The sequence below is a fragment of the Phoenix dactylifera genome, chromosome 16, assembly GCF_009389715.1.
Source record: "Phoenix dactylifera cultivar Barhee BC4 chromosome 16, palm_55x_up_171113_PBpolish2nd_filt_p, whole genome shotgun sequence".
Taxonomy (NCBI): Eukaryota; Viridiplantae; Streptophyta; class Magnoliopsida; order Arecales; family Arecaceae; genus Phoenix; species Phoenix dactylifera.
In genome coordinates, this window is record NC_052407.1 from 5,263,654 (window position 1) to 5,329,841 (window position 66,188).

Consider the following 66,188-nt stretch of genomic DNA (forward strand, 5'->3'; position numbering starts at 1 on the left):
GGGTTGCTTCTTACGGGGCTAAACATAGTAGAGACATAAGATGGGACTATTATGGTACCTTCCATTCTAATTTTAAAATATTTTATTTTTTGATTTTATTAGATGTATTCATATTAGAATCGTATGATCCACCAGATCCAACTAGAAAAAAAGAAGAAGCAAAGATAATGAACAAACCATTTCGACATAATATTTGCTTAACTAGGATGAAAGCATTTTTTTTACAGTGTAAAGCAACATTTAAAGTAGAAAACAAATCCAAAAGGTATAGAATAAAAGTTTTTTTTTTTGAAATGGAAAGCGGAGGAAATAAAAGTTTACATATCCAAAAGGTCCCTTCTCGTAGTTGCTGGATTAAGCATTACACCACCTCCAAGTGCTCATGGACCGAGGCCCCATCAAGAACTCAACGAGTCTTGATCTAAATAAAACGACGTTAGAACCGAAGGCATAGTTCCAGATTGGATTCTGGACCAAAGCCTTGGAGATCCGATCCATGCAGCATTTGGAAGAATCAGGGAGGCAAGCAGAGATGGGACTTCTGCAAGTATCGGGCTGGTCTTTGACGTTGGACATTTTGGCCCAACTTACGTTGTAGAATCGTAACACAACTGAATTATAGCGTAGATATATCAATAATCTGATGCTAAATCTTATCTATCAAATGTTATGCAACCAAAGTAATGTTATAGCACCGTAGCATTAACTGTATAATAGTGAAGTTGTTTCAATGACTTTGTATAACATGTGATAGGCAAGATTTATATCTTATTAGTCTATTTTACTATTGTAACCAGTGCCCCTAGATACAAAAATACCAACATTATTAATACGGTTGAACAAGAAAAATAAGATAATTGTTTTTCTGCTCGTCCCTTCAATGTACAAGAGCAGTTTTTATATAGACTACAAGGCTGACGAAGTTTGGTAAGGCCGGCTAAGTTTGGCACAATCAATCACAAATCAATCAAGATAAAATTTGGTAAAACCAACTAAATTTGGCACAATGTCCTACAATGATTCTAACAAATACATCATTGAAACAATTTTGCTCACACAAAAATTCCTCTATGTTGCAAGGGAGGTTATCATGACTCTCATGCACATAGAAGCAGATGGTGGTTACATTTTGAGAAACTTTTTGCATGTTTGCAAGGAGGGAACTAAAGAACTGTCATATCGATATTAGTCACCTTTCATGGTGAGACACATTTGTAAGAAGGCAAATAGTGCTGCTGATTGGGTTGTAAACTATGTGGCTAATCACAGTGGTTAATTAGGATTCAACGTCAGATTGACCACGACAATTCATGGATACTATGATGAAGGATGCGGGAAGATGTGTATATACAAGAGCTTTGTAAAGCAGCCGATCCATCGAAAAGAAATGCATGTACAAGAGCTTGTTGGTTAATGATATAGGAACATAAGAGAAGCCCTTGTATCATTTTGGTTTGTTACGTGGACAACAAGTCCCAACAATATCTAGGGCTAACCTGAGGTACATATGGGCTAGAATAAGGTAGGACTAGCGTTTGACAATGCTTGGTGATTCCAAGACCACCTTTAGCCTAGCCCAATCCCTAGCCTTGGAATTGGTTTTGGGTTGGAAGCAACCCTTGGGAATACCTACTTGAACTTTAATCCCATGATCCTCGTGTAGGAGCCAGAACGAACTCAATGCAGTCAAATGGTCAAGACTTTTTTTCAGCCTTTTCTCTCCAGTCCTTGTCCTGTGTTTGTTTACTAGGCCTGATGAGGTGTGCTTAATAAAAAGCTCACTTGAATGCGTCAAATTAGGAGACACATAAATTTATTTAAGCTTCACAAATGAAATGGGCATGAACAATTTGGACCCCTAAAATAGATCAAAGTCCCAGCTTAGCTCAATAATAAGCGCGTTGGGTTCACAAACTAGCCAAAATTGAACTTGTCAGGCTCAGCTTAAACTTGTGTATTATTTTCATACAATGAGTACTTAATCTGAGCAGCTTAATATTTTCACTTTGTTAATTATAACTCGCACAATAGCATGATTAAATATTTGCATATTAAAGAATTCCATCTACAAAATTAAGGCAAAATACAAAAATACTAAGTCGAAATTGGCTATCTTGCAATGAAGATTTTTTGCCTAATTAAGCTAGCTTGGAGAAGATCCGATGAAAGCTGAGCTTTGCAATTGCCTTCATAAATAATTAAATATTTCTGCGAGTTGACTTTTGCATTCAACATACAGAAAAATCATGTTTCTTTTCTCAAATTTTCTCCCAAATAAAATGATAGTAAACCATGATGGCTTTGTTTTTTTCATTAAATACAATGTTAAAGGTATTTTAAATCTCAACTTGATTATTATAGATGTCACGCCCCGAATGCATCACCTGGATTGACTATATGAGATGGCCGCATAAAGTCTAGAGCAATGCTCTAAAGATCATTAAAGGCCTAAGATGAACACATTTTCAATAACTTCTAAAATTAAATAACTAACTTATTTAATTACAAAGTTTTAAATGTTCATCACTATCAAAAAATAAACTAACTTATAACTCTAATGTTTGAACTCCACGTCCAACCCATTCGAGACTATGCATCCTAGGACTCTAAAAAGAAAAAGCATAGAAGTGGTGTGAGATTGACGACCCAATAAGAATCTTACACACTCACACCAATATAGATAAAATAAATTTAAAATAAAGATTAACTATAAACCATATAAAAAATGTAGGCAAAATATATAAAAACCCACACGATTATTCAACATAGCTCGAATAAATCTATATAATTATGTAACTATAAATGTATATCATTAAATATACAACTCATTCCTGAAAACAAGTTAGATATTATCATACAATGGTTTTATATATTTCATCTTTCATCTTTATCCAGATTTTGAATTAGCAATTATTTTACTGATTTGGTATATCAGTGGTCACACTTTAGCTTGTGACTAGCAAACCATCATTTCACGCTTCGACCCATTGTGGCAAATCATAATAACCAAAATATCTACACTTTGGCCCACAATAACAAACCAAAATATTCGTGCTTCAGTCCGCGCTGTATACAGAACTTGTTACCTCTACTAGTCTCAAAATATTGATCCACTCCTTGATCTATAAACTCGGGGGCAAAGTGTTCTTCTCAATACCTTCTTGCTCAGACGATTGTCACCTACAGAGTCAGATCTCATCATCAGAATAATTATAACCCCCCATATATTATGGCAAATGGTTATAATAAGTTCAACACGAAATTCTAGGACCCCTCCTATGGTCGCATAACATTGATCTAGGATCCCTTCTACAATCACATAATACTGATTCAGGATTCTTAGTTATGCAATACTGACTCGGAGCCCTTGGTCATGCAACGCTAGCCTGAGCCCGATATCAGCTTAGAGCCTTGTTTTGCGCAATGCTGGCCTAGGACCCCTCCAAGGATCAGCCGGTCCAAAAGATGTTGGGTCCTTTCCTCGAGCCCGTTAAGGCTTCTAGAGAGAGAAAGAGAGAGAAAGTAGAGAGAGTGATGAAGAGAGAGAAAGAGAGGAGAGAGACCAATAGAGAGAAGACACAAAAGGAAAAGAGAGAGACTTGGAGTTTCCTCTCAAAAGAGGAAGAAGATGGATTTAGGGTTGATCACACCTCCCCAACAACGGTGACCCCCAGGGGCATAGCAGCGGCAACTGTGATGTCTCCTAATGGCAGCGGCTATCACGATGCCCCGCAGCGGTAGAGATTGGGCGGATGTGAAGATGAAAAAAAAGAAGAAAAATAGAGGAGCCCTATTTCTTGGAGATCCGACCATCAACTAGCTCAAAATCGGCGAGCAATGGCGACCTTAGAATCGTGGAGCAAAGGGAAGAAGGTCTAGGGGCTATGCCTCGTCTTTGGTCCATTTTCCCAACAAGAGCAGATGGTGGCATGCCGGGATGCTCGATGGAAATTAAGGAGAATGCCATGGATTTCTCCAATGATCGATGGTGGTTTGAGATAAGGTGGCTAGAGTGAAGAGAAGAGTCCTTTCATAGGATGAATCTAGGGCTCCTATGAGTTATAGACTTGATGCTTGAGGCGTCCGAAAAGAAGACAGACTTCTAAAAGTTGTTTGCTTCGTCCATCTCTCGTGCGAGGCATGTGAGGCATTTTTTTTCAGTCTTCTTTAAAATTCATGCTAGGTCGGTCAATGGACCGGCCCCTCATATTTTTCCCTCCTTTAAAATAATTTCATCTTTGAAACTAATGTACCTAAGATTTTTGAAGATACTCAATGCTTATTTCATCCTTGAGCTCTTAAGTAGTCTCCTTATTTGGAAAACCAAATCAAGTCCTTTAAAACACTCTCCAACTTAGAGTTAATATTTTTCACTAGATTCGGAATAGCTTAACCAACCACACTTTCACTGTGCTGCTCTGATAAAAATCTATGAAAATTATCTTTGTTCGCTAAATAATTTCTGAATCAATAATATCTCAAAATTTGCCAAAGTCCTAAAATTATAACCTAGACACCATCTGTCATCGAATGCCAAACCCTATGGATCACTTCTAGCACAACCCTTTGCGATCATAAATCTAAATTTGATGCCCTTATATCGCAGTCTCTAGTGGTCTTAAGCCTAAGCTCTGATACCACTTCTGTCATGTCCAAATCCGTCACCTAGGTCGACTATGTGACACAGTCGCATGAACCCTAGAGTAGTGCCATAAAGTATATGCAAGGCCTAAGATGAACAAATTTCTAATAACTCCAAAAATTTAAATCAACAGATAATAGCCAAATAAATCCACTATGATCAAATAACCAACTTGTTCAAATGCAAATTTTTCAAATGTTCATTGGTATCAGAAAATAAACTAACTCATTACTCTGATGCTCTAAAACTATGCATCTTAGGACTCTGAAAGAAAAGGAAAAGAGGTGGTGTATATAAACCATATCAAAATGCCGGCAAGTATCATAATACCCTATACCAATTATTCAACATAGCTCGAATAAATCCAAATAAATATGCAACCATAAATATACATCATCAAATATCCAACTCATTCCAAAAAGCATGTCAAGATTTATCATCTGATGGTTTTATATTTTTTATCCAAATTTTTGATCAGTAATTATCTTTCTAATTTGGACTATCTATAGTCACGCTTCGGCTATGACTGGCAAACCATAATTCCATGCTTCGGCCCATGGTGGCAAATCATAATATCCGCACTTCGGCTCACAATGGAAAACCAAAATATCTACTCTTCATTCGGGAGTGGCAAGCCAAAATATCCACTATTTGGTTCGTGGTGGTTAACCAAAATATTCGCATTTTAGCCCGTGATGGCAAATTAGAATATCCGCGCTTCGGCTTGTGGTGGCAAACTAATGTGCCATGATTCGGCCTATGATAGGCAATCCATAACACGCCTAGCTCAAATCCTTTTATTCATCAATTAAAATATTCAATTTCATCCATACGAGAGAAAATATAGGTTTATATTATATTTCATGTTCAAATTCTAAAATAGTCAACATCATATTCCAAACAATCAAAATCATAATTCAAGCAACCGCAATCATCGATATTTGATATGTCTATATAATAAAGAAATATATATTTGTATAACCATGTTTGAAATCAATCAGCAATCATACGACAAATGATGTAAATTCCAAAATTGTCGACACATCATAAAAAATATATATTATCCATATATGCGATTGTGTATAGAATTTCTTACCTCTACTAGTTTCAGACTTAAGTACGACGAACACCTATCCACTCCTCGATCTATGAACTTAAAGAACAAAGGGTTATATTCAATACTTTTTTGCCCAGACGATTGCTCACCTGCAGATTCAGATCTCATCATCAAAATAATCATATCCATCCATAGATTATAGCACAAAGTCATAACAAGGTCAACCCAAAATTAAGACCTCTCCTATGGTTTCATAACATCGATCCGAAATCCCTCCTACAGTCGCATGATGCCGACCTAGGATCCCTAGTTACGCAATATCGACTCGAAGCCCCTGGTCGCACAATGCTGGCTAGGGACCAATATCGGCTTCCTGGTTGCGCAATGCTGGCTTGGACCTCTCCAAGGTTCAACCGATCCATGGGACGTTGGATCCTTTCCTCGAGCCAGTTAAGGCTTCTAAAGAGAGAATGTAGAGAGAAAAAGAGTGATAAAGTGAGAGAAAGAGAGGAGAGAGAGCGCAAGAGAGAAGACACAAGAGGAAAAGAGAGAGACTTGGAGTTTCTTCTCAAAAGAGGACAAAGATGGGTTTAGTGTCAATTACCCCCCCTCCCCTATAACAGCAACCCTCGGCAGCCTAGTAGCGGCAATGGTGACATGCCTCGATGGCGGCGTCGCCCCATAGCGGCGACGATCGGCCGAACGGGAAGAAGAAAAAAGAAGAAAAATAGGGGAATCTTGTTTCTTGGAGATTCGGCCATCAACCGGCTCAAAACTGGCCGGCAATAGCGACCTTAGAACCATGGAGGAGAGGGAGGAGGCTTTAGGGGCCGTACCTCGTCTCCGAGGAAGTCTTTGGTCCTTTTTCCCAATGAGAATGGATGGTGGTTTGCTGGGATGCTCAACCTACATCACAGAGAACCCCCTAGGTTTCATTGGCGATGTTGATCTAAAAGGTTTGATTTTGATGATGCAAAATATTTGAGTAAAAGTTTCAGTAATCAATTGCTTGGAGTATACTTGAAAGTTTGCAGAAAATAAAAAAGAATCCTTAGTAACTCTTAATATGAAGAAATGAAGCCTAATTACATAAAGCTCTGCATAAAGAGATTTGACTCTAAAAATACCTTGAAGTGATCCTTGAATGCACACATACAATAACAACAAATTTCAACTTGGGCTATCTTAAGAGTCGACCCCTGGATTACAATGAGTCAATCTCGGTACATTGATGCAAATTGATATGCCATCACGAGTCGACTTCCGCAGATCATGAGTCGACTTTAGAACAGTCTCAAAAAACAGACAAAAAGCAGTAAAATTTAGCTTATTGGCGAGTCGATCTATAAAGGTCATCAGCCGACTCGAGTCATACAAGAGTCAATCTTAGAAACAAATGAGTCGACCCCTGAATGACCATAGATAAAAGACAGAGAGCATCAAAATTTAGCCTATTGGCAAGTCAGCCCATGAAGAAAATGAGTCGACCCTGTTAATGGACGAGTCGGCCCCTAAATCAAAAAGAGTCGACCCCAAATGGCCTCTGGTGAAAAATAGTGTGCAACCAAAAATAATAGCTATTTTGAGTTAACCCCTAAAGGTCATGAGCCAACTCCTGAAGATCATGAATTGACCCCTAAAAAAGATGAGTCGACATGTCTACACCTAACAATTGTAACTGCTAGTTTTTCTATAAATCAGAATGGCTGTTTTTATTTCACAACAACTTTTTCAGCCTGTCTAACTGTTAGAAATAACTTCTAACTATTCTTTATTGATATAAATGCATAGTAGCACCAAAAAGAAAGTAGAGATGAATGAATGCGAAGTCATTGAAGAGCCAAGAGAAAAAAAATGGGGTTTAGCATTTGAGTGCATTCATTAAGAGCTGAAAGAACATATCGTCCATGAAAGAGTTGGTGAAGAGAATTCAAGTTCAATCAAGACCAACCAATTGATTCAAGGCTCCATTTATTTTTATGTACTTAAATTTAAGGAGTTGTAATTCTTTTACTTTGAATTTCTCTTATACTCTCCTGCGACAAATTTCAGGGTTTGAAACTTAGAAAAAAAAGGTCCATCCAAATCTTGAATTGGATTGTATTGAGCCTACAAAAAAGGCTCGAGTGTAGTTTTGGTTGATTGCTGGTGAAGATTAACTTGGTTGATTGTGAGCTTGGCTAAAACAATTGAACTATAATCTTAAAAAAATTATAGTAGAAATTCTTAAGAAGTGTGTCTTGAAGAATGGACATAGGTGCATGGTTATCTCCGAACCACTATAAATTTATTGTGTTTGTGGTATATGATCTGTGTGCTTTAAACTCCTGCATATTTACTTGTATTCTTTATTAATAGCAAATCACACACACGCACACACTCATTAAGTTCTATTCCATTGCTTTTTATTTAAAGTTTTTGAAAAGCCTAATTCACACGTCCTCTTGGGCTATATAACTGGGCAACAGACAATCGATGGAGGTTTGAGGTGAGATGGCTAGAGGGAAGAGGGGAGTCCCTTTATAGGATGAATCTAGGGCTTCGGCAAGCCCTAGATTTTTGGACGCTTAATGGAGGCCAAGAAGAAGGCAGACTCTCGGAAGGAGTCCCCTTCTTCCATCTCCCGTGTGAGGCATGCAAGGTACTTTTATTATTTATTTATTTATTTCGGTCTCGCTTTAAAATTCATGCTGGGCCGGTCAACGGACCGAGCCCTCATAATACATGAGTCCAAACATTTATGTTTTGGAAAAAAAGAATTACTTCAATCATGCATGCTTTGACTTTCTTTGCGCGAAACTCTCTTCATTCTAAATCACGACCTACCGAACACAAAGCATGGACTTCCTCGATTGATAAATTTATTTTTCACAAATTTAGCCGAGGAAGCATCAAAGCCAAGAAGTTTATAGAAGCAATAGCATTGAAAGAAACCAAGGACAGGTCTAACCAAACATGACATGAGTTAATCAAAACCAACTTAATTTCTGAATGATCCAATTCAATCCAATCTAATCATACCTAAACAACGCATACCCAACCTAATGGAGTCTTGCCGAATTTAACCCATTTGCGTGACTTCGAATTTTTACATGCACCAATCCCAAATGGGAAACTGTTGATGGCAGAACTATTACTGACATTGAACTGATGGTATCAAAGTCAAGTGCCGCAGCTACTGCAATCCTCCGCTAAAAACAAACGTAAAACGCCAAAATTGCCACTTGGAAATTGGCATTCCTTTCATGTTGACGTGGCAATCCTGATAGCCGTTCAGAAAAAAAATTAAACCGATTGACAAGTAATCCATAAAATACTACCAACCGTTGATTAAATTATCCAAAATCCCCCTATACCACCTCAAGCTTTATCGACAAAAAGACAGTCCACTGATCCAATCATGTCATTGGATGTCAAACGTATTACATCATCACGAAAGCAGCCACCACCTTAGCATGCCACAATCTCCTCCGTCCATCCAACCCAACACGAATCTCAACGCAATCGGAACGGCCATCTAAATGTTCTCGGTCCACTTAGATGTTTTATTATTTCAAAAAAGTTTGTCCGTCTTCTCAAAACTTTATCCAGGTTTTAGAGGGCTTCGGTCGTCACGTTATATAACGTCTCGCCGGTTTCAGTTTCTCGTGGGGTAACGAACCGGGTTACGATATTTCGACCTTTATCGATATAGTATTTACTAATTGCTATTAATTTAAAACGCATAAAGAGAAAGGAGGGGAAAAATGTAAAAATTTCGTAATTTGCGAACAGCCGCTTTCCAAAAGAAAAAAAGGACCAATTCCGGCCATTAAAAAACCATCATTTTCCTAAAACCGGTTTAAATTTATACATAAGAGAGAGAAAGAAGAGAGAGATAGAAGTAGTTGCTTTCTTTCTCTCTCTTAATTCCGTTTCTTTCTACATTGTCCAGTTTAAAAATTTCCCGATTTTCGAAGTTTTTCAAGCGATTAACCACGCGGCGGGCACCGCGGGCGGCGGCGGCGGCGACGACGACGGCGGCGGCGGCGGGGGAGAGGAGAGTAGGTGGTGCTGGCGGAGCAGGAGGAGGTCGGAGAGACGGCGGCGGAGGGCGGCCGACTCGGCGAGTAGCCGGTTGTTTTCGTGGCGGAAGATGAGGCATCGGTCGACGGTGGCGACGAGGCGGTCGGCGAGGGATCGGTTTTCAGAGCGGAGCTGGGCGCCCAGGCTCCGGAGCTCCTCAAGGTGGCGCTGCTTCCGCATGCGCGAGCGGCGGGCGGATTCGCGGTTCGAGATCTTGCGCCGCCGCCGGCGCTCCTCGGCCAGCGAGAGGGCGGCCCGGTCCGGTTCTTCTGGACCGGTTTCGGTGGTCTGGGCCGGCTCCGCCCAGGACGTGGAGCCGGAGCCTTCGTCGAAGGCCGGGAAGGGGAAGGAGAAAATCTCGTCCAAGGACAGCATGAGGGACCTATTCGCAAATATTTAGGGAGGGGAGGGGGAGGAGGGAAGGGGGAGTAAAGGGAAGAAAAGAGGAGGCGGGGAGGGGTATTTATGGACGGGGAGGGGGAAGGACGGGGTTGGGACCCAGTGCTCGGACGGTGACGTGTCGCAGGAGAAGGCATGGTCGCATGCATGCGGCGGAAGAACGTATAAGCAAAATGGTGGGCTTGAATGGAGTCTTGGAGCACCAGGCAGTCGAGCAAACTTTTGGAAAAATCCCTTGGGTTCTATGAGATTGAATCCAAGCTACCACCCACTCATATAAACTTTTTTATTTCTGTTGAGAGGGATTATAAACTTCGTGCTGGAATTGGAACCACCTCATTCCATTAGTAGAAAAATTGAGTTGCAGTTAGGCTTACATGTAAAAGAATCATTTAATAAACTATAACAAGTTATGTATCTTATTTTTAATTTTCGTATATATTATATACATGTATTTATATAAAATATTTTAATTATAAGACCAAGATATAATTATTATTGAATTTTCTTATCAACTAAGATATAGTGATAATTGATATGGTAGTTGTGTTGCTTTTTAAGATTTGAGTCCTAGATGAGGTGTGGTATTAACCTTATACCGATTGTTTAGAAATAAATTTTTCCTTGTTATATAGCTTAAATTTTTAATGTAATAATTAATTAACTATTGTATCAGAAATTATATTTGTTAAAAATTGTAAGAAAATATAAAATATACGAATAAATCTACGACATTTTATTAACTTACGTTTTGGTGTTTTAACATGGTATCAGACCAGAGGTTCTGAGTTGGATGATAGCCGATTTTATAATACCGCATGAAGGTTTATGTGGAGATGTTTGTATTTGAGATATTTGGTTATGACGCAAGCTTCGCGCGGGAGGGGTTAGCTTAATCGCGAAGGAACTAGAAGAGGGGATGCAAGGATACGTGTCGAGTGGTGATTGGTCCCACGTGTGAGAGGCCGGATGCGGGTGGGCTTGCCCACGCGGGAGAGGTCGTGGTCGCGTGGTGCGCACCGAGGCAGGAGATGCGGGTCGCCGTCGGAGAAAAGGGAATGCGGCAAGGTGGCGAACGTCAGTGGGAGTGGTGGCCTTTAAAGTATTAATATTAGGACGTCAATCCTATTACTTGATTCGTTGCCGGTTCTGATTAAGGTGTCTAGAAACTATGTTTCTTGCAATGGTTGGACTTAGATAATGAAATCTTCTCAGTGCATGCAAAAAAGCTTCCTCAAGAGCACTGATTTGCCACCACTTTGGTGCCTTTTAATAATTCTTTGTCTGCCAATTAAATTAATTAAGTGGAAGAGATATCTAATGAGCGCAAGGCTCATCCCAAATAAGGCATTAAAGATTTATGCTTATATACAAGAGAGCTAGGTTTAACTAATGAATGGGTTTCATCAAAAATTAACCATAGAGATGACAAATCTATGGTCTGTGTGAATTGAGTATTGGCTCGATGTTCACACCTCTGTATCTAAGAAGTTGTGTCTTGGTTGCATACACTCAGGTATCTCTGCTTCTTCTGTCTCTTTTGCCTCTGTTCCATCTTTGCTTTTCTGCACATATATTATGTAAATAATGCTTACTTCCCTCATAATCCAAAAAAGAAAAAATGTACTCAATTATTTAAGCCAAGTAATAAACCATGAGTCAAGCTAAGATCAATCAAGACCAAATCTAAAATAGAAATTTAGATGTACATTCTAAATTGAGCAATATTGGGCTCCCAAGAATTTTTGCTAGATGCCACTTCTCCACACGTTTCTGTTTGCATCTGGGCATTTTGACTTTTGATGACTACTTACTTGTATTGGAAATATAGAAGTTGCAGAGTGTAAAATAAACCGCTCCATGACTTTGGGTTTTATAAATGTGGTTTGGCTTCACATCAATTTTATTTTTTTAAAAAGAAAAAGGATATAGATGTCATACAAATGCTCATCAATTCAAAGAGTAACCCTTTCTAATAAGCTATTGCTTTGTAATCTAATTGCAAAACCCTCACATAAGTTAGGCATAAATTTAGTGATTTTTTATCCATAGACTAAATTATAGTAATTGTTTCAAAAGCCAAGGGTTAGTATGGGTAAATTCAAAAGTAGCTTTAACAAAACTAAAGAAATATGCAAATTCATGCTCAAAAACTATATCTGCAACCAAATTTTAATAATACATAGCAACCAATCCAAATGACTCATTTGGAATCACATTTCCACAAATATGCAAGTCAAAAACCTTTAAACAGGGGGAAAATTTTTACAGGACAACCACCATATCAACTTGATCTTTCAAAGAATATTGGGGAAGGATAAGAGCGTAAGATCTTAGGATGAATATAGCAAATATTTGAAAATGAAGTAGCTTTGTTAAGGTTGCAAAAATAGATTTTTTTTTTTTTGATAAAACATTCGACAAAGATTTGAAATTCCTTCAATGCAAGTTTTTTTTTTCTTTTAATGCTTGAATTATAAGACATGTTGTTCACCTTGATGTTTAACCCCAATGTTAATTCCAATAGAATACATAGGACATACATAAGCTCTAACCATCGTCTTTGCTGTTAGTTTCATGGTCATCATCATGATCATCAGCTTTTACAAAAGCAGCAAGTGGTTTAGGAGTCCTCCATGGATACATTAGGAAGAAAACCGAGCTAAATGTAAACTTAGTATTTACTCCAAGGATGCCAAACATCAGAACAACTTTCTTCTTATCTAGCAACAAGTGAGATCAATTCTATCCTTGAACAATCCTATCACAAACACCAATGACTGAGTCATCAATCCGATCGCGATTTGTATTTAACTAGCTCTTCATCAGTCAGGTCTTCCGCATAAATGCCAGCAGACTATTTTCACTCAAATAACTCATAATCCAAGCCACAAACCTATAAACATCGAAGCACATCATAATGCAAATAAAAGATACAATAAGTACACTTAATCAATAAAATGTGGCAAACCAGAAAAAAACACACTATCATGAGTCATGACTTGAAACACCACAGATACTGGCACATTTTTCAGTCTATGAACTACAAAGCCATATAATATTGTCTCCCAAAGAGAAAACAACAGGACAAATTATCCAAATGTTAGGCCTTAGTTTCCACAAGGTCAATTTTTGTGGAAAGAAGATTAGTACTATCCTCATCTAAACAGTTGGGCAGGGGAATTCAGAAAGTAAAGCTCCCTCTCTAATTAAAGAAAAATACTCACGAAATAAGAAGAGATTCCATGGACAGTGGGTGGCACGATATCAGCATTAAAGATTCTCTAAAATCACCAGCTTTGTTAGGAGTCTCTCCCTTCTTTTTCTCTTTGGGCCCCAAACTTCTAAAAGTTAGGAAACTGCTGCTTTTAGTCCCAAAGCAGTTGCTTTTGTTTTTGTCCTCTCTTTTCTTCTTCCAAACTATATTTTGGCCAACTGTAGGTCAGCCACATGGAGGATGAGTTATGCTGCAGGGATAGAAGAATGATGAATACATGAAAGAAGGGGGACAAGGGGGATTATTCTAATAGGACTTGGGAAAGAGTGGGTATCAGTTACCAGCCATGTTTAAAGTTCAAACAGATGGGATTATTCCATTGTCTTAATATGATTACATGATTAGCTGTTGTATCATTATTTTGTGGGTTACTTGGCACTAAATACCCAACACTGTGGATAGGAGATGTCTGTGCTTTTTTCTTGCTCTTTTTTGTGTGAGAGAGGGACCATGCATCAATGGTACCAAAGGAGTTCTTATAAAAGCAGCACACACGTGGACTTGCTGAATACTTGAGGATAAAGCTATTCATATTGGAGTTTGGAAAGGTCAAGGGGGTTGCATTTAAGGATAAGTAGGTCTTCAATCTCATGCACAAGGTCTTTTCTTTGCTTGATACCTTGTCAAAGAAAGCAGTGCAGCAGGCTAAAGTATAAGGCAGCGAGGGTTTTCTTTTCCTTTGTTTTAACTTTTTCTTCTTTTCGTGAATGGGGTAGCATGTCATAGACCTGGGACTAGTAGCTTCAAAAGCTAAAGCTACAGAGTTTCAAAATGGGCAACTATGGTCTAGGAACAGGTCAGGGATGCACAAAGGATAAAATGATGGGGGTAAGGTTCAAGTTTTGGGTTTGTCCCTTGTCAAATTTTGCATGGAATCTGCCCTCTTACGAGGAGAGGGTTGCATGTCATTGGTCATTAATGTAGAGTGCATGGAGGAGATTGGAATCACGAAACACAAGTGGGCAACTAGTGGGAGCAACTAAGTAGGTAGCAGATGCTCCACAACTCATGATGCAGGAATTTCTCACAGCTTGAGTACATGACAACCTTGGTAGTGCAATGTAAGGTGGTGACTTTCATTACTGAATCAGATGAAACCCTTCAAAAGAGAGGTCTCCATGTATCTAGGCTGTAAGAAACTCGCACTATCAAATTTCCTGCAACTCAGTACATGGCAAATTTTTTGAGTCTATATAGAGCGATGTCATTAGTGATATGCATTATAGAGTCTGATCCAAGCTCCATGTACCAGTGTTATAAGAATTTCCTGCAATTAGGGCTGCAGATTCGATGTCAACCTACTTATGCAATGATGGATCAACTGCCTAACACATGACACAGACTTTGTGTGCTGGAAAATTAGGGTTTCCAGAACCGAAGAAACAAGGTTCGGCGCCTGCAAAACATGACCATGGGAGGCCTGTCATATTAGCATTTGACCGTACCATCTAAAGTCAATTACTTATGCGCTAAGCCTCGATTCTTCAGCATTTTTTGAAAAAATTTTCATTGTTTTAGCACTTTCTGGCCAGTAATTTGCCCCCCCGGAAAGAATTATATGACACGTATTGAAGATATAAAGTACAAAATAAGTATGCTTTTATCCATGTGAAGAACTCACTTGAGGTTGTGGTGGTAGTTGATAAGTTGCTATTAATCGGTGCAATTCTGATAACAAAAAGATAGAATGCACGTTTCCAGTTGAAAGATAGATGGAGTTGCGACATGGAAATGTCATGTATTTAGAAAATATCCGACCACAGCCAGACATGGTGGTTGTCAAGGGTCTTTCAGGATCCATGGTCTCTTCCCCAAGTAATCCAAACTTCTTTTATAGATAATGGAATAAATAAGCTAGAAGCATCATATAAATTTTTAGGCAAAGTTATCAAGAGATTTTTAATATCATCCAGGGTGCTAAGTTGCCATCAAGTGATCCAGAAAGAAAAAGGTAATTTTCTCAATCCACTCAGCTTGAATCCCTCAAAGAAATTTAGGAAAAAGTAGAAAGATGGTGAAAGTAGTCATCTTTTCTTTCATTAATATTCCATAAAGATATATAACCTTTATTTATTCTTGCACAATTCAAGTCGACTTCCTCTTTTAGCTCAAATAGGATATAGTTTTCTCAAAATAGATATGACTACTAAAAATAAATACGAAAAAGTTAATCTAAAATAGATAGATCTCAATTTTTACATCGACTTACATTCAATCGCTCTATCTAATTTTTTCTGAATTGAAAAATATATCTGGTCAAAAATTTTCTCAATAAAAAAATGGTTTGGCCAGCTTGTTTTGGAACCCAAATGATGAAATTTAGACATGATGGCTAAGTATGACATATCTTTTAGAGAGTGGAGGGAGGTGTCATGTCGAAGAGCTCTAAAAATTATCTATTAAAAAAAAATCCTCTCAATCAGACATTGTAGGATAAGTTATGGCTTTTAGAAATTTCGTACGCGATTTAACTTCCTAATATAATATATTTTGCTATTGAGTTTTATTCAATCCTCCACGTAGTGGTTAAAGTGATCGATATCAAATCTGCTGTTCCTTCTGGATCATCAAAACATTTAAAAGGAGATGATTTGGACCTATGATCAAATGTTGGTTAAATGACAAGCTATCAAACCACTAATTGAGTTGGTGAAAATTTAGGCTATAATTGTAAAAATAGTATAAGAAAGGGATTTGACTATGATAATAATGTAAGAATGGATAAATTAAAATAAAGAGGGATAAAACAGAAGACACAATATGCGGACAAGACAAAGAAAGGAACCTTTGGCCTTCTGGATCCATGCACACTAAATAAGAACTATGAAAGGAAGCAAGGACTAGAATTAATTACCAACAGCATATGAAACATTATTACAGCAACTTTAAAGGATCAAGGATATAGGAGAAACCCATGCTCAACTATATTTGCCAGTTCTCTTAACTTTGGGTAGCAAATAGGACCTTGGTGTCTTCATGACATATTGACTACGAAAACTCTTGCCATACCATGATGTCTTCTTCATGAGAAGGTCTTAATGCAGTCTCTATCATGGTTAAACATTAGTTTTACTAATCCATCAATACCCACACAAAAGAATAAAAGAATAGAATATTTACTAGCTAGATTGTACTAAAATAGAATGATATGGTCATTCTGTATGACTAATCAACAAATTGGTCAGGCTAAATTCCTTCCTTTTAAGAGTCAGAATATATATATATATATATATATATATATATATATCACAATTCTTCCAGAAGAAACTTTGCAATTTTGGATATCCGAATGCCTTCAATGCCGAGTAACAAGCCCACCGAGTTTCAAGAACTATTAAACAAGCTCAGATCATGAGTCAACAACTAACCTGCATGACATAGAGCAGACTAAAGATTTGTTTCCATAAATTCTTTACATCCAAATAGAATGCTTGCATTGTGCACTTGAGCAAAAACAGTTAAATGCAGAGCTTAAAACTGGTAAATGCGGTATTAATTCAGATCAATATAATAAGATAAATTAAATAATTCAATGCCAGTATACATATAAATATATTGGCCAAGTGAATTCTGATTCAAGTTCGACTGCAGTGCCAAAAGTATGTAGCATATAAAGACCAAGTATATTTGCACTTCATTAGAAACTGAGAATTACCAGTCTAGGGGTATGACTAAATTCATCTAAATTTTACAATTAATAGGTGCATAAAGTCATTCTATCCATTTCTCAAAAAGAAAAATTAAGAAAAAAATCCACTCTATCAAAAGAGCCTACCATAGGAAAGAGTAAAGATATTAACATTGACAAGGCTGAACGATAGTGACACAATGCTTCATTGCTCAGCTTGAGCTACCATAGAATAATAATCTAAGAGTTTGTATTATTTTGAAGTACAAATGAGTATTGCCTGTCCAAACATTCATCTAAGTGCATGCACCTAACTTAGGGTCCACAATTTCTGTGTATTCACTTCCACAATTCCACCTCTTCATTTGAAATGCAATAATCCTAGCCATGTATCTGCCAAAATTTTCTATCCTCAAAAAGATCTAAAGCAAGGTTAAACAAAAGGATTAGTAAAGGTGCCTTTTTCTTTGTCCTTTTCCTTGACTGCAAATCTTCCTTAGATCTGCAAAATCTGCTTTCTAGTCCCTGCACTGAGAATACTTTGATGGTGATGAGAGCTGCCCAAAATCTTCTGATTTTCAGATTTCTTTTATAAAGAAGGAGCAAGTCTGCCTAGGTTCTCATGAAATGTATCTAGTTCAGATAGTGATATAAAGAAAGCTTCATCAGAGATGACATACATAAAATTTGCACATGTATCCCCACTATGACCATGATGAGGGCAGCTCAAGATCTCATACTTGCTAAACAAATGCTGTAGCTCCAACAGTAGGATCACAGAATTATGGAAACTTTATGAGAACACCACCAAGTACAAAAGATATTAACTAGTCAACTACAGGTGATCAAAATATGCAACAAAATTTGGTGGATTGTCACATTCAAGAACGCAATAAAAATGAAGTACGTTTCATGGATGTCAAAATACCAGATAAATAATAAGATGCCAGGTACAGCATGGCATTTGACAGCTACTTGATAGTGAACATGAGAACCAAGCCCTAATTGTTTGTCACAATGTCAAAAAAAAAAGAGGAGAAGGCCATTGTTAAGACCATTTAATTCTACGAAGATAGATAGATATATAGCTTGTCAGTTGCTTGCCAGAAATGCCAAAGGCCTCAAATGACAATTTGAGCAGCGCAAGGTTTTCTCTGCAAAACAGTAAAAGGGGTTGATGGGAAACCAGGCTCAACATGGCAGAAATTTTGGCATCAGTTTAGGATACTACTGAGGAAAGGATTGTTATAAAACAAACTACACAGACAGTTTTAGTTTACCCCAGTGAGAGCCAACATACGATGTAAGGCATCGAGAAATTAACCATAGAACTCTAGCTTGGCAGAATTTGTGATGTAGACCAGGTATCCAGGAACCATAAAAGTTGAGTGAGAGCAGGGTATCTAGTGCAAATGTTCTTTTCCAAAACATATAGCACACATAGCTTGGGTTTTGAAGCTGAAGACTGCAAAATTGGACAAGTGTGGAGTCCTTATCTTGTGGAAATTGGAAGAATCACCTCCTCCCCCCTCGCCCAGCCCGAGCAAGTTTTTTATTTTCTTGCACAATATTGTTATTTCTTATCCAAGGTACATGGGCAAAATTCCCCCTCAAGCAGTAGTAATTGGAAAATTAGCTAAGTATGGAGTCCTTATATGAGGCAAAATTCCCCCTCAAGCAGTCAGTGGAAAATTCCCTACTGCTCCACATGAATGTGAGGATGTCCTAGCATATATTCTATGTATAGTAGTTGCATGAGGATAGCACCCTTCCTATGGCTTCACATGACTGCATGTCATGGTCCATGTCATTATTGCCTACATGACATGATAAAATAGTTATGTGCCACCAAGGATCTATTGTGTGACAATACATGTGCTTCAAGTGCATGCATTTTGTCATTATACATGTTCTGAATTTTGAACCATTCAAGAATGAGGATATGCAATGAGATCCCAATGAAAGAAAATACAAGCACAGGCATTTCATGGTAAAGCATACTAACAAGCACTAGACAGTATATATTTTGATGTGTCAACTACATAGGCTGGCATGTTCAATACAAATGAAGCTAATCATGCCATCCTTCTAAGTATGCAAATAACCTCCCAAAGCTTTGTAACGAAACCAAATTTCTACCAAAGCTTTGTAGGAAAACTAATCCCAAATAATGCCATGGAGTTTTTCATATTAGAACTCCAATAATTCATAAAGCATGCACATAGGGGTGCACAAATTTGGAACTATCAGCCAGAAAGTCGGGCGCTCATGCAAATGTATTAGAACACGTAAATCTAACAACTATACCTACCACATTTTTCAGAGTAATCAACAGATATCAAATTAGGCATTATCATATAAATTAAAAACCAATTTAATTACAACGAGAGAAACAGGCATGATCTAGATATATATTCCCATTTATGTAGCAAAATCGAATAAATCTAGCCAGCAACCAATAGATATTCCAACCATTACACATTTTCATCAAAAATATAATGTAAATCTATCTCTGCAAGCATAAATCCTTCAATAGATGCGACATCCATGACGAGATCCATATCAAATAGCTACAATATTTCTGAGATCAAGTTATTCGGATGAAAGCCCCCGCGTAGAATCAATATTTCTCCACATGTGAGATCAAACCACAGCATAATAAGGTCTAGGGTACGCATACTAGAGAGGAGCAGCGAGATGGATTAGCGGGAATAGATGATGTGGTGCTTCTTACGAAGAAAACCGTGAATAGAATTCTATCCAAATCCATTTTATAAATCTATCCGATCTAGCAGGTGGAATAGATTTATGCCGTGTGTTGAGGGGATATCCTCCCATGGTATAACTCTATTCCGGAGATTAAAAAAGAGTGGTTGGCAGAATAAGTGGGGCCAGTGGGAGATGTACCCCCATATTCTGCATCAAACACTGCCCAAGAGTTCACCTTGAATCATAAAAAAAATGCAGCAGAAAAACAAGCTGCCAAAAAATCTTGAGGGGAAAAAAATTCAGCAGAAAATTCTAATCTTTAAAGCTGCAACAGAAACATGCTTCCCCGGTTGGTTAATCACAGGAGGTCAAATTATCCCCAGAAGTATTAATGACCATAGTAATTATGCTGCCAGAATCAAATATAACTCTTTGCAACTAAGTATAAATACTGTTTAAAATTTTCAGCTAGACGAGTAATATATTCCAAATCGTGCAAAGGACGGAGTTACGCGTTATTCACTAAAGATATTTAGAGGTGCAGAGATCTTATGGAGTATAGCTAACCGAGGCTCCCAAACAACAAAAATCTGATCCCTTCTATGTTAGTTTATGCAACAAGCTTGAAGCTGGGCCAGATTGGCTAAAAGATAAATAGGGGCATAGAAAAACTAGGGTATAACTAACCCAAACTTCATAGCAAGTCATACAAAGATACTTGAATACTAAAAGCATGCCTCTTCCTTCTCAAGCAAACCATGGAATTATCTGACTTGAAATAGTCGAACCCCATTTGGAAGTCTCCCTTGATTAGCTCAAGGACCAACTAGTGAAACAAGTTGGGACGAATTCATGTTACAAGATGCATGGTTCGATGAACAATGCTCTCTACCATGGGATCCGAACAATGTTCGCCTACCCTAATTGCAACCTGTAGGAGTTAATGATGAACAAGAAACTAAAATATAAGCCAAGCTGCCCTGAGAAAGTATTAGACATGCGAGAGAATTGTAACCACCTGAATCTCATTTAAAAAAAGCTAGCTAGAAAGCCCAGACCTTATTCAAAAAAGCTAGCTAAAAGGTTACCTAGAAAGTTTTATTTGGGCTAATGGCTACATACATACATATCGAAGACCTACTCAATACATAATCAATTAAAATGCTATGATTTGATCAAATTCAATCATAAATACTATGATCAGGCTATGATCAATACTACATGAGCCCATGATGCAACAACCCTTAGTCTACATGCGTTATAGACTAAATTTTCTTTACTACCATTTGTAATAACTTAGAACTTCATCCGAGACTAGTCGAAAGTTTTATTTGACTTCTTTAGCCTTATATATGCGCCCAAGATCTACTCAATACATAATCAATGTAGAACTCGATACATGCCAGCATAGGTCCTCGCAAGAAATCAAGGAGATATCGCTCAATATATGCTGTCCAGTGCATTGAGTATAGGCTCTGCACTGCTACTTAGCATAAGGATTTGGAAAAAAGAAAATTTGACTGCATTAAAGCTTTGAGATGAAAGAATTAATGAATAATATATTAATACAAGTTTGAGTAATTTCTTATGATGGAAAAGTTTGAGTAATTTTGATAACATCTTTCTTACATCTTCCCCACAAATTTGCAACAAGCCATTATGCAAATGCATGTAATATCCTGTTACCTTTTCAACCCTTTGTCCTAAATTTGGAATATATGCTGTTAGTTCCTTACAATCCACCTTTTCTTTTCTCATCAAAGCAAAGTTTCTCTCCTTTCTTGTCAATCTCCCACATGTGTTAGACTTAGGGCTGTAAATGGGTCGGATCCTGACGGACCTCGATCCGATCTGATTTTTTGATCAGGTCCTAATTTTGGATCCAGACTCGATCCGGTTGAAAACGGGTCGGGTCGGGTCGGGTCCATGCTTACAAATTTTGATCCGATGTGTTATTCGGGTTGACTCAAGTCCGGATCTATGTATTTTTATATTCAAAATTCCACTATATAATAGTAAATAACATCAAGCAATTATTGCCTTAATTCTTTTTAGAAAAGAAAATAGACATTTTATTAGATAAGCTATATTTACATGTTCAAATCCAACATTCTCTAAATTCAACAAGTCGGTCCCAAGCATTAATGCAACATTCTCTAAAAAAAAATTCTAACTCAAAAAAAATGAGTCAGGTCGGATCCGGATCTGGGTCGAGATTGGGTGACCCGACCTGATCCGAAAAATAGAACGGGTCTAAATTTAAGACCTGACCCGACTCTGCGGATCCTAAAATTCGGATCGGGTCGGATCATACACGGGTTGGGTCATACGCGGGTCGACCCAACCCATTTGCAGCCTAGTTAGACTAAATTGAGATACTCTCAAAGACCTAGTCAAGAATTTAATGCTCCCGTGATCTCCTACGGAATGATTTAATACTTAGCTTCTTGACTCAATGCTACCTTTCCCACTGCTTGCCCTGTGATACGCCTAAAACGCCAGGGTTTTGTTTCTCTTATAAATTACAACAGATCTAAAGCTACATGCGAGCTAGCCAGTGAAAGTGCACTTTTTGATGGTATTACAGAGCAATTGCATTGCGGTGAAAGTTTTGCCAATCGAATCTTCTTTTCTTTTCTTTTCTTTTCTTTTCCTTTTTACTGTCAAAAAATTTCCCAGATTTTTGCCTTTTGTTTCGTACGTGTTCTTATTACATTAGATTCGATTTAAAAGCCATGCCTGGATATATCATGATACCACGGTACTCAACTTTCCCAAAGTCTCTCAAAAAGTAAAGCGTGCGCCCCCTAGAAGCTGTTTAAAAAGGTTTTCAGAATCAATCAAATCTCTCTCTTTTTTCAAAAAAATAAACCAAATTCTTGTGAGGCTTCTCATGCTCCTGACTTCCAATGTGATATGCCTCGAGTCGCCCAAAAAAAAATAATAGAAGTTAGGCAAAGCAAGTCTCCTAATCGACTAACAGTAAAAAGAAAAAGAAAAAAAAACAGAGAGAGACTTCGAACATAGCCAACCAAAAGCGTAATATGTCACACAACCTCCACCAAAAAGTTATCCCCATTAGCACCTGCCACCCAAGGTATGATAAGCTCCAAGCTGACAGATTATACTTGATGTTACTGTTAAATATTCCTGCTAATTCATGCAACATAGCCTTTTGAAGCTATCTGTTACATGCTTACATCCTCATGATAATAGTCTATCCAAGAGTGAAGCACTAGTGTGCTACTACATAGAAAGGGGAGGAAATCCAATATCACCATCCTATGTCGCCCACTGTAATCTACCTCAAGTGCTTCAAGATCATTGTTCTCTATGTCACTGTTCCTCTTTCTCCTAATTAGTTAAAAAGAAGGGCTATATAGATGCTTCTTTTTTGGTGTAATTTTGCACAAAAGATAACGAAAAATCAAAACAATATGGAGAGAAACAAACTAACTATGTTCATTTTACATACATACAACCACAACAATAACAATGACAAAAACAAAAAGCACACTACTAGGAAAGAGAGAGAGAGAGGTGGAACATCGGGATGATGAGTTATCTATCGTCCTCCATCTTCAATGCAGCTAAATCCATTGCTACTATGTTTGATTTTGGTTTTTAACTATATGGTAAAATAAATCTATCTAGTATGATTATATTCTAGTTACATGGTGGATCTGATTCGTCTAATAATGTTTTATTTCTACGATTTTTTGAAAATGGGATTAAAAATTTAAAAAATATCTAAAGATGTGATAAGATGTACATTACTTGTGCATTGTGGATGTCAAAATTCCTCTTTAACTCTCCTCGTTTTCATCTTAGGTTGCGTGAACGGCAGGCAATTCCTGGATTCCAGTTGTCTATCACGTGAGTTGCATGTGGAGAAACATAACATCATTGACTACAGTACGAATGATGGGTCCAAGACTCCTAGGCATGATTATAGTTGTTGAAGTGATAATGGGCATGGGTTTAAAGCCCCATAATTTTAAATTAATTGAAAAAGGGAAGGGGAAAACAATCACAATTGGGTCTGACATGACCCATCAGTGTGATCTTGCGAGTATGAGTGCAAGAGGTGGATCAATTTATGGCTTACTTTAGCTAGAGACGTACTGTTTTCAATTTTATATACAACTTACGTATACTGAGGTCCCAAAAGTGGTTGATAGATTAACATCATGTTGGCCCTTGACAATGGAACTGATTGATGACTTGGTAGTGACATAGCATTGCTAGCTATATCTACATTCTGTGCCCATAATGAGTCATGTAAATAATATGCATTTCATGCTAGGAGAACGCAATTGCTATTTCACCCTCAGTTTAGAATGATACCAACCATGCATTGGCAATCACTTGCACAAGTGCTGCTCTCTCTTTTTGCAAAGCATCCTCGCGTTTGAATCTTTTCTAAATTGCAAAGAGTGGTTAGTCCTGCCCTATATCTTCTGGAACAATTCAATTTTCTCAAATTGTTTTTCATTATTAAGAAAAGGTAACAAAATAAAACACGAGCTTGTTTTATAACAATAGTAATTAATTGTTGTTATTTTAAAGATAATTTGTTTATCTGACTAAATAATATTTTTTTTCTTTCTTGCTCGTCTGCCGTTCGATGACACATAGATGACCGGTGACAAAGAACCAGATCTAATGGAAGAGCTTACAAGCTTGCAAAATATTGCCACCAAGAATGCATTTAACTTTGGTTAAAAAGGAAAAATCATCATTCCGTATTCTCTTTGAGCTTTGGTTTCAATTTAATCTAATATTTTTGAATCTCGACTAATTAATGGACAATTTGAGGACTTGTATTGTGGGGAATCCAATTTTGGCATTCACATTAAACCAAGTAACCTGAGCACTGGTTTACATGTTTATTCATGTGTGTTAAAGAGATCGATAAACCACCTTGGTGTAAAAATAGCAAAGTAAAATGATGGGAGTCATAAGTTTCATCATCTCCTTAGTTGAAACATATGGCAAGATTTGGGTTTGAATCAACCAATTTGTTGTCAATCTAACCCATAATCGTGTAATTTACCCATCAACTTAGTGAATACTTACACCACTAAGCTAGCAATACCTATAAGGAAAGAAGTATGAAACAGTTCCAATACGCAACACTATTCTTTCATAATATTATCTTCATGTACCTCCAAATTAATATATGTTTTAAGTTTTCCGTAAATCTTCAACCTGCAACTTTTAACCTAAATATTTTCTCAAAAAAATAGCATGAATAAAATTTAAAAATGACTCAGAAATTAGTGATCAGAACATGGCAAATCTAACTTCTCTCTCGGTCCATCTGTTCACCCACATGAAAAGAAAATTAATTGATGGAAACACAAACAACATCCACAAAATCCATGGAAAGACAATTAATAAACAGAAGATAACATAAAACACCAGTAATATATGCGCCATCCCTTTGAACTAAGCTTCTACTTATCATACATGAAGTCATTAGAAAACCCACCACCACCACCCTTCTGTTCCTTCGCCACCCTCCTCTGGCCTCTTCCAAGCTCGCCGCCCTCGCGCCGCGAATTCCCATCATCGAACATCAAGGGTACATCCTTGGCCTCCTCGCCATCGTCAGCAGTAGTTATGTTGATGCAGGAGCAGCGCTCCAACGATGCGAAGAAGGCGGCGGCGACGCCGTTCCCGACCCATGTAGCCACCCGGTCGATCCTCCCGCAGCCTGCAGGCTGCCCATGGCTCGGCAGGGATCGCCGCACCCGGGGCTCGGCCGAGTAGCACCATAGGCTGAAGAAGGCGCCGCCCCTTGGGCTTTGGGAGGAGGTGGTGGTAGGCATGAGCGCAGGATCCAAAGGAAAGCTTAATTCGGAGACGGGACTGCCAAGAGAACTCGCTGCCTTCAGTCTTAAAGAAGTCCTCTTCTAAGGGTTGCTATTGCAGTTAAAAAAGGTAACATGTTTCCAGGTTTGCTCTTGGATCTTCAAAGATTTACGGGTATGTCTTTTTAACTTAACGCTAAAATATCCTTTTCTGGATTAGAAAGGGTACTGATGGAGGAAATATTGATCACCTCGGCCCCGGATATAAATCGAGGAGAATGACTATGCCTCGGATGAAGAGAGCTACTAACTAAGAAGCTAACCAGACGAGGAGAACAACTACTACGTGTTGACAAGCATCGGCAGTCCTAACAACTGTTAGCTCTAACAGTCTGCAGTCATGGCAGCACTACAGCCTGCGCCCGACCAGCACTGCACGCCATCCATAAGGACTGGCTCTCATGCCGTGGCCATACTATGTACTGTTACTTGGTCATTATTGCACGCCGCATTAGCTGAGGTAACAACACAACGAGCTCTCTATATAAAGGAATAGCCTACGGCACCTTGGAGAAGTAGGTAATATACTATTCACAAAGAACGATACTTTGTTGTCCCTTTATATAGAAAGGTTTTAGGATCGAAAACTCTCCACCATGCGGACCTTTTACAGGCCACCTTCAGAGGAGATCCACTTTCTTGCACCTTGGCCAACCTACTTAGCTCGCCTCCAGCCGACCTTAGGGTTGTTTGAGCTACACTCTGACTCGATCCTAGATTTAGTGTCAATAGATTGGCGCTAGAGGAAGAGCCCGCCCCCAGCTGCATGAACATCAATCGAAGGGAGAGATCACCGGCATGAAATCACAAGGAGCCTGCAGTGCATCACATGCTTCGCAAGGCCGCTCTTTGACCTTCCGAGGGTTGTTGTAGAACTCGAAACCTGCTTCATCGGAACAACCCGCCACGCTTGTGGGCAATGAAAAGTTTAACCTGCTCATTTAATAGGAGTAGGCGCTGACCGTAGTGATCTAAGGCCGGCAGCAGGCGATGACATGACTGGAGCCGGTCCAGCTAGCCCAGCCAACACTCTCAGTCACCGGTGCACCACATGTGCTTGGTCATCCATCACTCCCGAGGTCGAGATTCGGAGCAGTCCCCCCAGAGTCGGTGCACCAGTGGCGCTGTCCTAGTTGAAATGGAAAATGACATGCTTTGAGCCCCGATTCTGGTGGGCACTCCGCACCAAGCCTCGCGCCTCCGTACCACTTGGAGCCTATGCCCCACCGAGACTCTGACTTCGATAGGAGAATCGAGGAGATGGGTTGACAGATTCAGTCCCTTAGAGGATAATGCTCCGAGGGCGAACAACGACTTTAACTTCTTCTCGGAGTCTCCATCTACTAGGCAGATCATGAAGGAATCGATCCCACCTAGGTTCAAGATGCCCCAGGTAGAACCGTATGACGACATCTTTGATCCTCTAATTACCTTGAGAGCTTCAAGGCTCTCATGATGCTGCATGGAGCCACCAAAGCTGTGCTTTGCAAGGCCTTTCCTGCAACCTTGTGCAAGCCAGCTCGGTTATGGTTCTTCGAGCTTCGGCCCGAGTCCATCAACTTCTTCAAGAAGCTCATCTTCCTCTTCGCGACGCACTTCATCTCTAGCCGAAGATGGTGTCGTGGCTCGGACGCGCTGCTCGACATCAAACTGCAGGAGAGAGTTCTTTAGGAACTATATTAGCCGCTTAAATACGGTGACACTGGAGGTCTGCGACCTGTATTAATCGATCGCAATGTTAGCGATGAAGAGCAGCCTACGGCTGTCGTGCTTTCTCTTCTTCTTGGAGAACCATTTTCTCGTCGACTTCACCGAGATGTTAGCACAGGCAGAGAAGTATGCCAATGCAGAAAATGCCATAGCCTCCTACTGCGAGTTTGCTAGCGAAAGACCTTCTCGAAGAGGCAAGAGAGGTAGTGAGGAGTGAAGAGAGGAAAGAAGTGTTTCACCTTAGCGTGAAAGAGGCTCACGATAACCCAGGAGTCCTTCTCGGAACTTCAGGAGTACCCTCCACTCTCCACCCTGAGGACTCAAATCCTCATGAAAATTAAGGGTTGAGGCTTTTTCCGCCCTTACCATCTAATGAGGACCCCGACGTCCAAGAGGGACTAGAAGAAGTACTACTGCTTCTACTGAGACAATGACCACGACATCGAGGAGTGCATCCAACTCAAGATGAAATAGAGGCACTCATCTAATGAGGGCGGCTGAACCAGTATGTGCACACTCGACAAGATTGAGGAGCGCCTGCTTTGACCTCTGGTCCGCCAACCCTGGATTCATCCAATCAATAACCATCCGATTGCTAGGGTCATCAACACCATCTCTGGCGATCCTGCCGAGGTCCCGAGCATCTCAGGTAGCCAAGCTCCACAAGAGGTCGAGGCAGCCCCAAAGAGATAGTGCATGGGAGACGTCATCACCTTCTCCAACACCGAACTAGAGGGAGTCTAGACCCCTCATGACGATGTTGTAGTTATCTCTCTTACTATCGTAAAATATGATATAAAGAGAATACTTGTTAATAATAGAAGCTCAACCGATGTATTATTTTATGATGCTTTTTAAAGAATGAGGCTACCTGTTGAACAGCTCCGAAAGGTCAACACTCCTCTAGTTGGTTTCTTAGAAGACTCAGTTTCCATAGAAGGGATGATCAATCTATCGGTCACCACAGGACAAGAACCCCAAAGTAATACTTTGAGGCTGGACTTCCTGGCAGTCGGCTTACAACGCAATTTTGGGCCGACTTGGTATGACGCTTTTTGAGCTACAACATCAACCTACCACTTGCTCATGTGATTCCTCATGAGGTACGGAGTGGGAGAAATAAGAGGTGACTAGATGATAGCTTGCCAGTGCTACTTGGCCATCCTCAAAGGAAGGAAGCTAATAGAAATCCTACCGATCGAGAGGCTAGACACAAGGAACGAGCTGAAGGTGCAGCAAGGAGAACCGACCGAAGAGTTGGTGTGGGTCCCTTGCAGGAAGATGAGCCCGTTTGGACTATCCAGATTGTCTCCAACCTAAGTGAAGGACACTGAGCCAAAGTGACCAACTTTCTCCGCGCCAATATGGATGTCTTTGCTTGGTCGGCTACTGACATGCCAGACATAAGCCCTGAGGTTCACGAGCTCAATGTAAACTTGCCTCACCGACCTATGTGGCAGAAAAAAAGAAAATTTGCTGTGGAAAGGAAGCAGGTCATAAACCAGGAAGTTGACAAACTCCTGAAAATCGGCTTTGTTTGCGAGGTAAGCTACCCTGACTGGCTGATCAATATTGTGCTTATCAGAAAAGTTAGTAGAAAGTAGTGAGTCTACATCGACTGTACCTACCTGAATAAAGCCTGCCCAAAAGACAACTTTTATTACTGACAAAGGCCTCTACTACTACAAGGTAATTCTCTTTGGCTTAAAGAATGCAGGGCCAACTTACCAGCACCTCGTCAACAAGATCTTTAAGGAGCAAATTAGCCACAACATGGAGGTGTATGTGGACAACATGCTTGTGAAAAGCCAAATAGCAGAGCAGCATATTGCCGACATAGAGGAGACATTTGTGGCCCTCAAAAGGTACCAGATGAAGCTCAACCCGACGAAGTGCGCTTTCAGAGTCATCTCGAAGAAATTTCTAGGTTTCATGTGACACATCTGGCATTGAGGCAAATCCGAAGAAGATCCGAGTAGTGCAGGACATGCAGCCCCCAAGACCGTCAAAGAGGTTAAATGCTTGACTAGTTGGGTCACTGCGCTGGCGAGGTTTGTCTCCAGATTGGTGGAGCACTGCCTTCCATTCTTTAAGGCCCTGAAGCACCTGAAAGACCTCCAATGGACCGAGGAGTATCAACATGCCTTCAACCAACGGAAGAAGTACCTCTACTCGTCACCTCTCCTCACAAAACTGTAGATCAGAGAAATGCTCTACCTGTATCTAGCCATTTCTCCCACTGCAGTGAGTTTGGTTCTGATTCGAGAAGAGAAAGGATGCCAGAAATCGATCTACTATATAAGTCAGATTCTATGTGATGATGAGACCAGATACTTCAAATTGGAGAAGACAGACTACCTCTTCATCATCTCAGCTCGGAAGCTTCGGCCATACTTCCAAGCCCACTCAATCACAGTCCTGATCGACCAGTCGATGAGACAGGTTCTCTAGAAGCTTGAAAATGCAAGTTAGCTCGCAAATTGGGTGGTGGAATTTGGAGAGTTCGATCTAGAGTATCATCCTCGGCCCTCTATCTAGGCGAAGGTGTTGGCAGACTTTATGGTGGAATGTACATCCCTGTTGAAGATCCTACCGAGCTCCCCAAGAAAATGAAGGAGACAGAGAGGCTGTGGATCTTGCACGTAGATGGGTCATCAAGCTCGGGGGACAACAGGGTCGGACTCATACTCACTAGCCCGGATGGAGTGGTCATAGAGTACGCTTTGCAGTTTAAATTTTCGGCCTCAAATAATGAGGTCGAATATGAAGCACTCATCACTGGGCTCAAGCTCTCTAAGGATGGGAACAATATCGAGAGACCTTGGAGAAGCAGGTAATATACTATTTATAGAGAACGACATTCTGCTAAAATTTCTTTCTTCTACACTGTTGCCTCTCTACTCTAACTTATGTATCAGAGGATCTCTCGTGTAAAACTCTCCAGCGAGCAGATATTTTATAAGCCACATTTGGAGGAGATCCACTTTTCTGCACCTCGGCCATCCTGTTCAGTTCGCCTCTAGCTGACCTCAAGGTCGTTCAAGCTATACTCCGACCTCAATCCCAGATTCAGCAGTAATAGGTACATTGGGGGTTGGCCACATGGCCTATTGATTGTTGTATTTATACTCTTGCAAGCCATGAGGCATGCTTTGGATGTCCCAGGTTATGATTGAGCCCTGCCTCATGGCCAAGCTTAGCTTATTACAAACAACAACAACAACAACAATAATAACAATAATAATGATAACCATAATAACAATAATAGCAGTAGAGACAACTACTTGTTTCATCTTTTGTTTACAAAATTATAAAAAAATCTTGAGCATAGGCTTGTACATAATTCTAATATTATTTAGAGATGCATCATGCAAGATACTGCAAAGCATATTTTGCCTGCTTGTTGAGGCAGCTGATCCTCTATAATCCAATTTGAGGAAAACCCTTGTGCTTCAAAGGGTGCAAGATTTTCTTTCATTTCAGGCAAACCTTCAAGTAGATTAGAGGCTAGGTAAATTGCATATCAAATAAAAATATATGTCGATGTACCTTGAAAATTCCTACAAGTATGGTGCTACAAGATTCGCCTTTTTTTTTTTCATGTGTAGGATTAATTTCTCTTGAAGATTCGCAATTTTTGCATGTAGAGGACTAATCTTTTTTTCCCCGAAAGCTTAGCAGTTTGCCTTGTGTAGCTATCTTAATATAGATCTTATGAACAAGAAAACTCACATTTCCACTTCCTCCCACATTAAAGATGGTATTCAGTGAAGGCAGATGGGTGAAGTCTATCTTGAATAATCTTGGGCGCAAAAGCAACGCACCAAAGTTTTTGCTGAAAATTAATCCTAAAACAATCACCATAACATTCAAGATCATTGAGAACATGACACAATTGCTTTTGTTTTTCATTAAGCTCAGCATGATGATCTTACAGTGATGAAAAAGGTAACATGTTCATCTTTATTTATTTATTTTTGAAAAATTATCTTTATACCTTTTCGTGAAAGTTCTCTCAATGCTTTCACTATTTTACTCAATCTGTAAATTATGGGATGCAGAAATTCGAGAGAATTATTGTTATTCTTCTTGTGAGCTGCAAGAGTCCAATGGGCCCTGCAGATAAAGCTCACCATATCCCATTCAACTTGGCGCCAGAGGACCTGCACAAAGTTTCAATTAAATAAGACAACTAATGGAAAATGATGATGTGGTGATTCGTAATTTTTTTAGAAAGGATAATCTTTACACTATAATGCAACTATCCTGCCAGGAATTTTTTTATATCTTTAAAGATCTATGTGCACACGCTCCTTGGTGCTAAGACACGCTCTTGCTTCCTTCTCTAGACAAACTTCAACTGCAAAAGGAATATATTATATAATGAAGTGGGGAATCAGTGTATCAAGTTCTCCACTCGTTATAATTCTTTGGAGAATATAGTGGAGACATCTACCCCACAATAACTCTGGATAGGAATAAAGAATAAACCGCAGTGACATGACGAGATCCAAAGGTCATGAAGGTGCTTCTCACCATGGTTCTCACGTTGCTAACGTGAAGGTGCTTCTCACCATGGCTTGGACCAGCTTCTCACGTTGCTAAGGTGAAGGTGCTTCTCACCATGGCTTGGAGCAGCTTCTCACGTTTCTAAGAGTGCTCTGGTCTCAAAAAAAGAATCCAGCCTTCTGGATATCACTGGCTCTTTTTGGAGGTTTATAACTTAATTTATTCGGAACTCATTTAATTTGCAGAAAGAATTGTTTTCACTAGAATATATTTTTTTGAAAAGCTGATGTTTGGATATATGATACATGAAAAGATAGTTTTTACATATTTAATTGACAATGAAAAAGTGACATATTCCAAAGCAACTTATATTTAGTTGAGTATCTATTTTTCTAGAAACTTATATAAAATACATGTTATGGCGCAAAAATACTATCCATTTTATTTGAGAATTTAAAGGCATTTTTAGCTTGTGGGAATTAGACTTTTCTATATTCCACGTGAATTTTTCTTTGCCAAAAGATATGAGAATATTATTCTCAAGAAAAAACTACTTTTCTTTCTTTTTTTTTTTTTTCAAAATTCTAACTAAACATGTGACATTTTTTTCATTTTTCTGTTAATCCTATTTTTCTCTCTCTACTTCATGCGAACCAAACAAGTTCTCGGTGCACAATGTTTTTGAAACTGAGTGAACCGGGCCGAACCAAGAGTGGCCTAGTCTAGACCCGCTCGATTCTTCCCAGTACCTGGCCGAACCATAAAATTTAGGCCAAGTAATTTAAAATAATCGGTTGGGTTGCATTAGGTTTTGCAGACCTTTGCTAAAGTAAAATGACCCTGGGGCATAATGCAAGGCAGATCTTCAAATATGTTGGAAGAGGGTTTATATAGTGGCAGATAACCTATTTGAATCCATCGGTATAGTATAACTTGGTCTATACTAGAGTGTTTTTAGTTAGTTTTTTAAATAATACCTCTAGTCCCTGTTTGAAGAACCCTTATTATCTCTAGATTTCAATTTTGAGATGCTTCTTATTGAAGAGTTTTGTGAGTTCTCTATAGTGCCCAATTTTCAGTGTTAAATGATTCAGCACTAATGTAGGAAGACTAATCAACTAAGGTTTATCAGACCCTTTTATGAGGAGTATATAATTTATATGCAATCCTCAGGGTGCGGTCAGGACATTCAGAAAGCAAAAACTTGAGATCCCAGTTAAATATTTATAGTTTTAAGCCTTATTTTGAAGGTCTAAGTAGAGGTGTACATGGATATATGCGAAGACCGTTGCTGTTAGAAAATCTGTCAGAATCTCATTATTCCTATGGTTAGCCAATGAATTATGATCACAAAGGAGAGCATATTGTAGTATATATTATGCAATAAAAACATTTTCAAAATTAGATTTATGGAATACTAGTATAAATAAAGTAAGTATATATCAAAAAGCATGAATAATATGATTTTGAGTATATGTTGGTGGTTGCTTAAAATTTATGTAGTATATATTTTGGTGGTCATCTAAAATTGTAGTTCTTGTGAATATATATATATATATATATTGCTTCCTTTTCAATTATTGTAGTATATTTTTGCATTTGGATGAGAATAATGAGTCACGGAGGGATGTTGGTTGGTTAGATCGATGGAAAGATATTAGGCGAGAGGCATATGATTGGAAGCATATGATTTTGTTTGTATTCTATTATAGGTATATATCTTTACTTATTATTTTCAAAAAGTGATTAGTTTTGCTTCTAGTCTTCTTTTGTGCCTTCTATATGGATTTGTAATTCCTAGTATTTTAATTTTCAATAATGCAAATATAAATACCTATATATAATATATTACATATGTTATTTGGACTGTATATTATTTATTTATATGATAAATATGCACTTTTCCATCTTCAGCATGTGCATGAAACTATAGGTAGGTAGTTAACCCAATGCCTACACCTCCTTCCTTACAAAAATAGAGTATTTAGACAATTAAACATCATAAGAAATCCACATTCAGAATTTGGAGGCCAAAAAAAGACTGTATTACAGGTGTTTGGTGTGCGTACTGATGGATACCTAATAGTTTCTTTCATTGGTTCGCCGTATACCGTATCCATCCTTCATCAGTATAGGCTCGATTTTTGGCCTTTCTGAACCATGATTCACAGCCATGCATGGCCGAAAACACAGCTTCATCTTCGAAAGTGCAACTTGGCAACATCGCACTCGTTGGGATTACCTCCTTTGAAATTCCTGAAATGAGCTGCTCATAGATTGAATTTGTTCTACACATTAGTGTAGAACAATTTGACAAAGAAGTTAGTTTAGGCCCATCACCAGTGAAAAAACTTATCATTAGTTTATTCATCAATGACTAGGAATGCATTTGACAGTCTTCATATTTCAAACGTGAATTTGATTTTATTGTATATTGTAAAATTTTGATAGTCAGACTCTTCGTTTGGCCCGAATTATGTTTCATGTGGAACATATATATTGTGCAATTATAATATTATCCAAAAATATAGTCCAACACGCTCCCTCAATATGAGCAAGAGAGATATTCAGATTGCTTTGAAGCAAGGTGCACTGTACCATACCAAATTGGATGGTATGCCCGTACCACACCGTATGCCTAGTATCGTTCAGTTCTATACTGATATTGTAGTATAGGGGGCTTACCGACATTCGGTATATCGAACCAGCTTCCATATTGGGCATACTGATACAATAATAGAATGGCATTGATACGGAGCTTAATACCGAGATGGCGTACCTTACTTTGAAGAGTAAAGAAATGTGCAGTAGTCAATACCTTCGGCAAAATATTTGCTAGCTGATAATAGGTTGTAACGTGTCGAAATTCTAGTCAATAGACATGATTTTGAAACTCCAGATGAATGTAACCTCGAGGCTACTTCATAAAAACATTCTAAGGTAATTGTCATGAAGGAAAGTATTGGAACATCAAGCTGACATACATGTCATCTTCCATGCAAGCACACCAAGAGGATGGTTGAAATAGCTGCTGCTTTAACTACAGGAATATTTGGAAGGTGGTCGATAGCAAGAGAAGATATATTTCTTGGTTTCGACTAACTAGTCATGGATCTTATTAGCAGTATCTTCATTCCAGCCCCATATCAAGCCACATATTAAGGATCCATGATTTTAGAAATTTTGAATTTTGAATTTTATATTCTGAATTTTGAATTTTGAATAACATAAATTTAGAATTGATCCTAGAGATCCATTTGTTATTTCTTTCTATCTTTGTATCATCCTAGTTATAATCTCTTGTGCATTCTCAATTATCAATATACATGATAACTATCTCATGATGTAGATAGAAAAAGTTTTTCACAATATTTTTTTTCCACATATTCTTCTTTTCTACATGGTATCAAAGCCTTCAACCTTTGGTATCTCCATGGCATCCTCCTCTAACTCCATGTCTACACCTACCACTCTGCCTTCAGTTGTTGTTTAACTTAATAGGGATAATTATATTACCTGGAAAGCACGTATCCAAACTCTCTTAATAGCCAACCGACTTTGGAATCTTGTATATGTAGGACTTCACTTCCATCTTCAATGATTGTCATAACTTTAGATGATGGAAGAAAAAAGAAGCCAATCTCTAATCCGGCCTATGAGTCATGGCTTCTCCATGATCCAATCATTCTAGCATGGCTCCTCAACAACATATCCAATGTGATGATGGTTCATGTCGTTGGATTACCACATTCACAAGATGTTTGGCTTAGTAGCTGGCTTCATAAATTCCAAAGGACACTAAGTTGGTAACAGAGTCAATATGGGGAGACAAAGTAATGCTACTTTTCTTATCACAAGAAAACTAGCCTTTATCTAAGGTGCAACGATCACTGTCTAATCTTATAAATAAACGAGTCCACCAAGCAATTCTCACTCTCTTTGGACCACCAAAACAATCCTCTTAAAGATAACCCAGCTGTTACGTGAGAGGACAAGAATCCATTTAAGATTCAGCTGTGAAGTGTGGAGGGAATTGTTTGGATTTTTACTTGGATCCTATGCAACGTATTGTTCACAGACCCAAACGCCTTCCGTGTCTCTCACCATGCGGTGACTCTAAACAAAGGGAGGAGAAGTAATCTACCATCGAAGCAATACCTACCGATGATTCTAGCTTCTGCTCTTGTGTTGGCAGATGAGTCAAACTTTGTTCGGGTAAACTGGTGAGCAAGTTGCAGTACTCTTATGTTGGATTTCTATGCTTTTACAAGGGCTCGCTCTCTATGAAGAATTATCTGCAAGAGACAAAGAGGATACCTGACAACTTGACTGCCATTAATAGACCAGTATCGCCTACCGATTTACGTCATCAAATCTTGCTCGGCCTTGGTCTAAAGTACGAACACCTTGTCTCTATATTTTTTTATCATAGGGATTGCTGCTACTTTTAAAGAACTACATGGCATTCTTCTCCAACATGATACCCGACTAAGACTTCAAACTTTCATAACTCATTCGGCTATAGGTGGGATTTCACCTATTGCAAATTATATGCAAAAAGGCAGCCAATGAGGTCCGCCATAATGACCCTAGCAACTAACACGTCATTTCTCTAATGATAGAGTATCTAATTTTTCTCCACATAGATTTTACCACCAAAAGAGCCACGACTTAAAACCTCCAAATACTACTAATGACCGAACTCAAAATAAAGTATGTTGTCAAGTTTGCTGCAAATATGGGCACATTGCCTTGAAGTGTTATCATTTCTTCGATCAATCCTATCAACCAAAAGCTGCTTCTTCACATTTGAATGATTCAACATGGTACACAGATACATGTGCCTCACATCATATGACTTCAGATTTGTCTAATGTTCATCTTAGCTCCGACTATAATGGGCCTGACTAGGTTACCATAGGAGATGGTTCAGATTTGGCTATAAAAACTATTGGTCACTCTCTTTTACATGCTTTTGCTCGTCTTTTCCAACTTGAGAATATTTTACATGTCCCTCAAATCACCAAATTTTTTTTATCTATATCTCAATTTACACGTGATAATTTTTATTATTTTAAGTTTCACCATGACCATTTTTATGTGAAGAACCTCACCTCTGCTCAAACCGTCCTCAAAGGCATGCTTAAGGATGGAGTTTACTATTTCTTACCTAGGAGTGTCACCAAGAAGGCTTCTGTTGCATATACTACATTAACTAGTGTTTCTCAATTTCTTTGGCATCAACGTCTTAACCATGCTTTTATGCCCCTTGTTTCTAGAATTCTTAATAAATCGTGTTTGAATTATCATAACAATAATAAAGTTTCAATTTGCTCTGTATATCAACTAAGTAAGAGTCACTCTTTACCCTTTTCACACTCTCATTCTATACCTTCTTCTCTGCTTGAACTTGTGCACACTGATATTTGGGAGCCTTCTCTTGTTACATCGCATTTTGGGTATCGATACTATATACAATTTTTAGATGATTATAGGCACCTCACCTAGTATTATCCATTAAAAAATCATTCTGATATTTATCATGTCTTCAATATTTTTTGGTTGTATATTGAAAATATTTTACAATGTAAAATTAAATTTCTCCAAACTGATTGTGCTCGTGAGTTTCAGTCACAACTATTTCAACAAGAATTAAATAATCATAGAATTGGTCATCACTTCTCATGCTAGCACACCTACCAATAAAATAGTGCAATAGAGTGCAAACATCGCCATATTGAAGAAGTAGGCCTTGCTCTTCTTGCCCAATCTAATCTTTCTTCTAAATTTTAAGATATGGCCTTTAAAATGGCTAATTATCTCATTAATCGTTTATCCACATGTGCACTCCATTTTACTTCACCTTGGAAAAAATTGTTTAATAAAAAGCCATATTATAATTTTTTCGTGTTTTTGGCTCTTATGTTTTCCCTGTCTTCGTTTCTACCTTTCTTGGTTATCCTAGATATTTTTATGGGTAACCAATGCTATCATCCTTCTTTTAGGTGCATTTTCATATCTCGTGATATTATCTTTAAGAATACCATATTTCCTTATGCACAGAATTCTTCCAGTGACACTCCTAAGTCAACCAATAGCCCTCCTAATGCCTCTTCTTTACCATAGCTTACACCCGAGCCTAATGATCCATTAACATCAACCCATATTGATCCACCCGTATCTTCAGCTCCAAATCCTCAAACTCAGCCCAGTTCTTTACAAACACATGACAGTAACCACTACATGTGACAAATGTTCTATAGCCACTATGGAGCCTATTACTGCTGAAATGGTGACTTCTTCTCACATTGGTAGTTATTATATGGTCACAAGCTCCAAGAATGACATGCTCAAGCCACGATACTTTAGTACAAAATATTCCTTGGCATTTCTAGCTTCTACTATCTCTGCCAAGCCCACCTATTTCACTCAAGCTCAACGTTGATTCTCAATGGCATGAAGCGGTAGCAGATGAGTATGATGCCTTGCTCTCTAATCGTACCTAGCTTTTAGTTCTATCCTTTCCTTCACGATATGTTATTGGCTGCAAATGCGTGTTCAAAATTAAGAGCCGATCTAATGGCTCCATCAAGCACTATAAAGCCTACCTAGTTGCTAAAGGCTTCAACCAACAAGAGGATGTTGATTATGATGATACACTCAGCCCAATTATCAACCCTATCACAATTCGCATTGTTCTTTCTCTTACAGTTTTCGAAGGTTGGCCTATTCGGGCAATTTGACGTCAAAAATGCATTCCTCCATAGATATCTTACTAAAGATGTTTATACGAAACAACCTTCTGGTTTCACTGACTTGGACCATCCCACTAATGTTTGCAAGCTACAATGTTCTCTTTATAGTCTTAAATAGGTACTGTGTGCTTGGTTTCAGCGGTTGAGCTATCACTTACATACTCTTAGCTTTCATAGGTCTAAGGCTAATATCTCACTTTTTATTAAGTGCAACGTATAATATGTGGCACTTCTTCTTATGTTGATGATATTATTCTTACTACTTCATTAGATTACCTTATTGCTTCTTTACAAACTAAATTTGCCATAAAGGATCTAGGCCCTCTTCACTATTTTTTGGGCATTGAAGCTAAGACTACTACTTCTAGACTTCGTCTAACCCAATCAAAGTATATTTTTGATCTTCTTCTCAAAACCAACATGGATGTTCTAAGCCTGTCTTGGCACCTTTATCTACTAGGTCCCAACTTTTTCACTCTGATGGTTTGCCACTTTCTGATCCGATTCAATACCAGAGTTGGTGGATACGCTTCAGTACCTTTGCAGTCAACCAATTATGTCAGTTTATGAATAGACCTATTTCCACACACTGGCTTGCAGTCAAGCGTATTCTTCGCTACTTGAAGCATATTATCGACTATGGTTTTTATTTAACCAAAGGCTCATCTTCTTCTCTTCATGCCTATTATGATGCCAATTGGACTAGTGATCCTAATGACTGGTGTTCTGTAAGCAGCTTTAATATTTTTTTTGGTCATAATCTCATATCCTGGAGTGCTAAAAAGCAACGCACTGTGATACATTCAAGTATCAAATCTATATAAAAAGGGCTTGCCAATGCTACTACCAAATTAATTTGGATTTGATCTTTACTACATGAATTGGGTATCTCACTTTCTCAAGCCTCTATATTTTAGTGTGATAATTTATTTGCTATATTTCTTCCTGCCAATCCCGTGTTTCATGCTCGGGCCAAGCATATTGAAATTGATTTTTATTTTATTAGAGTGCGAGTGGCTTACGTCAGCTTCATGTCTAATTCATCTCCTCCAATGACTAACTCACTGATATATTCACTAAAGGACTTGCCTTCCAACACTTTCAACAGTTGCATTCCAAGCCTCAGTGGTACTCACCTTAGTTTGCATGGGGGTATTGGCAGTTTCTTCATCTCGGCCCCATATCAAGCCACATGTCAAGAATGCATAATTTTAGAAATTTCAAATTTTAATTTCGAGTTTTGAATTTTGAATTTTGAATTTTGAATAGCATAAATTTAGGATTGATCATAGGGATCCATTTGTTATTTATTCTATCTTTGTATTATCCTAGTTGTAATCTCTTATACATTCTCATTTATAAATATACATGATGACTATCTCATGATGTAGGTTGAAAAAGTTATTCACAATATTTTCTTTTCCACATATTTTTCTTTCCTACAGACCTGATTGTCATTGCATGGATGTGAATATTGGCCAATTTTGGTGGAGCCATGCCCTCAGGTCCAGATGTTGTAAGTAGAGCATGGATCATGGGATGAGAAGAATGTGGAAAGATTTGCATTTGAATGAATATGTGGGAATTAAGGTGGAGGATTTGAGAAAGGAGTAGGCTCATGTTGCATAGCTGGCAAAGAAAGGAATTTGTTGGAGATTCTTGCATGGAGAGAGATCCTTTTTTTGAACTTTAGGAACTTATTTTTAAAACAAACCATGGTAAATGATGCATGATCGATCCAAGAAGAGTTGCCCAAGGGTTAACTATTCTTCCCTAGAGGAATCACATCCATAGTTTAGAAGGGTTTCAAAACCAGTTGGTGAGAGGGGGCATTGATCAAGCTAAATACCATAGTATCACACTGGTTCGAAAGATCATATTGAGGTATGGGCTTTGACCTTCAATGAGGGCAATTACTTATGGGCTTTCGAGAAAGGTCTGAAACATCTTCCATGTCAAATAGTTTGTGAAGGTGAGCTCGACTGAGACAAAAGTTTTTGATATTAGAGATGGAAGGAACCCAAAAAAGAAGATTGGGAGAGGAATGTAGAGATGGAGTAGAGAAAGTGCTGCCATATTTGGCTACACTGGCTACTACAATGGAAGAGAGAGAAAATGCCCAAGGTCAAAAGAGCTCGATACCATGTGGAGAATATGTTTATGATACCCATGAGGGACTGTCACAGTTATATATTTATACTATTATGTAGTATTATGCAATTAAAATATTTCCCAAAAATCTATAAGCTACAATATAGTCCAACAATTTATTTTAATGGTCATAATTTTTTTTTTTTTTTTGGCTTAGTAATCAGAAGTTTAATTTGGATCTGCATAATTATAATGTACATGAGTCTCCTCCCTTTGTTCGAATAGAAAATATTACCCCACAACAAAAGCATATAATGGAGGCTTTTTTTTTGGCTGAATTCGTGAAAAAAGAGCTTAACAACCATGCATTTGGGGTCCTTGGCTGGTGTAGGCAGAGTGTTGCAAGCTTAGGCTCAAGTTTTATAAGCTCGTATGGGTTGTCGTGTCGTTAAGCCTGATGAAGCCGCTGCGGTTCTCCACACAGAGGTTACGTTAGTTGGGGTCATCCTCCGTGATTCCATTAGCGAAGTTCAGGACGAAATGAAAAGGAAAAATAAAGGAAGAAAATGGATTAGTAATCGTTCCATATAAAAGCTCAGGGCTTCCGATTGCTGCCGTGGATGACGAGCAGAAAAAATATGGTCACAAAAAAATGAAGAAATATCTAAAGTTAGAAATATAATTTTTTTCATAAAAATAAAAATTTTATATTTCATCAGAATGAAAAATCTATATATCAGATATGAAAAAAAATCTAATTTCTACCAATAGTTTTTTTCCAAAAAATACGTGAACTTTTAGATAGAATTAGGAATGATGTTTTTCTTTACTAATATTTTACACAATTTTGTTCAAAATATAAATATTCAATCAAATATAAATCATCGTAAAAATATGTCATTTTTCAATGGTCAGCTAAATATGTAAAATTATTTTTCAGATATTAATTTTTTTAAAAAAATATTTTAGTAAAAAAAAATGCGCAAACCAATCGAGACCTTAAATATTTTTATTAAAATCACGGTCTGGTTAAACATGACTTCATTCTCTATATGCATGTTTGGGTGCGTTTGCATCCATCAAAAGTGATTTGAGTCCAAAATCAGAATTTTAAAACTTTAGCTACAATCTAAAAATAATTTTTAACTGTACAGAAGATCCTCCAAAATATGGTTAGATACGACGGCAAGCGAAATATCACGTTTATAGAAAATTATTAGTTTTCCAAAAAATAGTGCATTGCCCTTCAATGCCCCTCGCAAGTCCGATCGTTCTCGACTCCCTAGCGTCTCATCTCTTTTTTTATTTCTTTCCTTTCCACAAAAGAGACGAAGCCCCCTCGCCGTGGATTAAAGGTTGGAGCAATGGGTTTTTTCTTGCTTAAAGGTTACAATGTCCACTGCTTTAAAGGAGAGCAAACCCATCTATATTAGCATCAGCTGCAATCTGCCGGCCAGAAAACAGAACGACTTCCTTTGTGGAATCCTCTTATAGCTGTTCCACATTTCTTTCCTATACGAGCATAACTAAACGGAAGAATTTGTCTCCACCAGAAAAGACAGAAGAATTTGTCATTATAAAGATACTAAAATGATCAAAATTTCAGATAGGCAGGCTTGTGCTAGAAATCAGATCAAGATTCCCATAATCTATCAGCAAATATTTGTTGATGCTGTCCTTAAAGAGACATGTTGGGAAGTTGTTACAGAGATTGCTTAGGTTACCTGGATTTCTTTTTATGAAAAAGCTAGAGTGTGTTATTGTATAACAGTTTCATGAGTGGCCTCGATCCAGTGCAATTTTTTGTTTGGGTCCTAATATTAAACCCAGACCCAATTCAATAAAAAATCAGGTCGGGTCGGATCCATTGCTAAATTTCTAACCCAACGGATCATTAGGGTGAGGTCGGGTCCCTGTGTAATCCGGTCCTTGCCCAAAAAATTCAGGTCCGAGGCGGGTCCAGTTCGGATCTTCCTTTCTTCATCCCCTATTTCACCTCTCTTTCTTCTCAAGTTACTTTTCCTCTTAAAAGGTGCCTTCAGTCTCCTCCTCGATCCAAAAGGTACAATGGTTAGAATATCATATTCCAAAACTTCAATGTTGAGCTTTATGTTAACATACCAAGCTCATGTTTGCCTCCTTTATAATGCTGCAAAATATTGAAAAAGTGACAGCAGGAATATAACGAAATATTTCGACTCATTAATTTCTGTAAGAGGCAGCAACAACAAGAACAACAATTACTATATAGAAATCTAAGTAAATGTAGAATTTCATGCTTGCTAGCATTAGAGAGCTCTTTTTCTATTTTGTAGATACTAAGAGAGCTTTCAAAGAAGTTTTATCCTTTGGTTGCTAATTTGCTGATGATGTTCAAAGCTAGCAGGTTAATTAATAAAACTCATGCTAGTTAGCATCTTTTATAGGTACACAAAGATAGGTGGGTTGTGATGTATTTTTAAATTTTGAATCAACAAATTATGATTTCACAAATTTATATGTTTGGTTCTGCAGTCAAATCCAAAAGTTTTCTAATATAATGGCATTAGAGATTCCTATTCTTGTAGACCTTTCTCGTGTCTTATCCTCTTGTTAATTTTTATTCTAGATCTTTATCTATCTAATGGCGAGATGTCTCATATCAAGGGTTTTGAGTGATAGTACGACATCAGCGATACCAGTACTTGTAGTGCATTGGTACCACCAAGGCATTTTGAGTACCAATTCCTTGCTGCTAAAATAGACATGCACAAAAGAATATATAGCATCCAACAGTCTTAACCAACCAATTTAACTAGTTCACACTTTAACTTGGGTAGTTCAAATTTGAACGCATACAGTCAATCAACTTAGTGCTAACCCCCAAGGTTAAAAATCCAAAATTGCCCAAAATTCAAATAGATCGGGTCGGGTCTAAATTCATTAAACCCATACCCAACTCAAAAAATAGAACGGGTTTAATTTTAGAGCCTGACCTACCCACATGTCCTCCAAATAGGTCGGGTCGAGTCTAAGCAGGTCGGGTTGGGTCACGAGTCAACCCGACTCATTTGCAGCCTTAACCCCGAGCCAGTTAGAGACTTCTATCAAAATGTCTAATTGTGGCTATCAAAACCTTACAATACATCATCAACTAAAAACCTTCTTTCTTGGTTTCAACACATTCATAGCACAAGAACTATGCCTCCTAAGTAGTGAGGGAAGTACCATCGATCATTTTATGTAGTGATGGAATAATTGCCATGTAACAATTTAGAAAATGTTATCCACAAGTTTAAACAAGAACTCCACTCCCAGCTGAGGAGACGTGCAACCACTAGAATGATAATAAGGAATACTTATTTCCCTTGCTCTGAAGCTGTCCAATCTTCACCTTCACCATCCACATGCAACGTGCTGCAATATATTCACAGGCAATTCTATCAAAAATATATATATATTTTTTGAAAAAGTTGGAAAAAGCTTGCCAAAATTTATTAAGATCATGAATTATAGTAAAAGCAAGATTCAAATCTATATTACTGATGCCCAAGCCACCAATAACCATGCCACAGTGGCTTTACCAATTGGAGAGTTAGTACCCTCAACAAATTGGATGTTGGATAGCTAAGAACTGCATTTGACGCCATTAAATACTATACATGTTGATTGACCAAAAATTGAAGAAATTGATAATTTTAAGCAGACCTATAAGAGTGATTTGGCACTTGCCTCAGGGTTTAGACCTCTTTGCTCAGCAACTATAAATTGTGTTCTCAATTCCTATGTAGCATATCTCTAAAAATCTAAATTTGGGTAATTATAGTATGGCTGTCTCCCTCCCTAAATAACGAGTAAGGATGATGGTGATAACTCAGATTTTTCAAATATATATATATATAGAAAAAGACAACTCAGCAATTATTACTATGATTATTGAGAATCTTTCGATTGATTTTGGAACTGGGGCGTGTATTGAAACTACTGGCCATTTAGAATAAATAATTTTATCTGACCATGAAGTATTGCATCGAATCAACCTTGATAGAAAGAAAACACCATGATCCCTTGGGGAGTATATGCCTACTCCATCCACCAACTAAAGTCCCCACTTGAGCGTGCATGCATTATAGAAGATGAAAAAGGCAAGATTAAGTGGTCAATGCTTCGCGCTTTTAACCCCATTTTGATTGCTTCTGCGCTTGGTCTTGGCCAAAAGGCCTATTTTGATTGTTCAAATTCAATTAGCATTTTATTCGAACAATCTAGTCCAATGTCTAAAGGCAATGCCAATTTCTTGGGTCGATATGGATTTAAACTTGACTCACATTTTTGACTCTAAGTTGTGCTACTTTCATGTTCCATCTCTGTATCAGTTCGAGAAGAAATTACATCCTGCACCGTGTGCACCAACATAGCTTTAACCATGCCGACTAGCTCAGCTATGGGCTCCATTCATCATATGTTTGTCTAGGTGATCGATCCATAAGAATAAGCTGAGATAAAATGGCGCACGGCCACATGATGCACATAGTGTAGGATATAATTTTTTTGGTTCAAGCGTGCAGCCTCGAATCATTGGATGGTCCCTTTAAATCCTTGTTGGCCTCTCTCCATCCCAGGCCATGCTTTCCTACCCAGGAAGGTTACTTTGTCGGCTTGACACCGTCTCATGCTGAGGCTGAGAGAAAGACATGGCTCTCTCTAATTCCACAGTAACACAGAAACGCGCCCTCCTGCTTTCTTGGGGGATTCATTATGTTCTTAAGGGTCTTTTTCCTTTTGCCGTGACCCTCTTTGCCAAGTTTCTCTTTTAATATGTTAATTGCCGAAAGGAATGGACCGTCAGGGGATAATTTGGCTTGCAATGGTATCTCTTTTCCTTCTTAAGACTTTGGGCTGCTCCTCTCCATACCCCACTCTGATGCTAATGGAATAGCTATGAATACTCTTTGTCAAATTGACTTGATATAATTAACCATCGTAGTTTAGCTAGATATTTACCTGATGATAATGATTCTTCTCGATTTTAAGCGCAACTGAAACATTTTCATTCACATTAAGAGGTGCACAAGATACTTGCTGTATTTAGATGTCACTGCTTCTAACAAGACTAGCTAGGTGTAATTCTGAATGTTAAGAACTTGTGGCCCTTAAGCCAATGGGAATTAACAGCATTACTAGCTAGGCATAATTTAGATGTTATTGTTTCTAACAATTAGTGTGTAGCAAGTTCTAGCGAAAAGATGGATTCATCTTTCTTCATGCAAATCCACCATTGGATTGCGCAATGGTCACTTCAAAATCCATGCAAATGGATGAATAAAGGAGTTACGAGGGTTCAGGGATCTGTGCAGGAGGCTATCTAATGGTCAATGTCATAACTCAGATGTTCAATTATTGTTTTGGAAACAACCCGAACCCTACGTCTAGCATGTAGCAACCAACAAGCAATTCAGACCTTGATATGTTTTTAGTAGCTATATAATCCTATAATCTGGACAAATTCTCAACTAGTTGTAATTGATTACCTAGTTAAGCCGTGATTAACTTGTTGACAAAGCGCGATCTCTCTCTCTCTCTCTCACTAGCCTTGTATAGATTTTTGTTTGGGAGTTCATTAATGACATACATACATGCCCCACTGATGAAAGACTAATGCAGCAACAGTAATGCATCAAACTGGTTCCCAAATTTAAAGCATTTTAATGAGAAATCCCATGTAGAACTACAATTTTCTTTAGAATAAAACTCAAATCCTATTCAAAAGCAATTTGTTTATCATGAGTAAGATATATTTACGTCGATCCAATGGGACTTTAATATCTTGTTGCACACCTATATGACCTATGGGGCTAGGACATTGCCGTTGGGTGTATACAACCACCACAACGAGATTAGTTTGGGTTTGATCACGGATCCATTCAAACAATGCGGGCCCCATGATGGGGTCCAACCACGTGATAGGGTCGTGCCAACCACGTAATCCATGTCCCATCATAACCAAATGTCATCTCCAATATGATTGGACGGTTATGATTGCAACATTTCATTGAGCTCGTGCGGTCGACGCTTGCTAACTGTTTCAAATTGGCCCCTAGGATTGGCCAGCCTTACCTCAGGGGCAGGCAGACCATGGAATGTCCACACTTTCACAGTAACTGATCTACGTGGAGTATGAATTCTAATTAATTTTTTTTATAAATATTTTTCTAAATATCAAATTTTGCATAAATACCATCCTAAAATTAATATTTACATATATATCTTCCTAAAATACTTGTTTTTACTATTCTATCTCCTTTTCCATTCTTATTTTTGCATATATACTTGCGCCATCTAATATTGTTAAAAAATTAACGTTTTTAAATTAAAATGACTAAAATACTCTTAATAAGTAGATGTGAAAAAAGAAACATAAGATGATCATGATGGAGGACAAAAAAATAATTTCAAATTTTATTTTATATTTAATTATATAAAATATAGTTTTATATTTTGAACATTAAATGGTTACCCTTGCTCTCCTTCCTTACCATTAATGAGTAGCCCGCGCCTAAAAAATTGAACAGTTTAGAGCCAGCTTTGCTATCAACCCGAGCATGTCATCACATCAAATGGCACCATGGCATTGCAATTTAGGATGATTTTAGAATAAAATGGAGTTATTCTTTTTTTTGCCCATTTTTATGAAGAATAAAATAAAATTATCCATTTTTTACTTTTACAAAGACAATAATTATTTTTTTATAAAAAATAACTATTAAAATATATAATATAGTAAATATATCTTGAATGAGTACAGTTTATGGTCCGAAAAAGTTTTAAATAACTATTATAAATCTTAATTTTAACATAACAGATTGTTATCATAGTGGCTGTGTGAGGCTCAATAGTCCCACATCGAAAAGACTCGTTCCAGAGCCTGGGCATATGAGGCGGATGTCTCCTAATCCTGCAGACGCGTTTTGGGTGGAAAACAAAACCGGGGAGGGGTGAAAGATGCTTGCGTGAAGCCCCAGAACCGGACAATATCTGGCAGGGGAGCCCCGTGTTCCCCCCTCATGTGGCCCCCACGTGGGCACTAGGTGCCTCACGTGCCTCGCAGAGGCGGGGGCGTGATAGGCTGGACAGGTGTTAGCAAACCGAGAAGCCTCTAAATATGGTATATAAAATAATTTTTGGGTATTTCTTATCTGGATAATATTCAATTATGGAGATTTAGTGATGCCTTTGATACTTGTTTGATATTTTTTAAATTTTTTTTGCATAAATATCCTTATAAAAATTTAAATTTGTATGAATACCCTCTTAAAATATATATTTATTTTTGTACCCTCATAAAATACTGTTTTTGCACAAATGCCCTAATATAACGATTCTTCTAGCACCATTAATAAAAATCATATTTATTTTAATTAAAAATAAAATAAAATTTTGAAATTACTTTTTTGTTTTCCATCGCCATCGCTATATAATTTTTTTTTTTTTGCACGTCTACTCATTAAGAGTATTTTAGTCATTTTAATTTGAAATTATTAATTTTTAACAACATTGATGATGTGGGTACATATGCAAAAATAAGGATAAAAAAAAGTAGAATAGTAAAACAAATGTTTGACAAGGGTATGCATGCAAATATCAATTTTAGAAGGGTATTAATGCAAAATTTGATATTTGAAAGGCTATTTATGCAAAAAAAAAATCTTTTAAAGAATATGGGAGCATAGTGGGCAGGATATTTTTAATTTTCTCAGTATTTTTTAATTTTCAAGATACTATGATTTCTTGTAATGAGAGGAGAAATATGTAGACAAGAGTTTCGGTATGGACTATTAAAACACACGATAATATGATTTTTTTTTCAAAAAAAAAAGATTGCACTCTGATTTGTTTTTTTTTTTTGGGGAAACAAAAGCTAAAACCGCCCTCTCGCTATCCTCCCTGCCTTAGTCAATCTATTAGTGGACAGCCCTCTACTGGTGCTCCAAAGCCTCTACAGTGCTAGATTCGTTCCTAGATCTTTGATATAAACACCAAGGGACTTATTCAGTATGCTACCTGGCTACCTAAGTGCACTAAAATGTATCCAAAAGTCCAAGACGAAATTGAAGGTTGAACTCTTCGATTCCTAGTGAACTTTGATGGGATATATAGAGAAAGAAGGTGATGGTGACTATGATCGTTCATCATTCTAGCTTGCTTATTGTTTACTCTATCTTCACATTATTTTGGCAAACGATTTAATAACTAGTTTTCTGCTTCATTTTATTTTATTTTGTAAAAAAAGTCAAAGGGAGGGAAAATCCCAATCAAGAAAAGGAAGGAAAAACAGAGAATAAGAACCAGAGAGGGAATAAATAACTAGAGCAAGAAAGAAGGAAGAAGAGAAACCAACTGCCGATCAGAGTCAGAGAAGACAAAACAGAGAAAAGAGACTTCCAACATAGATTTGAGTCTTGAGAGCCTGACGAACTCTATCTATACCACTTCAAGATTTTGAGCAGCACAAGAAGCACCAGTCCTTGAAATATCCTGCTCCAGAATTAAGGACCAGATTAGAAGTAGAGTGTCTCGGCAAACGGGCTACGGACTGGATGGCTTCTTATATGGCTAGTCACTCCAAAAGTATCTTATAGGTTGGAGAGGAAGAGTTGCCTAGAGCGTTCTGCGACTTATTGTTTTCAAACCTTATTGGATGTATCCATACTCGTACTATATGAATCATTCGTTTTAGCCAAAAAAAAAATAGTGTCTCCTCATGAAGATTCATGAATTATTTTCCTTCCTCATACCAACAAAAGCTAGAACAAGCAAATCTCTAGAAGGTTTAATCCTTTTATCCCTACATTTGGTCCATAAAGAAGAATACTGCCTGGATGACCTTGATATAAGGAGAATGAAGAAATAGGCGTGAAGCAAATTTCGTAGCACCATTACAAAGTGCATAACAATGTGACAACCATTTTGGCCACTCCTCCCCTCTCTTGCCAGTTACTAGAGAGAATATATTAAGATGAGAAGGATGATGATCTTATGTCACGGACTTTTGATTGTCCTTCGTTATCTTCCTTGGAAATAAATGTAAAGATATGGTTATTAGCAGTCACAAGTAAATGTATTTTGCTGCAATGGCAAGATACATATAAAGGTGGTTTAGTTATTAGTTGGAGGCAAGATCCAATAACATCTTTACGTGCAAACATGGCTACGCATGAGAAAGGAAATGCTGAAAGAATCGGACAGATCCCATAAGTCACAAGACTGCTGCCTTACCAAGGATCATGCATGGCCATGTCAAATGTAAGATTCTGTCAGTTGATCATGAGTATAGTGATGCTCTAAACTCTTTAACTACTAAAGTGGAATTGGCTTTGAAACCTCTTGAAGCACTTCAGAGCTCTGAATAGTGGTATTGGCAAGCAATACATTATTTATGACTTGAATACTTTGGCTTGTTTGTGGCATATTCACATTCCACTTTTTTTTTTCTTTTGAAGATGATAAGCGAAAGGACAGATGCAAGTTCAGAAGAAGAGCTGCAGATGATGAATAAATTAGACAAACAGAAATGAGGTTCAATGGTCAAAATGAGGGGCAAGCAGTTGTTTTATAAGATATGAGATTTTGTATTCATCGCAATCTTAATCAGGTCATTTTCTATACAGATGCTAAGGAGTTGTCAGAGAGCTAGAATTACAGATGTGCAGCAAGGTACGCGGTACTGATTGTACGGACGTACCAGTGGACATTGGTACCGGTACGGTACCGAACCAAACCGAGCTGAACCGGTACCGTACCGATGGGGCTAAAAGCCAAAAAAAATTTGGAGTCGGTACGGACGGGTCAGTATGAGTCGGTACCGGACCGGTACGCGCCGGTACTGGTCGGTACGGTTCGGTACCGGTCGGTACGGTTCGGTACCGGTCGGTACGGTTCGGTACCGGTCGGTACGGTTCGGTACCGAAAATGTAGCTGTACCGTACTGGTAGGGTCCGGTACCGATATGTACCGGTCGGTACCGACCTGTACCGACCGATACGGCAGACCATGATGTGCAGTTTAACAAAATCTTGAACATATCATCTCAAGATGTAGGGAACTCAAAATCTTGAGTTAGGATGACTTCTTTGTTCCATACACTAGAATTGAGAAGAACAGACCAACAGATGGTTAGCGAAGTTGGCTTGCAGAAATCGACACTATAACAAATGGAGTCCATCCTGTTTGTGAGAATTATTGCTATAGATGCATTGGCGTGGCCTCAGCATTTGATCGACCTATTGTTGCTTTGGTTCATTTTCTTCCAAAAAAAATAAAAAAGAAAGAAACAATGACAAAGTTTGCTGTCAATGCTTGTCGAGCATATATAACTATGATGTCTTGGTGCAATGTAGGCCATTATCTAAGCTTGGTTTAAAATGTTATTTAGCATGAGGATTTGGAAGCCGCGTGTTGTGAATAATAGGTCATGCCGCATTTGTAGTCAAAATGATGCTAACCTTTGTTGACTATTATGTTATTGGAATAATATATTTGGGATTTCATTCTCAATGCTTTCAAGAAAGCATTTTGCTACTGTGAAGTCATTGTTGTTGTTCGCCACAATTGTCTCCAAGTTGATCACCAAGGATAAATTGTTTTTATGGTGTTCACACTAAAGTGCTTGAGTCGCGACATGCCACATATTATTTTTAATCTATTTAATATCTATACATGATAGGAATCATAATGGAGAAATATTGGACGGCACCTTAATTTATTCACCAAGAAAAACCTCTCTATAGATTAGACTAATGATGCAAACATCTGAATGCAAAGCTCTAGGCATTGAGCTCCTCTCAGGTTTGTCAAAGTTCTGCACCATAAAGACAGGCTATTAGTTTCCCTCAACTCTCCCACGCATCCAAGATTCATCACACTAAATCTATGATGACACTTGGTACATAGATACCAAACCTAGCGGCAATGCTCGTTTTCACATCCTCCTGAATCTAGGTGTAGTTTTTCAGAAACCCAAAGAAAAAATTTGAAATCTTCTGAAAGGGTGTTTTTCTTTTGAATCATTTGCATGCATGGTGGAAATGTTGCGAATTATCGCCACCTTGTGGCATCAATTCGAATCGAGAAGAGAAATTAAATAATGGAAGCTTCCGTTGTTATTGTTATTGAGTTTAAGATATAAGAGATGAAATCAACATCTATAGTTGTTGTTTACTAGATATTTGAACATTCATAAGAGAGGAGGCGAAAGGTCGTCTTAGTATATAAACTAGTGAAATAAACGCAAATCTAACAAATCTGATTATTCTACTTTCAAATTATATGAAATGGAAGATTTTTTCCCTGAATATCTTAATGTTAATAGGAACAACTCCACCCCCTTTCTTTTCCAAATAATGCTTAAGTAACTCAAGTAAGTCACCCAAAAATCATTCAGCTAGTGTGGTGTATTGTCAAAGTATGGTCAATCCTTTGAATTGGCATCATGAAGTGTGCCATTAAATGAAGTCAAGTGATTGGTGCAAACCACCAGAGTGACTTTTCTGGGTTACCATAGCATTTCTCTTCTTTTTTTTTTTTTGCCCTTGAGAGAGAGAGAGAGAGAGAGAGAGAGAGAGAGGGAGAGAAGTCCACTTAAAGGATCTAATCAATTAGAACATAATGGCCTCATTCTTTGAATCTTCTTGAAGTCTTTTTAACTGTTGGAAGTGGAGGGCACATTGCAGTTTTTATCGTTTGCACATGAAAGTCACTCCAACCTTGGTGAGGCCATCCCTAGTTTCAGGGAAGTATTGGATTTACTTGAAACTTTTCATGTGAAACCAAATTTCCCTACTTGACTTGGGATAGCAAGATCCCCTGAAATCACGTTGCATGCTAACTTTTGCTTGCCTCAGACTTTTATATGCCATTATGTATTGTTTGAAAGAAGAAATGACTTGTTTTTGCTTTGCAGCCCTCTTTAATTTAATTGTAATGCATCATTTTCATAAAACAGACAACAATGTCAAGGTTGTCTTATGTCTCAAAAAAATTCTACATATTTACCTTCATGCAAAGGCTATGTTCTGGGATTGTAGCCTCATGCACTAGGCGATGTACCGAATGAGATATTCATCAATACCTAGTTATTATTCTGAGAACATACATCATGTTATAGGTGGCATAATCTCTGTATTACTATATAGCTTGTATATGTGGTTATGAAATAAGTATTTTACACTTCTAACACTAGAGCAGTTTTCATGTGTCATCAGGGTCTTACTATATGAGGTTAGAGCTAGCCCTACATATGGAAATCAAAACATAGGGCAACTCGAGAAAAGTAGTACCCCTAATTGGAGCAGAGTGTGCCTTTTCATTGTAGTAGGAGAATTAGTTGTTCTCAATCTCATTGTATCCTGGCTCTTCGAATAGATTCCTTAATTCTATGAATTGTGTGGCAACCCCTCCCATTTTAACAAAAATAATTGAATTCAAGTCAGAGTTGTCACAAGGATGTTGCTCCCTCAACTGAAATGAGATCAACTGCATGTATAGATGGTCTCCAAGGATGATGGCTGCAGAGATTGGTATGCAGATCTGTTAGGATATTATGATTACTTAAGCCTTTCGCACCATTGGCACATAGGCAAAGGTGCATGTATCAGTTAATCTAGTTCTCAACCACCTCTGTCGGAGGTTCGAGAATCTATGATAGGAAGGACATCTAAGGCTAAGGAAGAATTCAAGGAAGTCCATTACTTAGAAGTGGTGATCTCATCTCGTCCTAACTTCTTATATGTGTACATACTAAAGGATGCACTATTTCATGTGTAGCAAATGTGTCCCTCCATCATGATCAAAAGTTTAAACTAATGAAAGGACAGATACTTCATAAGACAAGTCGTGTTAAATTTTGAGTCATATAATTAATATGGAAAACAATATCTCTTATTCAAACCCTCTAATAAATATCTTGTTACAAAACTATGTGCTATTTCTATATTTCTTTTAGTTATGTATCTAAATCCTTAAAATGACATTAAAAACCATGTGTTTTGTCTCACTTTTTTTGTTGAAACAGCTGCTCTATAGAACCCTTGAATAAATATACCTACTCGCATCTACTATCAATATATCCTAAAGATAAGCCAATAATTCAGTGGAGACATTCCATAACTCAGGTCTACTGTGATCAACCACACAGGAAGGCAACCAATCAGCTGCTTGGTTAGCCTTTATGAAAGCCATGTCCTTCATAATTTAATTAATCATGAAGCCTAATAAAATGGATGAGTCGATATCCAAATTATCTATTGCATACATTGTAATAACCATAAGGAAATAAATAGTAAAATGAAGTATATATATATATAAGTTCCTACAATTTGGATCCATGGTGGATTTTTTAATAGGAAAATTTCAATAAAGCACCACTCATTTCATTGAAAAAATGGGAGAGATAAAAGTGGGATAAAAACAATAGAAAAGCTTTTTCTTAAGGACAATAAAAAAGCTTATCTCCACATATAAAATTTGTTGGAAAAATATCATGTTTGCTATTTTATAAAATAAAATAATTAGTATATGATACATTAAAACAAGAAAGTATAAATAAATAATAAGACAGAAAACCATCCTTAGTTGAAGACAAGCTATGGATAATGCTCTCTTCGTTAAGTTTGACATACAATAATGTTGATCATTTCCCTATCACCTTAGGTTTTAGCACAAATTGGTTAATTAACAGAGTATCAAAGCTCAAGCATGTTGGAGGTCATGAGCTTAAATTTAAGGATGACAATGAGATGGCTGTGAGTCGAGTAGGTCGTTACCTATATCTGCCTTGCAAGTAGAGATAGATGGTGTAGGATAGGTAAGGACAAGTAAAGTTGCAAAAATCATTCTATTGTTGCATACAAATTAAATAAATAAAAAAATATAAATCTCGATACTTCATATAACATGAAATAAAATAGGAGTTGAAGGAGTACAATATAATAAACCAAATTTTCAACAATAACAAAAATGAAGAATATAAATATTATTCTTTAAGAAGTGAAATGTCTTTTGAACTAAGAAAAACAATCAACTAAAAAAACAAACAACTAAGCATTTATTTTGTAGCATTTCACATGGTTAATCTTTCTTATGGTCGATCACAATACTTTCTTCTCTATTATCATTATAATCATCAAAAGATTTACATAATTGGGTTAGGTTCAGGACTGGCATTTCTAGTATCTATATATGCCCTCCATCCACTATGGATTTTAAAATAAGATCCATCCCTGCTGCCGACTCTAAATAGATTGGATAGAATCTACCCCATTAGGGTCGGATCGATTCAGGTATCCAATGGAGTAGAGTAAGTTACCATTCGTATTCAAATCCCTTCCAATTTAGTTGTCTATTTGATTATTTGTAATCATTTATCATTTCGATTCTAGTTGTTCTGACTTAGTTATCTCTCAAAGTGCATAGTTCGAGTTACATAGTGGGGGCATTAAGCCGGATATACATCATTAACCCCGATATACATCATTAACCCCTTCTTTGTTAAATTAAATTTTTTGAGTTTATTTGGTTAGCTAACACCCTTTGGAGTAGAATTTGTCCTGTCTTATATAAATAGTTAAGCGACCTAATTGCAAGATACAATATGCTGCTTCATAGTCATCTTGAGGCGAACTCTAAACAAGATAATTAAAAGTGAATGCAGATTAGTGTAAGTTCAAATTTTGAAGAGAATACGACAAAGTAAAACTCTAGAAATGAGGACCAATATATAAGGAATTCTCAAATATTCACACTCACTAGTTGGTCTCTTTTAGCATCCTAGAGACTACCCTATGGTCCTCTAATAGGTCTCAAAAAGATGTAAGCCAAGAAGTATGATACCTAAGAAGTGTCCCTCCATGCAACTCTTCTAATAAAGGAACACATCCTTTCACTAAGAGTGGTCTCAAGAAAAAAAAGATACATCTCTTGGAGCATAACTACCATATTCTCAAGAGATATATCTAAAACTTTGCAAAAAGTAAATAAAATGAAATATGAAAAATAAAATAAATATAGAATTTTGAATCACAATAATATTAAAATAAAAATCCAACAATCTCCTCTATGTTTCAAAATTTTAAAAAGCATGTAAAACAATTAAAATATATATTTGGGATGTAAATACTATGCAATGGATAAAGGTACTTTATGGTACTTAGTGTTATCATATCCAATTGCAAGTGTATAGTGAACAAAATCTTACCTAGGCTAATTGCTACAAATTTCACATGATACATATATAACATTGACTTTGTCCAATTCATTCAAATTAGCACATTGCGGCTTTGTGCTCGTATCTTGGATTCATAAGTGATTTAAAAATGTCCTAATTAAATATCATATAAGAGAATTCTTCAAGGATCTTATCCAACAAAAAAATTACCATGCACAATTGGCTAGAAACACATTCGGGATCAATGCCTTTCCTATTGTCATTGTGCTTAAAAAATACTTTTGCCAAAGTGAGGCTTTAGAGTAATATACTCCATATTATTTTGTGCTTCTCCAATCGCCCTCAAAAAACTTATTGTTACCCTTTAAACCTTCATTTAGTATCTCTAGTTAATAAGATTGGGTTATCACTATTAGGTGATCATCTTCAATCCCTCTTTTTCAATTACTTGCCATTTTACAAGATTGTAAGTTAATACTCTATTTTTTGTAATATTGACTTGTTTAATACATATATCACTTTCAACTAGAAAACTTAAGAATAAAGGCATTTCATAGCACACCACATCTAAAGTAATTATTAAATATCATCACAATCATGTGGAGATACAAAATAGGATGAGAAATATTAATTCATTCAAATAGATACAAAATCAAATAATTCATTGTAACAAGTTTATATTGTCTTTTTTTGTTGGATAAATATTAATTCATTCAAATAGATACAAAATTAAATAATTCATTGTAACAAATTTATATTGTCTTTTTTGGTTGGATAAAAAAGGAAAGAAGCGAGGAGCTTCCCCCCAAATTTATTAAAGAGATGAAAGTTACAAAGATTTACAAGGACTTACAATGATGTTAATTGGGAGAAAGAGGATTTACAAATTTCTCTTGTCATATATTTTAACAATAATGTAGTCATCTTTACTTGGTCATAATACCCCTATATATTTTTTGTCCAAATTATGGTTTATAATTACACTTTTAAAATGTATGAAAAAATTCTTTATGAAAGTCTACATTTTTTTTTCTTTTGAAGAGGAAGAAGAAGAAGAAACTCCAATTTTTCTCTTTTATCTCTCACTCAATGTCCTTAAATCAACCCAACTATTGAAGGTGAAATTTGAATCCTAGCATCTAGGATAAAGAAAAACAGACTTTGCTAGTATGCTAAGTTAGCACCTTTTTTTTTAAAGTAATTTGATAGATATCTAAATTATTGCATTGTAAACATGTTGGCCAATTATTCTAAAAATATAAGAAATTAAAAAAATCATTCCTTTGTGTAATTTTTAGCAACTTTGGCTAAGTCTATATGATTGTTGAAGCCAAGCCTCCACGTGGCCTAAAGACTTGTCCCCTTCTCCTCTTAAAACACAAAATACGTGTGTAAAATTCAAGGCTTGGGTTAAAAAAGAGTACTTATTTTTTCATATCATTTCTCGACATTCTTTGCCTATTTTAGATGCAATGATAGTCCTTAAAAACGTAATAATAGTGTTCGCATAGGTTTATATACCAACCTAAATTCAACTTGAAAGTTTTTGAGAACCTTGTTATCAAAAAATTAAAAAAAAAGAGAGAACCCAAATCAAACTTGGTAACTTGTCACGTTTGTAAATAAGGAAAACTATATTTAAGAGAAAAATGATATTTGAATCTTGTTAGCTGCATTTTATTGTGCAAATTAGGTAAGATCCTAGCTAGATGGTTAGATATCGATGGTAATTAGATTAGGTTCATATCAAATTTTTCATTATAGTTAACATTATATTGGAGAGATTGATATTTACTAGTATTAAGCTTTTGCCACTATACTATATATAAAGGAACCGGTCGAGGTCGTAAGATATTGCGACCACAACTAATTCATAAAAAATCACTAGGACATCCAAATAATCTAGCACTTCAATGGTTTCATCATATCCTACTATGTTTTTAAGATGCACTTAGTAAAATACATGATAATAGGTTCAATTAATGAGAAGTTGTGAAATCCGGATGGACCAAATCCATTCCTCCATCTAATTGTGTGCCACATACAGCAATTGCTATATGTATCGATCCAATCCATTTCGACATATAAAATCTTAGCATTTATTGGCACTGCCAATATAGCCTGGTATAGCCTAAGAAATCATTTGAAATAATATCAACACACCGGTCATGACTTCCTACCTTTCTTTGGCTGCATTAAAGGAATCATTATTTGGTTAGAAATAACATAAATGATGATTAAAGATGGTAGGTAATCTTGAACACATTATTGGTTGATATTTAGGTATCTCGATTCTCTTTTTTTGGAGAAAAGATCTTTTGATTCATTTATATTGTTGATTTTGCAATATATCTTGGTTCTTCTCAAAATCTTCTAGCCTCCTATTTTGGCTAAAATAAACCACGATAACACAAATGAAGCCTTGTGTGGAGCAATAACTTGATGTTTTCTAGTTCTAGACATAACTTTAATAAGGACAAGTTATATAAATTCAAATACTTCTTTCACGAGATAAAATTACTCGATTCCTCTTCCAACTAGTTTTATCGTGGTTAAAGTGGATTAAGTACCAAAAGGATGTATTTTTATGATTTTATTTGAAGGTTTCAAAAATACCCCTTTCATTGATACTATGCATGGATGCTGAAAAAGATTATTTGATTGAATAAAATTTATTATGTTGAAATAAGAGAACTAAGTTAGCGCTCCTCTTACTTCAGTTTTTAGACAACCTATCATGCACCTCAGGGGGCGAGAGAGAGAGAGAAAGAAGAAGAAACTTCATTCAAATGCATTCATATTTATTTGCTAACCTTTGGTGTATGCACTGCTAAGCAAGCTTACACCCTACCTCTTATTGCGTGCGTGCACAGTTTGTGCAGTTTAGGGTCCGTATTTGAAAAAAGAGACTATATTAGATAATAGAAAAATAAGTATACTAGATTTATACTTAGGTAGTAGAAAAATCTAAATATTTTCTTCCATTCAATATTTTGAAATAACGAAAAATAATAGAAAATAATGAAAAATTTATTATTATTTTTTCATGTTATTTACATCAATAACATAACCAATGGCCGAAAATATTATAACGGTTATAATATGGTTACTCAAAAAGAGATGTATTTTAAATTCCATTTCTATGACGGCAACAAAAGATTTGCACATTAAATTCCCGTTAATGGGGGCAATAGAATATTGCATCACCACCTATTTAAACCCCCCAAAACCCCCACCACCCCGCAGCCATCCGAAGCCATTAAAACATTGCTCTCTCTCCTCCAATTTCTCCAAGTCCAAACTCCACCATGTCCAAGAACATCACCCTCGTGTTCATAGCCCTCCTCCTCCTTGTGTCCCTCACGGAAGCAGCCAGGCCTGAACCAGTGGATCCTAAGCTAAACTCTCTTGAGGTACTCTATCATCCATTTTGTCTCCAGTACTTTGATTACTAGCCTTTGGTTGGATTTTTGGCAGTGGGAAGTATTTGAGTTTGCTTAAGTTGGAGTCTTGTCTTTGTGATTCTAACTTTGTAGGCTGTGGAGCAGGAGATCTCTGAGAAAGTTGAAGGATGTGAGGGGTTTAGCGAGGAGGAATGCTTGACCAAAAGGACTCTGATGGCCCACACTGACTACATCTACACCCAGAAGGGGAAGGGAAAGGGGAATGGAAACTAGGGGGCATCTGATTTTGGGTGTTAGCAGCTTGTGGGTTTTGTTGCTGCAGTGATGCTTTTCCTTTGTAACCCCACTCGTGGTCTCATGATAAATGATGCTTAATAATATTGATAAAACTTTATATAAGTAGCCTTTTTTTTGTTCTTCTGTTGTTCACGTTTTCTTGCTTGTGTTTCATGCATTTCTTGAGTTTGGATTCTTATTCTGCAAAGACGTTTGTTTATAAAAAAAACAATGAGTAGGAAAGGCTTTTGCCATCTATTAGTTCCACCTTTATATTGGGATTTCATTACTTCATGAATTTTTGAAGTTTTATTGGAGACAATGTCCCAAGAGTCCTCCTTTATAGGGCAAACCCTCAAGGGACAGGTAGCAATTAATTGAACCAACAGTTTTTAACTAAAATAAAAATTTCCTTTTTACATACATAAGTTTAATTTTGAATTGCTAATATTTAATTAAATGATAGTTAATCTAACTTTTATGTTGCTCTAGTAGGATCAGGTGCATGCAGGTGAGGACATAAGGAGGATATATATCTAGTGACATTCTGTGGGAGGAGGATGATTAAAAACAAAGACAGAGTTATACTTCTCCATCAAAATTAGATTGTTACATAATTCATTTTATAAGCTCCTTCCTCTTCCTCTTTCTTTGGAAAGATTGCACACATATTCTGTCCCATCTATTTCTTTATTTTCTCTTGAATCGTATGTTTATGACTGTGACAAAATTTTCTCATTCAATGAATGTTGTTTCATTCACCATACTGCTGAACTTGTTTTCTGCCGGCGCATGGAGGAGGAGGATTTGTTGAGAGTATCTATTATCTTGGTAGAAAACAATACCTAATTTCTTGAAAAAACAAAAGATCAATGCCATGATCTCTAATTGTTTGATCCAATATTTACCGGGGACGAGCCCTGACCTCCATGTATCCTCGAGGGATTGACCTTCTGCAGTGGTCCTTGCTAGTAGCTTGAGGTGATATATAACAAAGAACTCAACTAACATGGAAGAAGTTTTTTGGCACACGCAAGATCTACGTCTTTCTTTGCTTATGAAAACATCACCAACTTCATGCATGTTGCATCTCTTTTATGCATGCCTTGTCAACCATGTGAAGTCATGGCAGGTGATAGATGATGATCTCTTAAGGTCTAAGAGCTAAATAACTCCATTCAAACCGATCAAAACATGTATCCAAAGAAGAAATAAAAACAACCTAAACATGGTCATAAAGTAGGTGATTTTGAACTAAAATTTAAGGTTTTTTCTTCTTTTTTTTTTTTAAGCCAAGCAAAATAAGAAGTTGTATCATTGGATTTCAGTCAACAACATGGATCTAGGAAATTTAGACAACGAAAATTCCTTATTCTCCACTATCAATTACCAGCACTAAGTCAATTAACTTTAATATTTCCTTCTCAATATACATGTTTAAAGAAAAAACAGAAGAGATGGAAACCCAATTACATACCGGGGCGTAGATGGAACAAAACTAAAAGTCTCTTATGTTAATATGTGGGGTTAGGCACCCTCCTCAATACATATGTCAAAATACTTTGGAATCTCAATTCCCTATAGAGCAACTACATCTTCACATGCATGTCTACATAGGTAAAAGGTAATTTCAATAATATAAGAAAATATAAAATATATAAATAAATCTACCTCATCCTATCAACTTAAGCTTTTGGGATAAGAGGTGCTCACCTATTAAAGAAAAGTAGGGCCGACATTTGAGGGCGAGTGTAATAAATATAAAATATAGTTATGATGTTTCTTTTTTATTCTTTTATCCCCTACGGTGTTTGATTGGATGGGGAAAGAGGTCACCTTAACATGTTCTTGTGATAAATGGTCGCTTTCTAATATGGTTGTATGTTGTGGCAACTTTATTGGTTTTTTTTTCCCTTTTTGGTAGGATTACTATGAATTCTAGACTCAAAATGTTGAAAATTTTAAAGCTTGAAAGCTTATCATCTCATTTACCCAAAAAAAAAGCTTATCATCTCCTTTCAATTTCTTTGTTTAATGTTTTCAGTTTTGAACCTTAAAAGATATCGTATTGTGGTGTCCACCAAGTAAGGTTCGTATCATCATGTACTTTCTACGTTGTCATTCCCAATTGGATGATTCTATTGGCAACCGGCGATGCAATGTCGAGAAATTGTTGCACCATGCTGATTTTTATGGGCCTCATTTATCAAGCACGTATCTTGATGCATTATTGTAGAAACTAGCAGCTGCAATTGGCTATATGCATGGCTACAATGGTGCATGCAGTGTGCGCAATAATTTCTCCATAGAAAGTATATGGTGGATTCCTACCACCTCTTTATAAGGTTTCCATGAATGGATCTTTTTATTGGTTCCATTCGTATGGTGAGACCCTGAGATAATTGAACCATAAGCAATCATGAAGATGGAAATATTGGACTTGCACGTCATACGTTAACAAAATACATTCATAGCCCAATTATGCGATTTTAAGATGGTGGAAATTTTTTTTGTGAAATTTTTTCATACACCTTGTTGTTGTTGCGTCCATAAGATCGACTATATTTTGTTTAAGAATTCATGTGACTATATTTTGTTCTGTGCATCAACTACTAAAGTTAACAGGTGACTGCCAAGAGTGTGTGTTCGATATGGACGTGTTCAGGCAAATCATTGGCTCCAACTCTCCAGATGAAACATTATATGGTCATTGTTCTTGGGGGAACAAAAAAGGTTTTAGAAGAGAGGAAGACTGTCAACGGAACTATCGAGGACAAGTAATGAGAAATTGAAAGAGTTGATTTTGAGGGCAAAAAAGAAGCCGTTTGCTTCTCTAGTTAATCCCTACTTAGTAGTTTCCAAGTTATGAAGCAATTACAAATTACTAACCAAACAGCATATACCCATAGGCTTGCATTCTCAGAAAGAAAAAAAAAAAAAAAATCTATTCTCAAAAATATATCCTATGGATTTGATTCCATGCGGCCTTCGTTACAGAAGACTATGTATATGGTGCATGAGAGCCGAGCACTCAGCTTGGATGATGCCCCAGTTGCACAAGCACAGGGTGGCTAGAAGAGTTTCTTGAGAGCTATACACTAGTTGATTATTTCAAACGAAAATGATATTTCTTTAAAAGGAAAAAAAGATTTGAGAGCGATCGACATGCAAAAAATAACTTTTTATATTTAATTTACAAAAATTTATTTTGAATATTCGTGAATAGAAATTCATTATTTGCACCCTCTTTTTCAGGTCCTGAAGGATCTTACTGAGTGTTTCTTTACTAAAATCGGCCTGAGTGTTATGCTTTAAGAACCGAGTCCATTCCAAAGGCAATCTGCTTCTCGATTCAGATCTTTCTGTTTATGAAAGAATTTCTTCTTCATTTGGTAGATTTGTTGAGCCTCCTTCAATAGTTTTAATTTATAAGTTCCAAAATTAAATTTTGATATCTTCGTCGGCCTTATGTGTATCTCTTTATCCTTCTTGTTGCACTGTTCCTTTCCTTTTTTTTTTTCTTAAGAACATTGTTTGGGTGTCTCACTAGTATTTTCAGTGTTCCCAATTGCCCACAATGGAAGGCAATCTTTTTTGGAAGTAGCAAATAAATGATTGAAGTTAGCAACCACACGAGACTATGCTTTCCAATCCTTGCCTCAACGACCAAATATTGTCACAAAACCTTATTTCGTAGCCTAATCCGGATGCCAAGTCACCTTCAGTACTCCAACACTTGAAGGTCTCTTACTGCCCATCGACTCGACCTGGCAAGCATGTTTATCATTATATAATTTAGTAAAAACCAGCGAGTCCATCTAGATTTTAAAAAAGCTGTATATATTCTAAAGGTCTTTAAATTCCAAAGACTATCGGACGTTTAGAACATTTGATATGGTTTTATATCATTGTCAAAAGACATTTCAACTTCCACACAAATTGAAATAGGTTCTGGCTTTCGACGTCGATATGAAATCCGTATCAGCAACCAAATTGAACTATGTTTTGTCTTAAAGCTTCCCGACTAAAATTAAACAACCACTGGGAAAATTTCTTTAATAGATGATCAAATTTATCCGTTTGTCAGCAATGATGTGATGATAGGCTCAAAGGCAGCAACTCAAGATTAGTGTCATGCAGATAGGAATGGATCAATGGTGTGGTGGAGGTTTTAGGTGTCCACTTCATAGGCTTAATAGTTATCCAGATGAATCGAGGAGGCCAATGAATACAATTAAAACAATGGAAGGGTCAAGAGCTGAAGAGCATAAAATTCGTCTCGGCCGGCGATTTTGTTTGTTTTGATTGCAAGCGCTGCCAAGAGATTTTGACCTTTAACTCATGGGTGCAATCAATATAAGTTGACAATATACATGATTTTCTAGATAAGCACTATGTGGTTTGATTGTTTCTCAAGGCATAGACCAATTGGATTTGATGCCATGTCATTAGAGCAGTGTATGCTCTTGGCTCTTGCCGGCCAAATAATAATGTAAATGGTGTAAGATATGATGACAATAGAATTGACTTCTACACAAGCCCTAGAAGGTTGGATTACTTACACTTTTGATTGCTAGGTAAGGTAAGATTTATTTGCTCCAATGACATTAGATTGTATATAATCTAGTCAAGCCCTAGAAGGTTTGATTACTTCCACTTTTGATGGCTAGGTAAGGTAAGATTTATTTGCTCCAATGACATTAGATTGTATATAATCTAGTCAAGCCCTAGAAAGTTTGATTACTTCCACTTTTGATGGCTACGTAAGGTAAGATTTATTTGCTCCAATGACATTAGATTGTATATAATCTGGTCAACCAGCAAATGATGTAACATACTATTACATGCTCATTGAAACATGCTAGTTGTTTTTTGAGACTGGAAAATTGCTAGACACCATCTTTGCCTTGCAAGAGCTTTGATAACAATATTTTTCGAAGCTGACGTTCAAATTAGATAGATTGCTAGAAAGGAATGATTATGCCAAATGACTGAGTTATTGGGAAAAAAGGAAAGGGGTGTTTGCCACCGGTACTGGACGATCGTTTTTGATCAAAACTCTCCAGTTAAATCATATTTTGGTGAGAGTAGTATTACGATTGGTGATCGCAATCCTCATGTGAAAAATCTCAAAAGAAGAAAAAGAAAAAGAAAAAAAGGGAGAGAGTGATGGGAGTAACATTGCATATAACCAACACTCTGTAGCATTACTCAAAAACAGCTGTTTCCTGTTCAAGAAATTTCATCTTGGATTATTGAGTCTTAAAAGAAAATTATAATATCAATATCATCTAAATATTGAAATTTAATAGTTAGTATTCAGAAAATAAAATTTTGAATGTGCAGTGCAAATGACTGAGAAGAAAAGAGAGATATCGTGTACAAAGAAAAAAAAAATAAAAAGAAAGAAAAAAAAAAAGAGTTGCAGATAATGAGAGATGTCTTACGATTGGGCCTCTGAAGTTGGTGTTATATATTAAAATAAATTTTGCCATTTGAGAGCTTCCCTGATCAAACTAGTCCTTAAGCTTCAAATGGGCCCATCACTAACGTACCCATAACATTTGCCATTGCATTCATACAGGACCTTAAGCACCACATGCCCAACCTTGTTGCCCAGCACAATAGCTCTTCGTATTGCACCATTTTTTTTTTCAAAGACAGAAAGGGATGGAAGTAGCATGTCATTTTAAATGTTTCTTTCCTAGGTTTATCGAATAAGGTGGTTCCTTTACCTGAGCTTCTTAGTTTTAGGCAGTCATTAGCTTCGGAACCAGAGAATACAGGAGCAAGTTACTTGAGAATTGAGATAACAATAAGCTAGATTAAATTCTATTTGTCATGTTAATTGTCTATCTAGACAAGCATTATTATATCACAAACATGAGATTTGGGCTGAAAACTACCCTCAAGCTACCATAAAATGTAAAAAGATTGCATAAGATAACATGGCAAAGTGGTAGACTTCGATACTGTTCTTCTATACTAGAAAGATGCAAATCCATTTTTGCCTTCCTCTCCCTACTATTTGTGTATTTCCAGATAATTTATTAAGAATTTCATACTTCCTCCTATCTTGTTATCTATATGTGGGATGGGGCCATCATATAGATGGGCTAATTATCTCACTTTTGAGAGGGTCCTTGATGTCTGCGTCTTGTAGATGGGCTGCTATGATGTGCATTCTTGATTGGATCTCACTTAATTTGGGGTGATTCTTTGTTAATTTGGGCTTTGTTCCTTGTGACAGGCACCCTATAGCATTACTTGGAAATAGATATGGAAAGGAGAGCTTACGTAATCATGATACCTTAATTTGAGATCGCTAAAATTTTAAAAAATGATATTATAATTATCTTTGCAAGGAAATATCATAGCTTTATTATTTAGTGTTGCGGCGGGTAAGGATCATAACGAAACAAAAAGAGAAAAAAATAACAAAAATATACAATATATATATAGTTCAGTCTATTGATCTAGATCCACAAGCAAAGGCAATGCCGAAGTTCTATTATAGAAAATTGGAGATTACGGAGTACAATGTTTCCTCTCAAATCCTAGTTCCTGATGCATCCAATTTTCAGAACACTC

At 37.1% G+C, this 66,188-nt stretch overlaps 3 protein-coding genes across 4 annotated transcripts; 1 reads left to right on the forward strand and 2 right to left on the reverse strand.

Moving 5' to 3' along the window:
* Positions 1-9,025: 9,025 nt before the first annotated feature.
* LOC113463145 (basic leucine zipper 8-like) lies at positions 9,026-10,176 on the reverse strand. The gene has a single exon (XM_026807178.2). It carries the CDS (start codon positions 10,137-10,139, stop codon positions 9,663-9,665), a length of 477 nt encoding a protein of 158 aa, XP_026662979.2. The 5' UTR covers positions 10,140-10,176; the 3' UTR covers positions 9,026-9,662.
* Positions 10,177-25,071: 14,895 nt separating this feature from the next.
* LOC103713682 lies at positions 25,072-25,692 on the reverse strand. Its single transcript, XM_008800696.3, has one exon. The coding sequence runs from the start codon at positions 25,609-25,611 to the stop codon at positions 25,237-25,239; it is 375 nt and encodes a 124-aa protein (XP_008798918.1). The 5' UTR covers positions 25,612-25,692; the 3' UTR covers positions 25,072-25,236.
* A 33,470-nt stretch (positions 25,693-59,162) lies between these two features.
* Positions 59,163-59,720, forward strand: LOC103713684 (phytosulfokines-like). Of its 2 annotated transcripts, none has more exons than XM_008800697.4 (2): positions 59,163-59,330; positions 59,454-59,720. In XM_008800697.4, the coding sequence occupies exons 1-2, from the start codon at positions 59,226-59,228 to the stop codon at positions 59,592-59,594; spliced, it is 246 nt and encodes an 81-aa protein (XP_008798919.1). In that variant the 5' UTR covers positions 59,163-59,225; the 3' UTR covers positions 59,595-59,720. The 2 variants fall into 2 exon arrangements, with proteins under 2 accessions (XP_008798919.1, XP_017699895.1); XM_017844406.3 differs by having other exon boundaries at positions 59,466-59,720.
* Positions 59,721-66,188: the final 6,468 nt, after the last annotated feature.

Coding starts and splice junctions, on each gene's coding strand:
- LOC113463145 (XM_026807178.2), bottom strand. CDS start 10,139: ATGCTGTCCTTGGACGAGATTTTCTCCTTCCCCTTCCCGGCCTTCGAC.
- LOC103713682 (XM_008800696.3), bottom strand. CDS start 25,611: ATGCCTACCACCACCTCCTCCCAAAGCCCAAGGGGCGGCGCCTTCTTC.
- LOC103713684 (XM_008800697.4), top strand. CDS start 59,226: ATGTCCAAGAACATCACCCTCGTGTTCATAGCCCTCCTCCTCCTTGTG. Junction 59,331..59,453: donor CTAAGCTAAACTCTCTTGAG/GTACTCTATCAT, acceptor CTAACTTTGTAG/GCTGTGGAGCAGGAGATCTC.